Source organism: Primulina eburnea, chromosome 10, assembly GCF_022965805.1.
Source record: "Primulina eburnea isolate SZY01 chromosome 10, ASM2296580v1, whole genome shotgun sequence".
Taxonomy (NCBI): domain Eukaryota; kingdom Viridiplantae; phylum Streptophyta; class Magnoliopsida; order Lamiales; family Gesneriaceae; genus Primulina; species Primulina eburnea.
The window spans coordinates 17,047,919-17,120,007 of record NC_133110.1 but is presented as its reverse complement, the minus strand read 5'-3'; the positions used below and the strand labels follow the sequence as shown (position 1 = coordinate 17,120,007).

Below are 72,089 nucleotides of genomic sequence, written 5' to 3'. Positions count from 1 at the left end.
ACTGCGGATCTCGGATGCATTCTGAGGCACAACCCAATCTCTGACTGCTGCAACTTTTGTGGGGTCTACCTCGATACCACTGCTGGAGACGATTTGGCCCAAGAACGCCACCTTCTCTAACCAGAATTCGCACTTACTGAACTTTGCGAATAATTTGTGCTTCTGCAATGTCTGCAACACTGTGGTCAGATGCCTGCTGTGCTCCTCCCGACTCTTGGAGTAGACGAGTATGTCATCTATGAACACTATCACAAACTGGTCGAGGTACGGCTGAAATACGCGATTCATGAGATCCATGAAGATCGCTGGCGCATTCGTCAGACCAAACGGCATCACAAGGAACTCGTAGTGGCCATAACGAGTCCTGAAAGCAGTCTTAGAAACATCAGCATCTCTCACCCTCAACTGATGATAACCAGAACGCAGATCTATCTTGGAGAAAATCGAAGCTCCCTGCAACTGGTCAAACAGATCCTCAATCCTCGGCAATGGGTATTTGTTCTTTACTGTAACCCTGTTCAACTCCCGATAGTCAATGCAAAGCCTCATCGAGCCATCCTTCTTCTTAACAAACAAGACTGGCGCCCCATGGTGAAAAGCTCGGGCGAATGAACTCCTTGTCGAGAAGTTCCTGAATCTGCTTCTTCAGCTCTGCCATCTCTGTCGGTGCTAATCGGTACGGCGCTTTGGAGATCGGAGCCATACCTGGCATAAGCTCGATGGAAAACTCCACCTCTCTCTCGGGTGGCATACCAGAGACGTCTTCGGGAAAAATGTCTAAGAAATCTCTGACAATCGGAACATCAGAGGCTGACTGGCTGGGTTCCTCGGGGACCGATAAAAAGGTCGCTAGAAATGCCCGACACCCTCTATGCATGAGCTTCCTAGCCTGAATATATGGAATAATGCGCGGTAACGAAAAGTACCTGTCCGGCTCAAATAAGAACTGCTCCATTCCAGGCGGTCGGACGAGAACGGATCTCCGCTGGAAGTCTATCAACACTCTGTTCTTCAGTAGCCAGTCCATCCCTAGGATGATGTCAAATTCCGGCATCGGTAGCACAATCAGATCCGCATATACAAGCTTACCGTGCAGCTCAAGGTCTATATCTCGGATAACATTGGTGGCTGCCATCTCCTCGCCTGACGGCAACACTACTGAAAAGGCTATGTCTAGCCCAATGGTCTTGATCTTCAGAAAGTTTGCGAAGATCTCCGAAATGAACGAGTGAGTGGCCCCTGAATCTATCAAGGCCTTGGTAGCTTTGCCGGCTATGAAAATTCTCCCTGAAAGTTCGGAATACTAACCAGAACCCAAAGATCACGAGAGCTAAGCTTATAGACATGCAAAGGTCACAGTTCTTCTAACTAAGTCCCGGAAATAATATTAAGTAGAGCATGCAATCCTATCGCGGTTCTATGTTCAAATCTTACTCCCGATAGTCAAAACACGGAATTTCAATAATAACTTAAAGCTTAAAGGTACCTGTCAACAACATGGTCTCCGGGTTTGTTTCCGCGGCATGGAGAGCAAAAACTCTGCCTTGAGTAGGCAGATTCCTCTGAGGACACTGCAGCAACATGTGGTCTGTACTGCCACACTTAAAACACTTTCCTGAGCCAGCCATACATGCTCCAGGATGGCGACGAGAGCACCTCGGACAGAATGGGTGCTCCTGCGTCCTCGGGGCTGGGCGTCCCCGCCGCTGCTGCTGCTGCTGGCCTCGGTTCCTGGGAGGTCCATGAAAAGGCCTCTTATTCTGCTGCTGATGCTGATGAGGAGGAGGGCGGTGTGGTACTTGGACGGGGCGCTTGCCCTGGCGATCCCTCTCGATGTCCCGCAGATCCTGCTCTGCGGTTAAGGCCTTGGAGACGGCAATCTCATAAGTGGCAGGGTCAGACACCCTAACATCCTGGCGCAAGATCGGCCGTAAACCCACCATGAAGTGCATCAGCTTGGCTCTGGCATCATTCGCTATCAGGGGCACAAAGTGACAGCCCCTCTCGAACTTACGGATAAACTCAGTAACCGTCATATCTCCTTGCCTCAGACTCATAAACTCGGTGGTCAGCCAGGTGCGAACCTCCTCAGCAAAATACTTGGAGTAGAAAACCTCCGTAAAGCGGGTCCAAGAAAGTGTAGCCAAAGTCAAGGCTACCGAAGCTCCTTCTTACCATAAGCGGGCGTCTCCAGTGAATAGATAGGTGGCACACCGGACTCGGTCTGCGCCTCCTAGCTCCATAAACTCGAAAATGACCTCGAGAGATTTGATCCATCCCTCGTCAACCATGGGGTCAGAAGTCCCAGAAAACTCCTTTGGACGCATCTTCATAAATCGCTCGTAAACAGCCTCGGGCCCTATCGGCCTGGTCACCACAGCATTGTTCCCCGCAAACTGTGCGAAGAACTGTGTCATCCCAGCTAGCATCTGGGCACTCATGTCCGGTGGGGGCGGTGGAGGAGGAGGAGGAGGTGGAGGAGGTGGAGGTGTTTGCCTCTCTTGTCTCTGGTCGTCATCGTCCTCGCGACGGTGCTCGCCACCACCTCTCGGGCGTCCTACTTGACGTCTAGGGGGCATACTGTTCCAACATAACCCATACGTAACTAACATGCATAATTCTATAATTTATTTTAAGTGAACACTGAAATACTGAAAATCTGGAAGCATGCTGACAAAATAATTCATGCTTTAAATAAAATGCTGAACAAAATGCTGAACTGTAAAACTTACAGACCGAAGACGTGGCTTTGTGAGCTTCTCACAGTCAGTAGCAGTGAAACCCTATACAGAACCACCGCTCTGATACCAATTGTAAAGGCCCTAAACTGCTAGCTTGAAAATTTGCGGAAAATTAAAAATTTTCTTTTTAAAAGAACTTAAATGGCCTCATTCATAAAATCAACTGGTGAATCAAGTTCAATGTTTCAAAAATGTTGCAGCGGAAGAAAATAATTGTTTGCCAACAATAACAACTTAAAAATATCCAATGACTGATAAAAATTTGTTTGCGGAATAAAATAAACACTGCTGCACTGAGGTCCTCGGGTGCCACTACTGCCGACCCAAGCTGGCTCACTGGTCCCCGCACTCGTCCCTATCCTCATCAGTACCTACAACAATCAAGTCTAGTGAGCCTAAAGACTCAGCATGCATATATCGCAGGTAACGAGTAAAATCTGAAGTAAAATATGCATGGGGTAAAATATCATGTCATGAGGCATACTGAAAATAATCTGTAATCATGCTGAAAATAAACTGATCTGAGCAATTATAATACGTGCATAACTGAACTGATAATCACAGTAAAAATATTTGCTCCTTGGAGCCTGTACTGAAATAACTGGTAAAATTTTCTGTTGAGATTATGTTTTACGCCTGTGGCCACTGCACTAAGCTGAAACTGGTCGGTAACTGGCTACCGGGGAGGCTGAAACTGAAACTGATCTGACCGGTCACTGGCGACCGGATGGTACCAAACTGAACTGAGCGGTCACTGGTGACCGTATAAAATATCACTCCCACATAGTGAATGAACCACAAGCCATATCGCATAAATCTCAAAAATATCATTTTCTGTTTTTATGCACGTAATATAATTTAACTAGCATAATGAAAAATCCTGTAATTTACCAACTGGATTGGATTGGATCGTCCCCAGGCACGCTGCAACCTAACTGTGAAATGAAAAACATGCAAATGCTCAAACTTGACCAACTATGAATTTTACGTTCAAAAGATGCGACTATGACGCCTAATGACTTCGTATTTAATCATGACTCCGAACCAACCCGAACCAACACTAAACCGTCATTTAGTCATGATTAAAATACGCTGCAAAAATCATAAATAATGCTCCTAAAATGATAGGGTCGAAATCTAGGTGAAATGGAGGCCAAAACACGCAACGCTCTTTCGAGAGTCAATTTGACACATCGTACCGTAAATTCTCGTACGACCTCAAAAATGATCCGAATCACGAACGGTCGAAAACATGACCTTCCTAACTCGATGAGGCACTGTCCAGTCCAAGGCCATAGGCTAAAAGCCAACCAAGAACTCAAACGGACCTCCGAACCGACGCAGCAACTTGCTGTCAAATTCCAGCAGCTGTGCATGCGCTTTTCTTGCGTCGTTTTCGAGTCCGCCGGCCATTGGGGCTTGCACCACCGACCAGGGACCCTTACCAACATCCCAAGGAAGGATTTGAACCAGGCTAAGGGCACAAGACCAGCCACAATTCGAACCAACCATGAAACAAACCAATCGTCCCAGCCGAGCACAATTCTACGCGTGGGAAGTGTGCTGCTTTGATTGCTGTCTCTCGTCGTTCCATTGGCCATTTGATTGACCATGGCACGATCTAAACATCTAGGGGCATGGTATGAACAGTGGCTATGGGCCATAGGCCAACCAAGATCAATACCAAGCAACCAAAACCGAAATGCATATGCAGAAATTTGAAGGGGGCCGAAGGGACATGGGGCAGTTGTGATGTTTTTATTAAAAACCGATGAGCCATGGACCAAGCCACCAAAAGGGCGACTTAGTCACGTCTTAGAATTGCTAGGGGAGTGATCTAACCATGGCTATAGGCCCCTAGGGCAGCCGTGATCAGATCCTTACCCTTGGACAGAAAATCTGCATTTTTCGAAACTCAAGAGACATAAATGGAGTTGCTGCTGTTTTCCTTGGTTTCGGCTGTCATGGGGTTAAACCAATGAACAAATGAGGTCCTAATGCATCCTATTACATGCATAGACGTCGCCTTGGGAGCTTGGAGTCGATCCAATACCTGAAACATCAAAACAAGAGCAAACCCGTGAAGCATGTAATAAGGGGCCGAAAAATCTGCATGTTGTTTTCTGAAAATTCTTTGATGTAATTCGGTTTTTGCATGATAAAACCTGATCATGTACTGAAAAATAATTGCTAATATGACTTGATTGAGGTTTGAAAGAATCTAGACATGCCTTGGTTTCGTTTCGAAAGAAAACGAACGAAACGACGACGACGCGGCACGGAGGAGGTGGAGCGCTTTCTTTCCTTTCCTTGCTCTCGGTTTTCTCTCCTCTATTTGGCTATGAAACTCACGACTTTTCTCTCTATTTTTACCTCTGATTTTCGGTGGTAGGGAGGGTGATGGAGTGGTTATGAAGGTGAGGAGAAAGGGTGCACAATATAAGGGAGAATCAAGACCAAGTCTACTCAAATTTGAATTTTGAATTCTTGTTGCTATCAAATGTTGGTGGAGGGATCTAGAATGAGGTGTGGCCAATTTCTTGAGCTTATTAGACTAGGATAATGTTAATTATTTAATTAATTGGAGCTAAACAAAATTGGATGGATTATCCTATTAATTAAATACCAAGAAGAGGTCAAAGTGATGAGTTGGCAATGAATCTTCTAGCAACTATGGGGTGGCCGAAATTTATAATAAAAATGAAGGGGAGAAGTTGATTATCTAATAAATTAATAACCTTTAAAAGCCTCAATAATCTTTTAATTCATTTAGTGAACTAATCCCTTAATTAAAAACTTAAATGAACTAATTTTTCTACTCGCCTCAAATAATTAAAATATATCCTCAAACCTCCTTTTTAACTTAAATTAACTTACTTGCTAGCTAAATTAAATCCTGGAAATATTTCTCAAATCTTAAATTCTATCTCAAAACTCCAACTCCGGTCCGGCCTCACTGAAATAACTGAAATGCTGAGAAATCAAACTACTGAACTAAAATAATAAAATAATTAACTTCAAAGAAATGCATTTAAAATAATCATGCAATGAAGTCAATTAAATTTAAAAATCTAGAATTATGCATGGCTTATACGTCTACTGATTTACGGGTTCTACACACCATGTGTTGTATCGATCACTCATTTGACATCATCTCGTGCTGAGGCGGTAAAAAACCATCGCCTTTGCGCGATGTCTTCTGTCTCCAATGCTCAATTTCTCTGTCACACTTGAGCGATTAGAAAATACCGTCCTAACGCTTCTTGTTCTATTCAGTTTTTTTCTTCGGCCCAATTTTCATCTTTTCTACCCATTTTCCAGCACATTCATAACACGAAGTAAGCCGCGATCATATGGAGTAATTTAATGACAAGTTGAACAAACTATAGGCTCAACACAAAAAGAAACTTATGCAGAAATAAACTCACATGATGCAATAAAATATGTAAATACGACTCCTATCAATAAAATATAAGAAGAAAGCGAGAGGCATGGGGTGGCGGTGGTGAGAGCAAACGTGCGGGGGTGGAGAGAGCGAGACAAAGTTTTAAATTTACCTTGGAAAAGAGTACTGAAAGTGGGAGAAAGGAAACAAATCGTGTTTCCATTTTCTCTGGCGCCCACACTAACTGGATGGCAGCATAGAAGTTATATATATACTTTGTATGGATAACATTTGAAGGGTAGAGAATATACATATATAAATACATATTGATGATACCCTCGTAAGAGCCCGGGTCATGGATGACCCGAAACATCAAATGGATTCCCAAATCCGAGTGAGTCTCCAGATGGATTCTTCTGGAGCCGGGCAGGTGAAAGCCATGCTCTACTCCCCGAGCAACCATACGCCCGGGCTCTTGTATAAATCTCCCGGGAGGCATTCTACCCGGGTACCTCGATAACAGTGCCGCACTCGAGTGCTTCAAAAGATAAGATCTTGTCTCGAGAAGCGCACCTGATAGAATCCTATTGGTGTGACACGATGGAAAATAGGGTGGCTTGAGTGCTTGACAGGAAGTCAACATCAAAGGCTATAAGTGGTAGGTATACACGAAAATCGAGGTAATCCTTGATTTTTCTTCCTATAAATAGTAGGTATGTAATTCATTTGGGGGACTTTGGGCTTCCTCTTCTTCTCTAGTTCTGAAGAATGATTCATTCACCAACACATATGTTAACACACATATTTACACCAGTAGCCTTTACTTTTATCTAAGCTACACTGGTTATCATTTTCACCTGCTGACTTAAGCATCGGAGTGGCCACGTCGGACACCCCTCCGGCGCCCATTCACGAGTTCATCTCCTTGTCTGCAGGTCACAGTGGAAGCTATAGCTCACAGGTTCATCTACTATGCTCATTTTCCTGAACAACATTATTGATAGCAGATCCGGTGGAGCACCCGACCCGGCTCACTCGTTTCACCCGGATCGCATCATTCGCGCCGTCTGTGGGAAATTAAGCTCAAGACGTAGATATGGTTTCCATTCAAAGTAAGTTCGACCTTGCTCGGCACCACAGTAAGCCCAACTCTGCTTGGCAAACATACAAGTCTGACCAGCTCGACATTCAGATCTTATATGTGGATTTTATATGGGCTCAAAAGCTCAGTAGCTATCCCGGATTGGCGTGGAAGAGTGTTTGATACGCACTAAACAGCATACAGCTATATTAGTCACCTAATTTAGCTCAACCAGAGAAGTTTCACTCTACCGAAAATGAATTCGGATTCAGTTTTTTCAGGTTAGTGATTTGGTTTTTAATAAAACTAATATAGCAAGAGAAGCAAAATTATTTAAAGTCCGGGAGATATGAGGCCCCGGCACCATGTATTAAGTCCGGGAGACATGAGACCCCGGCACATTATCTAAAGTCCGGGAGGCGAGGCCCCGACACATTATCTAAAGTCCGGGAGACACGAGGCCCCAGCACATTATTCCAAGACCTAGGGTTCCGTACCCTGGTTGCTCATTAAGCCCAGGGTTCTCAAACCTGCTCGGGGCTCCGTACCTCGACCATTCACAAGTCCCGGGACATGCTCCCCGGCCCAAGGCTCCGTACCTTGGTTATTTATAAGCCCAGGGTTCTCAAACCTGGCTCGGGGCTCCGTACCTCGACTATTCCCAAGTCCCGGGATATGCTCCCAGGCCCAAGGCTCCGCACCTTGCTTATTTATAATCCCAGGGTTCTCAAACTTGGCTCGGGGCTCCGTACCTCGACCATTCCCAAGTGCCGGGACATGCTCCCCGGCCCAAGGCTCCGCACCTTGGTTATTTATAAGCCCAAGGATCTCAAACCTGGCTCGGGGCTCTGCACCTCGACCATTCCCAAGTCTCGGGACATGCTCCCCGGCCCAAGGCTCCGCACCTTGGTTATTTATAAGCCCGGGGTTCTCAAACCTGACTCGGGGCTCCGCACCTCGACCATTCCCAAGTCCCGAGATATGCTCCCGGCCCAAGGCTCCGCACCTTGGTTATTTATAAGCCTAGGGTTCTCAAACCTTGCTCGGGGCTCCGCATCTCGACCACTCCCAAGTCCCGGGACATGCTCCCCGGCCCAAGGCTCCGTACCTTGGTTATTTATAAGCCCAGGGTTCTCAAACTTGGCTCGGGCTCCGCACCTCGACCATTCCCAAGTCCCGGGACATGCTCCCCTGCCCAAAGCTCCGCACCTTGGTTATTTATAAGCCCAGGGCACTACACCCTGGCTCGGGCTCCGCACCTCGACTACTCCTAAGTCCGGGAGATATGAGGCCCTGGCATTCTATTTTAAAGACCGGTAGGCACGAGGCCTCGGCATCTTATCTCAAGTCCATGAGACACGAGACTCCGGCATTTTATCTCAATTCTAGGGGACCTGAAGCCCCCGATGCTTTTATAAAACAAGATTGATTATCTCTTTGGGAATCCAAGCATGACTGATCGGGACAGCGAGTATGACTCTAGCCCGACTATTTAAGGGATGTGTGATGATACCCTCGTAAGAACACGGGTCATGGATGACCCCGAGCAACCAGACGTCCGGGCTCTTGTATAAATCTCTTGGGAGGCATTCTGCCCGGGCACCTCGATAACAGTGCCGCACTCGAGTGCTTTAGAAGATAAGATCTTGTCTTGAGAAGCGCACCTGACAGAATCCTATTGATGTGACACGATGGGAAAATAGGGTGGCTTGACAGGAAGTCAACATCAAAGGCTATAAGTGGTAGGTATACGCGCAAATCGAGGTAATCCTGGATTTTCCTTCCTATAAATAGCAGGTATGTAATTTATTTGGGGGGACTTTGGGCTTCCTCTTCTTCTCTAGTTCTGAAGAATGATTCATTCACCAACACATATGTAACACACATATTTACACCAGTAGCCTTTACTTTAATCTAAGCTACACTGGTTATCATTTTCACCTGCCGACTTAAGCATCGGAGTGGCCACGCCGGACACGCCTCTGGCGCCCATTCACGAGTTCATCTCCTTGTCTGCAGGTCACAGTGGAAGCTATAGCTCACAGGTTCATCTACTATGCTCATTTTCCTGAACAACATTATTGATAGCAGATCCGGTGGAGCACCCGACCCGGCTCACCCGTTTCACCCGGATCGCATCACATATATATATATATATATATTTATATATATATATATATATATACATATATATAATATGATTTGAAGGTTAGAGAATATACATACATATATATATACATATATATAATATGATTTGAAGGTTATGGTTTGAACATATATATATATTTGAAGGGTAGAGAATATACATATATATATATATATATATATATATATATATATATATATATATATATAAAATCAACGACATTTTGGTATGAGCCAGTCATAGCCGGTATATATATATATATATATAAAATCAACGACATTTTGGTATGAGCCAGTCATAGCCGGCTTCCCATTTTTCCCTCCACATTTTGCTCACACGCACATATTTTAGTCAATTAATTTCCCCCAAAATTCACTCCCAAATCCTCCTCTGCTTGTTGATCCTCCTGTTTCTTCAATCCCAGTCAAGATTCGATCCATACCATTGAGAATACCTTTGATTCAGCCATTCATTAATTGTTTGCAATTTTCGTCCAAAATCAGTCTGGGGGATCATCGTGGCAGATTGAGATTTGATGAATTGGATGGATCAAACGGAGCTGCGTAGGGTATTCTCAATGTTTGATAGAAACGGCGACGGGAAAATTAGCCGCAAAGAGTTGAGTGAATCACTCGAGAAGCTAGGGATCCACATCCCAGAACAGGAAATGACTCAGATGATCGAGAAAATCGACGCCAACGGCGACGGATACGTCGACGTCGAGGAGTTCGGCATGCTCTACGGAGCCATTATGGAGGACGATGTCAAAGGAGACGACGAGGATGACATGCGGGAGGCTTTCAACGTCTTCGACCAGAACGGTGACGGCTTTATCACGGTGGACGAGCTCCGATCCGTGCTAGCTTCTCTTGGCTTGAAACAGGGCCGGACCATCGAGGACTGCAAACGGATGATCATGAAAGTCGACGTCGACGGCGACGGCAGGGTTAATTACGACGAATTCCGGCAGATGATGAAGGGCGGAGGATTCGCCGCCTTGAGTTGATCCATTCCTGGTAACTCTGGATTCCACCATATACACACACACACACAAATATAAAAAATCTTGAAAACACGCATATTTCAAACGTGACTGTGTCGATTCTTGGCAGTTAGATTACGCCGTGAAATCAAATTTCATGAGATTGGTATAAAAATGTAAATAATTTGTCCGTTTTTTATTCAGTCATTGTTATAAATTTCCTCCATGCGTGTGGAGGAAGATGAAGCTTTGAAGTAAATAACAATTTTTTTTATATTTTCGGGTTCGAATTTTTTTGTAGGTAAAGTCCAGTGAAGAAATGGATCAGATTGGCTAAAACAAGGCAACTGCCTTTTTATTTTTTTTTGTTTTCTTTTTTTAAACATTTGGGTAGCTTCTTCTTCCTTTTCTTCCTTTTCTTTTTTATTTTTTTCCCTTCAGACAAGGCAATCTGAATTTGATTCATAAAACCGTGGATGTATTTTGATGTTCAAATTTTAGCCTTAATATTCCAGTAAATTTGCTAGTGGAATCATTGAAAATCATACGCTCCATTATGTACACAAAAACTTTAATGAGACCGTCTCATATGTCAAATTTGTTAAACAATTCTCATATTCGACTCAGATCTCATGAATAAAAACATATGAGACCGCTTCAGAAAAAACCAATGTGTGATATTTTGAAAATTAAAGTTCCCAATTTAAATGTCGGCCTATCATGTGGTTTCTGTATTCGTTCAAATGTGTTTGGTCGTGTTAATCTATATAACATCCTTCATATTTGTTCAAGTCGGTCGGTTCTAATTTCTCATTAAAAATATATGAGTAGGTCTCTTGTGAAACGATCTCACGAATCTTTATTTGTGAGACGGGACAATCATACCGATATTCACAATAAAAAGTAATACTCTTATCATAAAAAGTAATATTTTTTTATGAATTACCCAAATAAGATATCCGTCTCACAAAATACAACTTGTGAGACTGTCTCACACAAGTTTTTGTCATATAAATAATATGTTTTGTCTGAGATGCAGAGATTTTAGTGTAAAGACCCTAAAACTTATTGCTTGAAAATTTGTGGAAAATTAAAAAAAAAAAAAATTTAAAAGAACTTCACTGGCCTCATTCATAAAATCGCTGATGAATCAAGTTCGATGTTTAAAAGTAAAGCAGCGGAAGGAAATAATTATTTGCCAACCATAACAATTTAAAAAAAATGTTCAATAACTGATAAAATGTTTGCGGAATAAAATAACACTGCTGCACTGAGGTCCTCGGGTGCCACTACTGCCGACCCAAGCTGGCTCACTGGTCCCCGCCCTCGGCCCTGACCTCATCAGTACCTACAACAATCAAGTCTAGTAAGCCTAAAGACTCAGCATGCATATATCGCAGGTAACGAGTAAAATCTGAAGTAAAATATGCATGGGATAAAATATCATGTCATGAGGCATACTGAAAATAATGTGTACTCATGCTGAAAATAAACTGATCTGAGCAATTATAATACGTGCATAACTGAACTGATAATCACAGTAAAAATATTTGCTCCTTGGAGCCTGTACTGAAATAACTGATAAAATTTTCTGTTGAGATTATGTTTTATGTCTGTGGCCACTGCACTAAGCTGAACTGATCGGTAACTGACTACCGGGGAGCCTGGAACTGAGCTGGCGGTCACTGAAGACCCGATGGTACCATCCTGAACTGATCGGTCACTGGCGACCGGGTGGTACCAACCTGAACTGAGCGGTCACTGGCGACCGTATAAATAATATCACTCCCACATAGTGAATGAACCACAAGCCATATCGCATAAATCTCAAAAATAATCATTTTCTGTTTTCATGCACGTAATATAATTAAATAACATAATTAAATATGAACAACTTCGATTTTCTTGCATTAAAATCATGTACTTGCGATATTTAAAAATATCTATATGACTTGATTGAAGAGTCAAAGGAGATATAAACATGCCTTGGTTTGTTTTGACAGAAAACAAACAAAATAATGACGCGGCGCGGCGGAGACGGAGTGCTCTTCACTTCCTCACTTAATTTCTTTAAATTAAGCATGCACCATAATTATTATAATAGCATAAAAAAAATCGTAAACGTGATGCATGAACATTAAAAATATTATGATTCGTGCTCGGGGCGCTGCTAGGACTAAAATCTCACCCCGGGTGCAAAATTACCATTTTGCCCCTGGAAACCCAAAATTACCATTTTACCCCTGGACCTCTAAAATTGACCCGAAGCTTACCAAACTTCTTAAAATGTCCCATAACATTTTTAAACGTATTCCTAGACGTAAACTCAAGCCAAATTCAAAACTTAACTCATTCGTTTTAAAAATTGGACCAGGGTCCCGGTTTTAACCCGAACCGAAACAAAAATTATCTAAAACTTTTCCCAACTTCTTTACCATAATTTACAACCTCTTAATAGGTACTAAATTACTGTCATTAAGTTGCTAAACCTCGGCTGAAATTTCCAGAGAATGCACAACACTCTTGGCCAACACCTAAACCATACTACTTGCTACACATGGCCCCCAATTTCACTCCCTTTCGGTCCCCTCTAATCTCAGCACCTGTCCACCCCTTTAAATCTCTTCTTATGTCCGTAAGGGACCTGCTATCTAAGCCAATTCAAGGAGAAATGATGCTGTACGAGATTGTATGTGACTCCCGATCGCTAACGCAATTTCTTCCCATCAATCTACATCTCCAAGATCCGACTCCTCCCTCATCCAGATGCCTATGATCCACTCCTAACATCCTACCAGTCGTGACAAAGGCTGAGACCAGGCTGGGTTTGCCCATGCACAGCAGCAGCCCTTGCCCGACAGACTCGAACCACCCAAGTCCCAAACTCTCGGTTCTTCACTCGTAAACGTCCAGCACACTTTCTAAACCTCATGACAACAACTTGACACCACCAACAGCTTCTAGATAATAAAGAATCACAGCCCCTTGCAACAAAGTTTTGAAAATCGTGAGTGGTGTAATGAAATTGCAAGTTCATGCCTCAACCGAAGCACATACGTAAAAACCAATGCATGGACCGAGAAACCAGATGTATGGGACGCGTGACAGCATGAAATATAACGTGAAATATGTAGGACTAAAGTACCGTGAGTGCCTTGGTGATGGGAGAATCAAAACGATGCAAACGGGAGGCCCGGGTGAAGTTTTCTTTGCAAAACAAACCGACCTCCAAGGATTTCGGCTGCTGGGTTCAGAAAACCGAGAGGATGCTTGAGGGTGGTGGGTGTCGGCTGCTAATCTTTAGGGTTAGGGTTAATGGTTGGCTTAGGGTGCTAATTATATAATAAACACAATGTTAATGGGCCTTAATTTATCAATTAAAAGTTTAAAATGCCAATTAAGCCCAATAGGCTCAAAAATGGGCCCATTAACTCTAAACACACTCCCGAAAAATATATCGTGTTGAAAATGTTTTGAAAATAATAGCCGAACCAATAAAAAGTCCCCCGATTCGATAAAATTTGCGTACCGTTAAAAAAATAAAGTCCTGCGGGTAAAAATACCACAAAAATTCACAAATACAGTTAAAAATGCTTTAACTTAATTTATAAAAACAAATCATGTAATAAATAATTTTCCTGGAAATTCCCCAGTCTCCGATCCTCGCTCGAACGTCAAATGCAACTTAAAATTCTAATGCACGAACTTTTAAAATTTCGTGAAGCAAATCCTATCATGCATGAATTATGCATAAAATGCATAAAATAATTAAACATGACTTTATTAATTTATCTCAATACTCCATCTCGAGTCCGGCCTCACTTATATACTGAAAAGATGACGATTAAACTACTGCGTAAAATAAATAAATTAATTTAAATAAAAGCAATTAAATACTGATGCAATAAAAATCATTTTAATTTAAATACTAGAAATTATGCATGTCTTATACGTAGTCTGAATTACGGGTTCTACAATCCTCCCCCCTTAATAGAAATTTCGCCCTCGAAATTAGAACTCACCGAATAACTCTGGATAGCGACTCCTCATCTCTGGCTCAGACTCCCATGTAGCTTCCTCCTCAGAATAGTTGAGCCATTTGACTTTGACTCGCTTAACCAGCTTGTTCCGAAGCCGCTTCTCCTGTCTGTCTAGGATCTGCACTGGTCTTTCCTCGTAAGATAAGTTCGGAGTAAGCTGCAACGGCTCGAAATTCATCACATGTGAAGGATTTTCAATATACTTCCTTAGCATGGAGACGTGAAAGACATTGTGTACTCTGGCCAGATTCGGCGGAAGAGCCACACGATACGCTAGCGTCCCAACTCTGTCGAGGATCTCAAATGGTCCAATGAATCTCGGACTGAGCTTCCCTTTCTTGCCAAATCTCATGACACCCTTCATAGGTGCCACTTTCACAAAGACATGATCGCCCACTGCAAACTCTAAGTCTCTCCTCCGCTGATCGGCATAACTCTTCTGTCGGCTCTGAGCAGTCCTCATCCTATCACGGATCTTGACTACTACCTCTGCTGCCTGCTGAACAATCTCTGGACCCAACTCTGCTCTCTCTCCTACTTCATCCCAATGAACAGGAGATCTACATTTACGACCATAGAGTGCTTCAAACGGAGCCATACCAATGGAAGACTGGAAGCTGTTGTTGTAGGTGAATTCAACTAGTGGCAAGTGAGACTCCCAACTCCCTGAGAAATCAATGACGTAAGCACTTTGAAGATCCTCCAAAATCTGAATAACTCGCTCCGACTGCCCATCTGTCTGCGGATGAAAGGCTGTGCTAAACAGCAACTTCGTACCCACAGTCGAATGCAAACTCTTCCAAAATGAGGAAGCAAATCTGGGATCTCTGTCGAATACGATAGAAACAGGAATGCCATGGAGTCGGACTATCTCTCGGATATACAGCTCTGCATACTGATTCATGGTGAATGTCGTCTTAATAGGCAAGAAGTGCGCTGATTTGGTAAGACGATCTACAATCACCCAAATGTCATTCGATCCTCTGGCTGACCTCGGCAAACCGGTCACAAAATCCATGGTGACGTTCTCCCACTTCCACTCAGGAATAGGAAGAGGCTTGAGCAAACCTGCTGGTCTCTAATGCTCGGCCTTCACTAGCTGACAGGTCAGACACTCGGACACAAACCGTCTAATGTCCTTCTTCATACCAGGCCACCAATACAATAGCTGTAGATCCTTGTACATCTTCGTACTCCCAGGGTGAATGGAGTACGGGGACATATGGGCCTCTGATAAGATGTCTGCTCGGATAGAATCACTCCTAGGAACCCATATCCTGCCTCGGTATCTCACCATACCGTCGCTGACTGAATACAAAACACTGCCCTTGGCTTCATCTCTCTTCTTCCACTGTGCCAACTGATCATCTGCGGCCTGACCACTGCGAATACGGTCCAAAAGAGAAGACTGAATGGTCAAGGTAGATAGACGTGGAACTCTACCTTGAGGATAAGTCTCAAGATCGAACTTCTGCATCTCAATCTGAAGAGGTTTCTGCATCGTCAAATGAGCCATCACTGCGACTTTCCTGCTCAAAGCATCCGCAACTACATTAGCTTTACCCGGGTGGTAGCTAATGTCACAATCATAGTCTTTCACAAGCTCCAACCAATGCCTCTGACGCATGTTCAGCTCCTTCTGCGTAAAGAAATACTTGAGGCTCTTATGGTCGGTAAAGATCTGGCATTTCTCTCCATACAGATAGTGCCTCCAAATCTTCAAAGCAAAGACTACTGCTGCTAACTCCAGATCATGGGTAGGGTAGTTCTTCTCGTGGATCTTTAGCTGTCGAGAAGCATACGCTATCACTCTCCCATGCTGCATCAGAACTGCTCCTAAACCAAGCTTCGAAGCATCGGTATAAAGGACAAACTCACCAGATCCTGACGGTACAGCCAAAACGGGTGCTGAAATAAGAGCTTGCTTCAAAGTATCGAAGCTCTTCTGACACTCCTCGCTCCACACAAACTTCACATTCTTCTTGGTCAGTGCTGTGAGTGGAACGGCAATGGATGAGAATCCCTGAATGAACTTCCTGTAATATCCTGCCAGCCCAAGAAAACTGCGGATCTCGGATGCATTCTGAGGCACAACCCAATCTCTGACTGCTGCAACTTTTGCGGGGTCTACCTCAATACCATTGCTTGAGACGATGTGGCCTAAGAACGCCACCTTCTCTAACCAGAATTCGCACTTACTGAACTTTGCGAATAATTTGTGCTTCTGCAATGTCTGCAACACTGTGGTCAGATGCTTGCTGTGCTCACCCTCTATGCATGAGTTTCCTAGCCTGAACATATGGAATAATGCGCGGTAACGAAAAGTACCTGTCAGGCTCAAATAAGAACTGCTCCATTCCCGGCGGTCAGACAAGAACAGATCTCCGCTGAAAGTCTATCAACACTCTGTTCTTCAATAACCAGTCCATCCCTAGGATGATGTCGAATTCCGGCATAGGTAGCACAATCAGATCCGCATATACAAGCTTACCGTGCAGCTCAAGGTCTATATCTCGGATAACATTGGTGGCTGCCATCTCCTCGCCTGACGGCAACACTACTGAAAAGGCTATGTCTAGCCCAATGGTCTTGATCTTCAGAAAGTTTGCAAAGACCTCCGATATAAACGAGTGAGTGGCCCCTGAATCTATCAAGGCCTTGGTAGCTTTGCCGGCTATGAAAATTCTCCCTGAAAGTTCAGAATACTAAGCAGAACCCAAGATTACGAGAGCTAAGCTTATAGGCATGCAAAGGTCAAAGTTCTTCTATCTAAGTCCCGAAAATAATACTAAGTAGAGCATGCAACCCTATTGAATTTCTAAGTTCAAATCTAAATCCCGATTCCCAAAACACGGAAATTCAATAATAATTCTAAGCTTAAAGGTACCTGTCAATAACATGGTCTCAGGGTTGGTTTCCGCGGCATGGAGAGCGAAAACTCTGCCCTGAGTAGGCAGATTCCTCTGAGGGCACTGCAGCAACATGTGGTCTGTACTGCCACACTTAAAACACTTTCCTGATCCAGCCATACATGCTCCAGGATGGCGACGTGAGCACCTGGGACAGACTGGAATCTCCTGAGTCCTCGGGGCTGGGCGTCCCCGCTGCTGTTGCTGCTGCTGGCCTCGGTTCCTGGGCGGTCCATGATACGGCCTCTTATTCTGCTGCTGATGCTGATGAGGAGGAGGGCGGTGCGGTGCCTGGATTGGGCGCTTGCCCTGGCGGTCTCTCTCGATGTCCCGCTGATCCTGCTCTGCGGCTAAGGCTTTGGAGACTGCAATCTCATAAGTAGTAGGGTCGGATACCCTAACATCACGGCGCAAGATCGGCCGTAGTCCCACCAGAAAATGTATCATCTTTGCTCTGGCATCATTTGCTATCAGGGGCACAAAGTGACAGCCCCTCTCGAACTTACGGATGAACTCCGTAACAGTCATATCACCCTGTCTCAAGCTCATAAACTCCGTGGTCAACCAGGTGCGCACTTCTTCAGTAAAGTACTTGGAGTAGAAAACCTCTGTGAAACGAGCCCATGTCAGCGTAGCCAAGTTCAAGGCTACCGAAGCTCCTTCCCACCACAAGCGGGCATCACCACTGAATAAATAGGTGGCACATCGAACTCGGTCAGTGTCCCCTAGCTCCATAAACTCGAAAGTAACCTCGAGGGATTTGATCCATCCCTCGGCAACCATGGGGTCAGATGTCCCTGAGAACTCCTTCGGGCGCATTTTCATGAACCTCTCATAAACAGCCTCGGGCCCTGTCGGCCTGGCTGCGGCTGCGGCTACGGCTGCGGCATTGCCCCCCGCAAACTGCGCAAAGAACTGTGCCATCCCAGCTAACATCTGGGCATTCATGTCCGGCGGGGGCGGTGGAGGAGGTGGAGGAGGAGGAGGTGTCTGCCTCTCTTGTCTCTGATCATCATTGTCCTCGCGACGATGCTCGCCACCACCTCTCGGGCGTCCAACTTGGCGTCTAGGGGGCATACTGTTCCATACATAACCCATACGTAACTAACATGCATAATTCCTTAATTTATTTTAACTGAACACTGAAATACTGAAAATCTGGAAGCATGCTGACAAAATAATTCATGCTTTAAATAAAATGCTAAACAAAATGCTGAACTGTAAAACTTACAGACCGAAGACGTGGTTTCGTGAGCTTCTCGCAGTCAGTAGTAGTGAAACCCTATACAGAACCACCGCTCTGATACCAACTGTAAAGGCCCTAAAACTTCTTGCTTGAAAATTTGCGGAAAATTAAAAATTTTTCTTTTTAAAAGAACTTCACTGGCCTCATTCATAAAATCGCTGATGAATCAAGTTCGATGTTTAAAAGTAAAGCAGCGGAAGGAAATAATTATTTGCCAACCATAACAATTTAAAAAAAATGCTCAATAACTGATAAAATGTTTGCGGAATAAAATAACACTGCTGCACTGAGGTCCTCGGGTGCCACTACTGCCGACCCAAGCTGGCTCACTGGTCCCCGCCCTCGGCCCTGACCTCATCAGTACCTACAACAATCAAGTCTAGTGAGCCTAAAGACTCAGCATGCATATATCGCAGGTAACGAGTAAAATCTGAAGTAAAATATGCATGGGATAAAATATCATGTCATGAGGCATACTGAAAATAATATGTACTCATGCTGAAAATAAACTGATCTGAGCAATTATAATACGTGCATAACTGAACTGATAATCACAGTAAAAATATTTGCTCCTTGGAGCCTGTACTGAAATAACTGATAAAATTTTCTGTTGAGATTATGTTTTACGCCTGTGGCCACTTCACTAAGCTGAACTGATCGGTAACTGACTACCGGGGAGCCTGGAACTGAGCTCGCGGTCACTGAAGACCCGATGGTACCATCCTGAACTGATCGGTCACTGGCGACCGGGTGGTACCAACCTGAACTGAGCGGTCACTGGCGACCGTATAAATAATATCACTCCCACATAGTGAATGAACCACAAGCCATATCACATAAATCTCAAAAATAATCATTTTCTATTTTCATGCACGTAATATAATTAAATAACATAATTAAATATGAACAACTTCGATTTTCTTGCATTAAAATCATGTACTTGCGATATTTAAAAATATCTATATGACTTGATTGAAGAGTCAAAGGAGATATAAACATGCCTTGGTTTGTTTTGACAGAAAACAAACAAAATAATGACGCGGCGCGGCGGAGACGAAGTGCTCTTCACTTCCTCACTTAATTTCTTTAAATTAAGCATGCACCATATTTACTATAATAGCATAAAAAAAATTGTAAACGTGATGCATGAACATTAAAAATATTATGATTCGTGCTCGGGGCGCTGCTAGGACTAAAATCTCACCCCGGGTGCAAAATTACCATTTTGCCCCTGGAAACCCAAAATTACCATTTTACCCCTGGACCTCTAAAATTGACCCGAAGCTTACCAAACTTCTTAAAATGTCCCATAACATTTTTAAACGTATTCCTAGACATAAACTCAAGCCAAATTCAAAACTTAACTCATTCGTTTTAAAAATTGGACCAGGGTCCCGGTTTTAACCCGAACCGAAACAAAAATTATCTAAAACTTTTCCCAACTTCTTTACCATAATTTACAACCTCTTAATAGGTCCTAAATTACTGTCATTAAGTTGCTAAACCTCGGCTGAAATTTCCAGAGAATGCACAACACTCTTGGCCAACACCTAAACCATACTACTTGCTACACATGGCCCCCAATTTCACTCCCTTTCGGTCCCCTCTAATCTCAGCACCTGTCCACCCCTTTAAATCTCTTCTTATGTCCGTAAGGGACCTGCTATCTAAGCCAATTCAAGGAGAAATGATGCTGTACGAGATTGTATGTGACTCCCGATCGCTAACGCAATTTCTTCCCATCAATCTACATCTCCAAGATCCGACTCCTCCCTCATCCAGATGCCTATGATCCACTCCTAACATCCTACCAGTCGTGACAAAGGCTGAGACCAGGCTGGGTTTGCCCATGCACAGCAGCAGCCCTTGCCCGACAGACTCGAACCACCCAAGTCCCAAACTCTCGGTTCTTCACTCGTAAACGTCCAGCACACTTTCTAAACCTCATGACAACAACTTGACACCACCAACAGCTTCTAGATAATAAAGAATCACAGCCCCTTGCAACAAAGTTTTGAAAATCGTGAGTGGTGTAATGAAATTGCAAGTTCATGCCTCAACCGAAGCACATACGTAAAAACCAATGCATGGACCGAGAAACCAGATGTATGGGACGCGTGACAGCATGAAATATAACGTGAAATATGTAGGACTAAAGTACCGTGAGTGCCTTGGTGATGGGAGAATCAAAACGATGCAAACGGGAGGCCCGGGTGAAGTTTTCTTTGCAAAACAAACCGACCTCCAAGGATTTCGGCTGCTGGGTTCAGAAAACCGAGAGGATGCTTGAGGGTGGTGGGTGTCGGCTGCTAATCTTTAGGGTTAGGGTTAATGGTTGGCTTAGGGTGCTAATTATATAATAAACACAATGTTAATGGGCCTTAATTTATCAATTAAAAGTTTAAAATGCCAATTAAGCCCAATAGGCTCAAAAATGGGCCCATTAACTCTAAACGCACTCCCGAAAAAAATATCGTGTTGAAAATGTTTTGAAAATAATAGCCGAACCAATAAAAAGTCCACCGATTCGATAAAATTTGCGTACCGTTAAAAAAATAAAGTCCTGCGGGTAAAAATACCACAAAAATTCATCTTTTTAAAAATACAGTTAAAAATGCTTTAACTTAATTTATAAAAACAAATCATGTAATAAATAATTCTCCTGGAAATTCCCCGGTCTCCGATCCTCGCTCGAACGTCAAATGCAACTTAAAATTCTAATGCACGAACTTTTAAAATTTCGTGAAGCAAATCCTATCATGCATGAATTATGCATAAAATGCATAAAATAATTAAACATGACTTTATTAATTTATCTCAATACTCCATCTCCAGTCCGACCTCACTTATATACTGAAAAGATGACGATTAAACTACTGCGTAAAATAAATAAATTAATTTAAAGAAAAGCAATTAAATACTGATGCAATAAAAATCATTTTAATTTAAATAATAGGAATTATGCATGACTTATACGTAGTCTGAATTACGGGTTCTACATTTAGGTACTCAATTAAAAATTTGGGAACCATTTTCATGTGGACGAAATTAGAAAAATCAAGTTTCTAATGTGATCTAAAGAAGAAAAAGATTCTAGAGACTGAAAACTACTGATAATTCCATCGTATATTTGGTAAATCAAATAAGAATATGATAAAGACATATTTTTCAGAAATAATGAACATTTCAACTTAGGTAAAATTTTATGAAGTATATATAATATTGTGGATTATATTTTTATATTATACGAGCTATATGGTACATGTACGGGGACAATTTACTATATGTTTGTGATTATAAAATCCAAAAGTTAACAACTGTTTATTTTAATAATTGTTGTTTTCAATAAAGTTATAAGTTTAAATACATGCATGACACAATACGTATAAAATACAAATTAAATTATGCTTAGTATCGAAGAGAAAGAAATATATAGTTTAATGTTTAGATCGAAGTATATTTAAAGGTGGTGAATAAACATTTTAAAATTTTTTAGAAGATTTTGTAAATCAAATTGTATGACCAGCTTGAGTTAATTTTTCGATCAAACTATGTGTTTCGAGCAGCTAAAAAGAGTTTTGAAGTACAAAAACAATTCGATACACTTAGTAAGCTGATTATATACATGATCTAAAAACAAATTAATAAATGACCGAAAGCAAAAAAAGTCAATAATTTGTATTATGAAAGTTTGAAGAGAAAGTTTTTTACGTTTCTCCTTCTTATATTTCTAAAAAGATTCCACAATAAGATCTGATTGGTAAAACTCTTGTACAAATATAACTCAGCTCATTTAACAAATCTTAATGAGCTGAAACTCATAGCAAAGACACAACTTCAATCTCTTTAGAAGGAAGTTTGTAACTATATAAAATAACTCAAGCATACAAAGATTGAATGAGAATGAAAAGGTTGTACGAGTTGATCCTTTATGGATCTGATAGATTTTAACATGTGAAAATAAACTCGATATGATAGATCTTTTGGAGATGTTGATAAACTTTAGGAAATGCGAGGATTCGAATTTTTAGTTGATTCATTCATTGTACTTCACACTCTGATGCATTCCTCTATTTTAGATGATGGTTCCAACGTTAATAAATTTGAACGATACTCACAGTTATACTTAATTACCGAAAAATCTAACGAGAATGTCATATGTCCATGTCACTTTCCAAAAATAATATTTAAGCATTTAATACTCTAGCTCGGACACTAGCTAAAAAAAGCAGCCAACAGTTCTTTATATCTATTGCAGATAAAATCATATATGTCATTTCAACATTAAACTCTGAGATGACTGACTGTACTACCTAGAGGATGTTCAGTCATATCAGTCACCGTGCAACTTAATTGGTCTAACCTTATGTATAAAATTAGATCGATATCAATTTTTCCTAAGGATCATAAATCCAAACTGATTCAATACACGATATATTAACTTTTTTTTTACCATATCAATTCATCTTATTATCACCAAAACTTAAATAAAAAATTTATCTTAAAAGTTTAGAAATGAATTATAGGAATAAGTTATGATTTAAATTTTTTATAATGGTCTATTGATAATAATTTTAAATAACAAATCCGAATAAAAACCGCGTGGTACAGTAATCCAAACCGTAAATTATATCTCTTTATTTTATTTTTTTGAAATAATTATTAATATTTTATAATATAACGGTGGAATAATTAGTTCAATTACTCTACATCTTGTGTCATTGTTATTACCATTAAAATTTAAAAGAATATTTTAGTTTAAATTTTTGAATATTATTGTTTAAATTGGTTCCTAAACCGAAACTGAAACTGAAAAATGAAACTCGATTCCTTATCCACCACTCATTGAAATCGAAATTGTCGATTTTAGAACCGAAAGTTTTAATTTAGAGTCGTGTGCAGACCTACTCGACTCTTCATAATCTTGTATGAAACTTAATTATATGTGAAATATAAACGAGAGGCCACGAGTAATCTATACTTTTTCAAGTTATAATATATGAATTCATCATTAAATAAAAATCATTATAATATATGATGCATGTAATGTTTTGTATTTCAATTTTTTTTCGCCAGTGTAAGAATACATCAAAGCAAATCATGCGTTTATTTTTATATTTCACGTATCAATATTAAATTAATTATATTTATACCGTCAAATTTTATTTGATACACTTGGTGTAGTACTCGAAAATTTCAAATTTACCACCTAGACCACATGAGATTTTTTCTATTGTTTTAAAAAAAAAAATTATTGGGTGAATTAAATTTTAAAGTAAGGACTTTAATGATTTATTTTCGATTCAATCATATGATCTTTTTCAGAAGAACTCCGGAAGAAGATATCCAAGGACGTGGTGCTAATATTTTAAAGAAAATTTTGTTCTTTAGAAAAATCGACCTGTGCCTTGACAGAGAATTAAAAGATTTTAAGCTTTACATAAAGTTTAGTTTTAAAAGTATATCTTTATTTAATTAGTCCGTAGCATTTAAAAAATAAAAAAAACTAGCACTTTTAACCTAAACTTTTAACACTTTTAAATCTGAAAACAAAAAGAGAAAATACTTTCTCCTCCACCCACTACAAGCAATTTCCTAATCAACAACACAATGTGATAACGGTGTACATTAAAACCGTTGTCAAAAAACTTTTAACAACGATTTAGTGAAAATCGTTGTCGTAGAGCGTTCGGTTTTATAAAAACCGTTGTCTTTGAGCATTTATGAACCGTTGTCTAACGTTTTGCCATATTTAGCGACGGTTTCGCTAAACCCGTCGCAAAACCGTCTCTGAATTTAACCGTCGCTAATTTTAAAATTGCGACGGTTTTGTTTAAAGCTGTCGCTAAATGTAGCGACGTTTTTGTATCTGTCGCTAAAATCTAGCGACGGTTAAAAACAAAACCTTCGCAAAATTTGAACATGTTTCAAATACCGTCATCATTAGCGATAATTTTACCAGTAACAGTCGCAAACTGTCTATAAATACAGGCATTTTCGATCCATTTTCTTCCACCCACTTCACAACACTTAAAATTTTTCTCTCTTACACAATTTTACCACTTCACAACACTTATAATTTTTTCTCTTACACGATTTTAGTTTCGATTTAGGGTAAATTTTTTCGTTTTAATTTTTGCTAAAAAAATTTAAGTCTTAGTTAAGATCAAGAATATTGTTAGCATAGTAAAATTGTAAATTTTTTAAGATTAATTAAATTAATAAAAGTAATTTTTTTTATTTTACCTAAAATATTAGCGACGAAAATCATGAACAAACCGTCGCTAAAATTAGCGACGGACGTTATGGCAAACCGTCGCTAAATTTAGCGACGATTTGATACACCGTCGCTAATTTGCATAAATCCGTCACTAATATTATTTGCGACGGTTTTTAAAAAACCGTCGCAAATCGTAGCTCCAACAACGATGAAAAACCAATCTCTTTGAGTGAACCCTTTAACAACAGAGGCTTTTACAACAGTTTTGAAAGGGTTACGACAACGGTTTTTAACTGTTGTCGTTGGGCATTTTCTTTGTAGTGACCCTATCATTATGTAAAAATCAGAAAAAAAAAAAAAAAAAAAAAAAAAGAGAGGAGAGGAGAGGGAAGTTTAGTGCTTGTGCAAGGAGAGCTCAAAAATTTCAGCCTTCCATCGACTTCGATCGTGTTTTGTGTCTATTCCAACTGTCGGGATCATCTTCGAACCATCTACACTCGATTTGATTTTGTTCATTAATGTATCTATGAAATTATATTTGATACTCACCGAAAATTAAGGGTTCGATTCCAGCAAGTGACACTAGTCCAGACGGAGGCTTCGAATTTGCCCTGATCCTAAAATCATGAAGAAAACCGTTAGAGGGGGCCGAGAGGGTGTCCTGACATAGCCCCTCCGACACTCAAGTGAGAGACTGAAGATATAAATGGATAGCAGCTAAGGGTGCTGCTGAAAAATAATTAGTGAATGAATGAACTGAACACTCAAACCTGGTATTTATAGGAGAATACCTTGGCCCGTTATAGGCCTTACGCCTTAGCTGGGGATGGGCCAAAGGTCCCGAATCTGGTTTGGGCCTAACCATAGTGGACCCATCTATGGGGTATCACCAGTCTCTCCTTCCCGAGTCGAACTGAATTGCAGGTTCGAAATTTCGATTAATTGTGTTGTCTTTGGTTTACAACATGTAAATTGTACATTTTTCCCTGTTGCGCGTCATTCTCCAAGAATTTGGAAACAAATTAAATCACCTTCCCCTTATAAAGGACCAGACCTGATCCAGGCCTCCCTTATAAATAGAGGTTCCTTCCTCACATCAATCTCAATTTCACCCCACAGAATTTACTACCTGCTTCATTCATCCGCTCCCCCTTGCATAGCCGCTGCACGTCCTCGCTCACCCCACGTGTTCGTCTCCTCACCCTCAACCATTCACACGTGAGCCCGAGCCCTAGCCTACAGCCACTTTGCACCCTGAGCTCTCATCCCCACGCCCATAGTAGCTGCACGCCCTCGCCCAGTCGCCATCCTCTCCGCGCACCTCGCCCCACCACAGCACGCCGTGAACGCCTTTGCCCTCGCCCTCGCTGCCCTCACCCCGGCCACTTGCGCTCCCTGCGCTCTCGTCCCCACGCAAACAACAGTCGCACACCCTTGCCTAGCAACCCTCGTCTCTTCATGCCTCGCCTATTGCCTCCTCACCCAGCACGCAGCCTCGCCCAGCGCACATCCCAATCTTGCAGCCTCGCCTCTCTCGACACTCTCCATTCACGCTCAGCGTGCAGCCTCGCCCAGCTCGCCGCCCCGCCCAGCGTGCAGCTCAGCTTTCTCAACGCTCACCGTGCATGCTCGGCGCACAGCCCCAGAGTGCAGCCCCGCCTCTCTCGACATTCGCCGCGCACACCCAGCGTGTCGCCCCAGCGCCAGTCTTGCCTCTCTCGACACTCACCGTGCATTCCCAGTGTGCAGCCTCAGCGCGCGGCCTCGCCTTTCTCGACACTGGTCGCGGACGCCCATCGTGTAGCCTCAGTGCGCCGCCTCGTCTCTCTCGACACTCGTCGCGCACGCCCAGCGCACAAACCTCGCCACCAGCTCTCTCGCCCTTTGAATGCACGCCGCAAGCTCTCCCTGCCATCCTCGCCCAGCACGCCCCAACGCCTAGCACACTCTCGCCCGACCTCCTACACACAGCCTCGCCAGCCCTATCCGAGTGCTCACACACTCGACTGCCGCTTTGCCAGTTCGCTCTGCCCACCATCTACTTGTTCTCTTTGTCTTTTCCCTCGAGTATTTCCTCACGCTTCCTCCGGGTTAGTTAGCTCCTCTATTTATTTGATTATCCTTAACATATATGTCTTATTCTAGTTCTGAGTTTAGTTCTTCGAGTGATTCCGAGAGATCTAGCTAGTCTAGCGAGAGTAGGACTTCCTTAGAAGACCCTGAATTTACCCTTGATTCCCATGAGGAGGAATCATCGCCCATAACCGTTCTGGTAAGGAAATTCATAATGTGACCCAACAGATTAATATCTCTAACACTGATAACCTCTGGTACGGCCACATATCGTCCCACATCCCCTCTAATAGCGAGTTAAATCTTAGGGCTTTGTGGCATACTCCTTCCTCTCACCCAATCATCATTCCTGCCCTCTAGGACCGACCCTATCTAGCTCCCAAGGGTTGCTATACTTTCTTTCAGCACCATTTTGATGCATGTTTTCGCTTTCCCCTATGTGACTTCCTCCAGGATTTGAGAAATTATTATCAGGCGCATCTAGCTCTGCTTACTCCCAATGCTTTTCGCTCGATATGCTGTTTCATTGTGTTATTTCGGGCCTTAGACATTCCCTTAAATTGCACTACTTTTTCCTACTTTCTAGTCTTAGCCAAGTCGAAAGAAGGACCTTTCTACGTGACCTCTCGGTCTAGCCATAAGCTTTTTGACGAGGCTCCTAGTCATGTGAAGGACTGGAAAAAAAAATTCTTCTTTATCCAGCCCCCTAAAGAATTGACTTGTTCCACGGATTGGTACCTTACTTTCACAAAGACTTAGCTTTCCAAGGGTTACAAGAAAGATAAGACATATCTGCACATAATGAGCGTACTAGGAGATATATGTTTTAGTATTCCCCAACTCTTATCTGAAGATATCATGTGTCATGCCGGGTTAAGTCCAACAAAAATTAAGCTGAAGGAGAATGCTGGTAGATATTCTCATCTTTTCACACTTATTGTTTCGCTTTCACTTATTATGTTCTTTGATAACATTCTCATCTAGTTCATTGTTTTTGTTCGCATGTACTAGAGTCATGAATGACGTATTGCTCCGCGAGGCTGCGAAGAATAAGGCTGGGGGTTCATCCTCAGCACCCAAGAAGTCAGTCGTCCCAGTAGTTAAGATAGGGATGAAGGGAAATTGTTCTACAACTACGAAGAAACCTGCTGGCTCACCCACCACCACGAAGAAGAAGGCGGCAGGCTCATCCTCCTCCACCCAGAAGCTAGCCTCCTGAACGCCTCCTCAAGCTGATCCCCACCTCATTCTGGCAAAGAGAAGACGTCTACTGATCCCAACCCATCAGTCCAATGATAAACATAAAAATTGTACATTAATTAAATGTTTTATAATATAAATATATAGTTTTTGTTTTATTAAATGTTTAAATATTATATGTTTTATAATAAATTTTATAAAATATAAGTTGTTGTGTAATTACAAGTTTTTACAGGTTCGATAAAACAAGAATAAACTTGGAGTTTCAAATGAGATTAAGATGATTCTTGGACCTGTAGAAAGTTGATGTTAATATCTACAATATTGATGGCAAGCATGAGATAAAAATCTTCTCACAAGTGGGATCAAATTAAGCAACAAATAAAGTTACCAAAGGAGTGACAGTTTTACCATGTTCTAGTATTTTGACCATATCTCTCAAATTACTTGGTCAAATGGTTTGAAAAAAATACCATAACTAGACAACTCAATTATCCACATGTTTCTTTTTATGTGAAGAAGCAAATTCGGAGAAGAAGATTTTCAAAAGTGATGTGTAATATAATATAATATCTTAGAACACCAATGAAGACTTTTGTGTAAAAAATAATATTTTATTTGTGGTTGTCTCCTCAAATTTGGCTATAAATAGGGGTGCATTGTAATGTATTGAGATATCCCTCATTCTATGAACAAACCTTTGAGTTCATAATATTTCTCTCTATATTTTTCCTTTATTTCTTCATTTAAATATAGTTAGCATGATAATTTCATATTCAAAGTTTTACACTTTGAATAATGAATAGAGAACTTCCTAAAGTTGAGATGAAAATGTGGAACTCTTGGCATGATAATAAGGTTACTAAAAGGTAAGAATCTATGTTTATATTATTTAATCATTATTTATTGTTTATGTTATATTTATTTTTTTAAGTATTTCTATACCCTACTTATAAGTGGAAGTTTTGATTTATTGTTGCTATATGTTACACTAAATTCTTGGAACCATTTAAATGTTAGTTTGGTTTTACCAACCATTTAAAGTGGGTGCCTTGATTTATTATATATGAATATATCATAATATTAATTTCTTGGTACCATTTAAATGTTAGTTTGGTTTTACCGACCATTTAAAGTGAGAACCTTGATTTAGTGTTTACAAATATATATAGCACAATAAATATTTGACCACATTTATAAGTTTTGGTATATATTATATACTTATAAGACAATAATATATAATATAATATAAATATGATTATTTAATATATTAGAACCATTTTATTAAGTGGATTTCAATATTGTTCATTAATGTTAACTTTATTAAAATACCAAGAGTGGATCCTTTAATCTCAACTATTTAAATTAAAATTTGAACAATTAAAATTTACCCATTAAAGATTCAAACAATTAAAATTAAAAAGAAAAAAAAAACAAAAAGACATTGTAGTGGACTTGTAATCACCTTAGCTTCCCTGTGGATACGATATCGGACTCACCGAATTATACTACTTGTGGACAACCTGCTCTTGGGAGTGCAATAATCAGAGTCGCAACATCCAACAGAAAGGGAAGCGCAAAATCACCAAGATCTCAATCACATCAGCCTCTTCCAGAGGTGTCTGGATTAGATGATGAGCATCCTTCTGGGCCGACGATACATCTTTTTTATACCTCGGATTCAGTTATCGTGGGCCGAGGCCCTACTCACATAGCTCAGAAGCTACTATTTCAGCTTCCCTCCCATGCAGACACAGCTTTCTTGAGTTCACTGGGATGATCTAAATTAGCCCGTCGGACATGCAGTAGTCTTACCGAGGTATATTTCTCCTTTCAAACTTTAACTTGATATTCGATATACGATTGATATTTTTCTCGTTCTCTCAATTTTGTCTTCTTTATTCAGGACAACATGTATCTTGTAGAGTTGGTTTAGCGCGCCAACGTTATCAAGTCCAGCGCCTGCCAAGATTTATGCGAAGGTAAGGCTCTTCGCGACCAACTCCAGGCGACCATAGATGAGGCGAAAGCGACACATGCTAAGGAGCTTTCGGAGTCCCAAGCTCGATGTGACGAGCTTTTGAAGGAGAAACATGAGCTTCATCGACTAACAAAAGACAAAGCGAAAGAGATCCAGAAGCTGAAGGAAGAGTTAAATAATTCCTGAGCTGAAGCGGCACAAGTCCACAGGGACCTTAAAGACGCCAAGGCGCAACATGTTACAGAAGCCTCCTCATTCAAGGAAGATTCCTCAAGTTTGAAGAATTCGACGAGATTTGTGGTCCTAAAGATTATCATTACTTGGAGGTGGGTTTTGAGGGTGCAGTCGACCTCTTCAAGGCTCACGACTACCCTCCGCCAGGTGCTCCCACTGCCTTCATCGACATCGAGGATTTCATAGTGAGTCTCCCTCCTAATCTTTAGACTGTGCTCCTTTACTTATGATTTACGCACATGATCTATGGCTTCGGGCCTTATTTGTCACGTACCATTGCTTTACTTTCCGTATTATTATGCGACTGAATTTTATGACGCTTATATTTAGTTATCTCCTTCTGCGCACTTTTGGTATGTACTAAACTCGCTTTATGCCCCATTGAGTATTTTGCGTTTGAATTTACTGCTTCTTCCGAGTTTATCTGATGTTTTTAAACCACTAGGGTAAATAAAATCGGCAATGTGTGAGCTTACCGAAGATCTTTCCTTTTGGTCACATCATTTCTTCTACAAAACTTAACTTAGTAAATAAAATATAACTTTTGTTCCACCTCTCCTTCTCTTTCACTAGGCACATTCTAAGTACATAATATATGATTTTCAATCTCTTCACCACTTCTCCGTTATTAGCTGCAATCCAGATAATAAAAACTCCACCTCTTCACCCCTGACTCTTAGAAAGAAGGCTATAAGAACTCCACCCCTTCACTCCTAACTCCTCTGCTAGGCGAAATCTTAGCAGGAAAATAAAAATTTCTATGCCCTCATCCTCTAACTCCTCTGCTAGGCTATGCCTTTTTTCCTCCTCCCCAACTCTGCTCCTCTGCTAGGCGATATCTTAGTCGGAAAATTTGATTTTTTCCTCCCCAACTCTGCTCCTCTACTAGGCGATGCCTTAGCAGGAAAATTTAATTTTTCTCCTCCACTATGCTCCTCTACTAGGCAATGCCTTAGTAGGAAAATTTGATTTTTCTCCTCCCTAACTTTGCTCCTCTTCTAGGCGATGTTTTAGCAGGAAATCTAATTTTTCTCCTCCACTCTGCTCCTCTACTAGGCGATGCCAAAAAAAAATTTGATTTTTCTCCTTGACTCTGCTCCTCTACTAGGCAATGCCTTAGTAGGAAAATTTAAATTTTCTCCCCACTCTGCTCCTCTACAAGGCTAGGAAAAATTTAATTTTTGTCTTCCACTCTGGTCTTCTATGAGGCGATGCCTTAATAGGAAAATTTGATTTTTCTCCTCCTCAAATCTGCTCCTCTGCTAGGTGATGCCTTAGCAGGAAAATTTAATTTTCCTCCTCCACTATGCTCCTCTACTAAGAGATGCCACAGTAGGAAAATTTTAATTTTTCTCCTCCATTCTGCTCCTCTACAAGGCGAGGAAAAATTAAATTTTTCTCCTTTACAAATATGCTCCTCTGCTAAGCGATGCCTAAGCAGGAAAATTTAATTTTTTTCCTTCAATCTACTCTTCTACTAGGCGATGCCTTAGTAGAAAAATTCAATTTTTCTCCTCCCCAACTCTGCTCCTTTGTTATGCGATGTCTTAGCAGGAAAACACAGTTTTTCTCACTTTCATAATACAACATACATGAACTGAAAAGAAGAACTTGATTTTATTGATTCCAACTAATTAAATGGGAAAATTCAAATATGAAATACATCAATGAAAAAATCAAGAATGATATTTCCTAAGGTGGTAAACATTCCAGAGCCTCTTCAAAGCCTTGCCTTGCGCATTATCCAAGTAGTAGGCTCCAGAATTAAGCTTTTCGATCACTTTGAAGGGACCCTCCCACTTTGGGAATAACTTTCGTCTCTGCTCTTCATGTACCTTCCATAGGACCAATTCGCCTACCTAGAAGTTTCTCTGAATGACCCTCCGATTATAAGACTGTGCAATGCGATTCTTATAAGCTTCCATGCGAATGCTTGTGGCCTCTCTCTTCTCTTCCAACATATCAAGGTCAGTGGCCCGTCTCATTTAATTATCTTCATCATAAAACATCACCCTCACCGTTCCAATCCAATCTCAGCCGGGAGCACCGCCTCATTACCATAGACTAAAATGAAATGAGTTTATTTGGTTCTTTCTCTCGGAGTGGTTCGATAAGCCCATAAAACACTTGGTAGTTCATCCACTCAATTGCCCTTAGCCTTGACAAGTCGAACTTTTAAACCTTGTACCGGCGTCCGATTAGTCACCTCCACATGTCCATTACTCTGCGGGTAAACTATAGAGGTAAAGACTTGTTGGATATTCATCTCTTTACACCAGGCTTGGATCTTAGCTCCTTGGAACTGTCTTCCATTATAGGATATCAGTCTCCTAGGCACCCCGTATCTGCACACTATATTTTTCCAGAAGAACTTCAGGACGTCATTCTCAATGACTCTAGCCAAAGGCTCTGCTTCAACCCATTTCGAAAAATAGTCTACTGCTACCGATATAAAGTTCTTCTGAGCGGGAGCTATAGGGAAAGACCTCACAATGTCAATTCCCCAAGGACAGGCGGCTGTGATAGTCTTCATTAGCGCAGCCGGCCGGTGATGCAACGGGGCATGATGTTGACAACTATCACAGGACATCACGAACTCTTGGGCAGCATGCATCACTAAGGGCCAACAATAACCGACGAGCATCACCTTCCTTGCCAATGCATAAGCCCCCAAATGCTTTCCACAACATCCCTCATGAACTTCTCGGAGCACATAATCAGCTTCATGATAACTCAAGCATCGAAGAAGCATCCCTGCAAAAGACCTTCGATACAACACTGACTGTTGTTATTGCATGCATGCATTTAAATGTATTTTCAAAAATTAGTTTACAAAAAAAATATTCTAGAAGTATTTTAAGTAGTTGACGTTTCAATGACTGTACATCATTAGTCCTTATGACCCGGGACAACACTGAGGGTCAACATACTAGGATTGTGTTTCAACTCATTTACCGAATCCGCGAGAGTTACCAGGTGGCGAGGTTGGGTGCAATTGCGACATGTGTAGGAGCCAGTACATTGTATTTGGAAATTCATCGCTCACCTACGAGTGTGGATATCCTGTGTGATCTAACGAAATAGTTATTATTGAAATCTCTAGCTAGAGTGTAAGATGTACATTAGGAACAAGAGTTATCTAGTTGTGCATGCGATGACACTATAAATGAAACGTTCGCTACTCATTTTTCTTTAAAATGTAATAGAATATTTTTTCCTCTTACGCTTTTCGGCCTAATATATATACATATATACATATATATTTTTAAAATACCTTTGCATCATTTAAAATAAACCAACCAACCTATTATTTAAAATCCCAAATAAAGCATTTAAAACATAAAATCGTAAACGTCAACCAAACCTAAACTTAGAATTTTTCAAAATAAAGCATAAACTCTTTAAATCTCTCAAAACCACTCAAAAAAATAAAAGTCATCAAATCTTTAAAGTACTCTTAAACCATAACATAATGCGGAAAACTAGCAAAGTTCCTCGTGTTATATGCACCATCAGCCCAGCTAGTTCAACCATCAAGTCCTCCATCAAAATCATACTCACCTGCATCGATCACACATCGTGAGTCTAATGACTGAGCAAACCTTAATCATGATAACAAGTAGTACATATACAATCACTTATATCAATAAAATATTGTTACTAAAAATATCTTTTCATGAATATGCATAAGCTTTAAATCTTTTTCATGTTATCATAAACGTTTTTTTCCTAGACCAGCTCTACAGCCCATGCAAGCACATCCGTAAAACCCGTGCCATCCTTGGACTCGAGCGACCCTAGCTTCCTGTTACCACCCTTGGCATCGCCCTAGCCTTCCCTTGAGCCACCTAGGACCATGACTAGGCCCCAATAGAACCCATTATCACGTCCCTATAGCAGCTAACAACTTTCTTCTTCCTAGGACCAAAAACGCAAACCCTAGCCCCCTTTGATCCCAATTTTCATTCAATATTTTTCCCTACCTGTACATCCCTAACATGAAACTAAGGACCCTTAAACATGTTGAAAACCATCCTTTCCCATAGCCCTAACATGGCAGGCTCTTTGTGCATCATAAACAAGAGTTTTAAAGGATGAAAATTCTAGTTTTGTTCATGTTATGCCATGAAAACGAAAATATACAGCGTATCATATTTTTCATGCATTCATGTATCAAAACATATAATATGGTGTGAAAGATAAGTGAAGAAAGATTAATGTGTGTCTTTGCGTATTTTACGCATGAAAAACGAATTGAGATGGGAAGAACGTCGACGGAGAGGACCTTGTGAATTTTTCCTCAATCTTTACATGAATTACCTTCGTGACGGAGAGGACCTTGCTGAATTTTTCCTCAATCTTTACATGAATTACCTTCAAAACAATGTGGGGGTGTGTGTGAGCTGATGGAAAAACCCTAGGACTCGTAAAAACACCTCAAAATACCACATTTTCGAAAATATTAATTAAATTAAATCATATATTAATTAATTAATTAAAAATAATCATTTAATAAAAGTATTTTTCTTTTATGGCACGGGTCTCCGTTTCTCGATTGCGTCTCGAATAACTTTTACAACACAGTTTTATGCATTCTAATAATATATTCAAATAATCATGAAATCATGACTTAAACATGCATTTAATGCAATTGAAATAAATTAATTAAAATACATACGAAATTTGATAACTTGCACCCATATGGTTCACGTGGAACTTCAAATTTTTGGGACTTTACAATGAATATTTCATGAATGTATCACATAGCTACTGAATCCAATATGCAACCCTCGATAAACCAATTGTTGCAGATTATGATATGAATAGACCGTACTGTACGTTAATCATAACCGATTGATTCTTGCAAGTACTATCAGTTATACCTAGGGAATCATGGGTGATCCTACTAGATGATTTCTGACATTCTCATGTTCAAATTTTGGTGCATAAAATGAGGCAAATTAGGATAAGCCCGAATAAAAGAAAATTTACTGAATCACAAAGAGTTTAGCTATATCCCTATACCATTGAGGGTCACACAAGCACTAGATCATTTGTTCTCGTTGAGATAATAAATTCAAAGAGTTGAATTTATATAAAATTATGATATAGTAAATTTAAGGAGTTGAATTTATGACAATTAAAATTTAGAAAGAATAAATTCAAGAAGTTGAATTTATGAAAATTGAGAGTTTAAAATATGAAAATAAAATGTTGAGGTGTTAAAGAATAAAATAAATGTAGTGGGAAGTATATCTAATAGGCTTGTAGAAGTACATATCCAATTTGCTAAATAATTAAAGTTCTTAATGGACTTTAATATATTAATTAATTAAACTAGTTGGGCTCAAATTAATTAAATAAGCCCATTAATGGTAATTAAGGAATTCTAAGCCTATAATTAAGGAAATTAGGTTGAGAATTCAATATTTAGTAAGGAGGGCAAAAACGCTAGCCTCCATTATTCCATAATTTTCGAAAAATATCTCTTCTCAAGCTCTCCAATTTTCGGCCAACAAAAAAATAAGGGTTTGAGCCGTTAACCTTCTTTTGATCTCAAACGACAAAAATTTCTCAAAAAGCTCTAGTACAATTTAGAGGAAGAACAAATATTCCAGTCATAGACTTGATTGGAAAAGGAAGATTTTTAGGAGATCGTTCTATGGGAATACTACAAGTGCTGTTTCTGCCAATCTGGAATAGTTGGTGAGAAGTGATTAATTCACTAAAGGTATATTCAAAAACCCCTTATGAATTCTCAATTCTGTTTGAATCATACGAGTGCCCAAAGACGATATTTGAATGTCAAACTAAAAATTTTAAAACTTTCGCTGTGTTTTGGACATGAGAAAATTTATTCCTAGCGGCGGTATCAGAGCGAGGTTCTCTGTATTTTGATTTTAATCTGGAATTGAACTACCCGTAACTGTTCCGGGCGCGCGCATGTACCATTAAAATTTTGATTTTAATCAAGAAAAAAAATCTGAACTACCCGGAACTTTTTCGGGCGCACTCATGTCGCACCGCGCTGCCATGCCCACCAGTGCCCGATCAGACCGGGCTGGGGACGGGTGCCTGGGAACATCTTAAGCACCATGCTGAGTCATGGGCTTGAATTTTTCGAGCCTAGAGTGCGCTTTTTGATTTTGTAAAATTTTGGATAAAATTGACATTTTAGGAAAATTTGTTAAATTTTTCTTAAAATCAAATTTTGGTAAATTAATAAATTTCTTTAAAAATAATAATTAGAATATGATTTTAATTTTTTATGTTAAGGTTAAAATGGGCTTTATAATAAATATATCATTATTCAATAAAGTGGAAATAAAATAAAATGTGTTTATTTAATTTATTAACTTTTTTAATAATTGTGGTGGTTAGTAATAAAATTACTAGATGCTTGATTTAATCAATTAATTAAACTTGTTTAATTAATTGATATTAATATATGATATTAAATGCATGAAGGATGATTGAAAACATTGACCCATGTCATATGTGTATGTTATGAAATTTTACTATTTTATTCATTTCGTTAATGTTAGATATTATTAAAGTGGGCATGATTTGTGGATCGTTCTCACGCCCATGAGATGTATCATTTATTTGCCACGATTTTTCAAATGTAATTATTAGAAATAGCGGGAGATCAAGACTGGAAGATGGTGGGCACAATGCATAAGATGAATACATGTAAAATATTGAAAGCTCTTGTAATAAGAAATTGTGGCAGCTGGTGTAGAAAGTTCTCCTTCTCTGGCTTGTAGTTCAAACTTGGAAGCCTTTAGATCAGCAAACAAGTCATGAAGTTCGACCTTGTTAAGATCCTTTGACTCTCTCATTACCATGGTCTTGACATCCCATTCTTTTAGAATAGCTCTGACCACCTTCAGTGCCATTTTTTTTATTCGAATAAACTTTTCCAAGTGCATTCAGCTCATTGATAATACCACTGATCCTCTCATCGTATTCGTGCATGGATTCTCCAGCCTTCATCTTGATGTTGTCAAATTCTGAACAGCAACTGATAGCTTGTTCTATTTTGTTTGCTCGTTTTCCTCATTTGGAAAATCTGATGAAACCATCGAAAAATACGTCTGGATGAAGGTCATGTCTTCATGGTTTAAAGTGCTTGATCTTCAGAACATGCATCGTAACTTTTTTGACGCCTACTGCTGCACAGAGAGCAACAACAAGAAAGTACAAACAGCAGTTTGTCGTCGATCATATTATCGATCTTGCTTTTGATCAAGTTCTACTACATGTGATGCTGTGTAAAGAATGGCATCAGCTACAGAAGATCACCAAAGCAGAATTCTTCAAAAGGATTCGAATCCATTAATTGAATAATTGGATTACTGAGTGGCAAGATTCTGTAGACACTGAATTGTGTCTTGTAACATGCTTTCGACTCTTTTCTCAATGAAATATTGTTTTGTATTATTTTGGTTGCCTCTTTACTTTCTACAAAACTTAACTTTCATCAGTTGATAAATAGTTAACGAACTGAATACAATAACTGATAAATGTCCAACTGACATCAGTTGACAAATAGTTAAAATAATAATAAATGACAAACTGAATGAACAGCAATTGACAAAGCATCAATAAAAATGATATAATTGAGATAAATCAATTAAACCAAGTATATTGTGAAAGTGAGAAAACTTAGTCTCTGGCAATGGTTTGGTGAATATGTCAGCAGCTTGTTGTTCAGTTGACACATATTCCAGTCTGATAGCTTTTTTCAGGGCACGATCTCCGATGAAGTGATGCCTGACATCAATGTGCTTCGTCCTTGAGTGAAGAACTGGATTGTAAGTTTTTGAAATCGTGCTTGTATTAACACAAAATATGGGAGATTCTTTAGCATCAACTCCATAATCTTTCACTGTTGCTGAATCAAGAGCAGTTGGGCACAGCAGCTTCCAGCAGCAAGATATTCTGCTTCAGTTGTGGAAGTAGTTATGGATGTTTTCTTTTGCTGAACCATGAGATCAGTCTGTCTCTGATAGGACTCGTTTTTACGTGTTTTTAGTGTTGGTTTTGAGTCGCATTCATGCATCATCTTAGTTTGTTTTAGTTTAATTCTGCATTTTTTAGCATTATTTAGCATGTGATTGATCTCGTGTATTTTGTGGTTATTTTGTAGGAATTGAACCAAAAAGTGGGAGCAAATTTAACAAAATATCGAAGAGGATTCGCTAGAGCGGTCAAAAGTGACCGCCCCAGCGAGCATTTTGGTCTGGCCGAGGATTTTATGCATAAGTGTTTCGCTAGGGCGGTCAAAAGTGACCGCCCCAGCGAAATCAGGGACATGCTCGAGGAAGTTTATGCGAGGACCTCTCGCTAGGGCGGTCAAAATATACCGCCCTAGCGAGAAGCGAGATTCGGGAAGATTTGTTTCCAACTTTTGATGGACTCTATCCGACACCTAAACCTAATACACGAGATCAGCCTCCTTTTGGCAGACTTTTTATCATATTTTTTCATCACTTTTCTTGGAGGGGAGGCTAGAGAAAGGAGATTTCGAAGACCTCGAGATTTCCACGCGTCGTGGCTGTCGTCCATCGTCATCTTTAGTATTTTCATTATTCAGTATTTTATTTCTTACATTGATTGTTGGTTTTTATCATGAATTTCAGTAGCTAAACTCTAGATTTGTTGGGATTTGAGGGGATCCTACCCCGTACTCGGTGTTTAACATTATTTCTCCACGTTTTTATTAGTGATTTGTTTATGCTATTGTTCTTTATTGTTTCAATCGAAGCCTAGCTAACTTCCTTTGATTATTTCATATTGTTGATGATTTCGATAGAACAATTAACAATAGGATCAAATAGTATAAACCACGGATTTACAATTTTAGTAGATATACGGAATTGGGTACGTGTCGATAGTGATAGTTCGCCCGGATGAAAGCTAGTGGATTCCATAGAATGTAATGCAATCTTGAACTGTTAAATAATTAAGGACACTTGAGTACTGCATGTTTATGATTAGTATTAATATAGCTCGACAGAGTATATTAATTAGTCTAGGGAATTCCGTCGAATGCACGAGTAAAAGTCGAGTGTAATTATTTAAACAAGAGTGGTAGGTGAACTGCCAATTCCCAACAAATTCATTTCTCAATTGATTTAATCCAAATTAATCATTGCCTTCTTGAATACGTTTTCTTTGCATTTTAATTATTTTAGTTGTTCAATTTACATTAGTTTAATCATCAACTCATTTTATCGTTGCTAAAGAAATTTTACTTGAAAATAAAAATAGTGCAACGCAGTCCTTGTGGAACGATACTCGTATCCACTTACGTTTATTATAACTTGACTATCGTGCACTTGCGATATTTAAATCGAGCTTTCATTTATAAAATAAATTTTGGGACTATTCACTGTACAAGTTTTGCTCGATCAAGTTTTTGGCACCGTTGCCGGGGACTGTTGATTCACAATTTTTTATTTTTCATTTAAATTCTTTAGTATTAGTTATTTGATTATTATTTGATACTCTCATTGTGTTGCAGATTTTTCTTGTGGTGCATGCGAAGATCACTCGAGTTTAAGCTTGAGCCTTTTGACCCCGAGATTGAACGCACAACTAGACTTCGAATACAGCAACAAAGAGCGAAGGAGAGAATGGAAGACGATCAACACAGAGAGGAGCCAAGGCGTATACCGATGATGGATTATGCACAGTCGTCTCTTGATGGCGCACGTCCAAGCATCGTAAGACCAGTCATCCGAGCTAATCAGTTTGAGATCAAGCCAGCTATCATTCAGATGATTCAGAACACTGTCCAATTTGGGGGAAGTGCACTTGATGACCCTAATTCTCATATAGCTGACTTTCTTGAAATTTGTGATACTTTTAAGTAATGGCGTGTCTGATGATGCTGTTCGTTTGCGTTTATTTCCATTTTCACTAAGAGATAAAGCTAAGTCGTGGTTAAACTGTTTGCCTGTAGGGTTTATTACTACAAGGAAGGATATGAATTATTGGAGGAGATGGATGCTAGTAGCTATCATCCTCAGTCTGATAGGCAGAGACGAGGTGCTGGAGTTAATCAAGTTAATGATTTGTCGGCGGTTTCAGCACAGTTAGAGGCTTTGAATAAAAAGATTGATGGGATGAGCATGAGTGGGTCGGCTATGCGTCTGCAAGAAATTTTCTGTGATAAGTGTGGGGGTGAGCATGACGTGCAGGATTGCTAAGATGGCAATCCATTCTATGTGCCTGAGGGAGCACCGGTAAAACAAGTGGGATTCCAGAACCGTCCTAGAAATGACCCTTATTCGAACACATATAATCCGGGATGGAGGAATCACCCAAACTTTTCATGGGGAGGTCAAAACAACCAAAATCGCCAACAAAGAGGTCCACCACATGGGATACACCAAGGATTCAAGCCAGAACCGCCTCGGGAGGAGAAGTCCAATTTAGAGCAAATGATGACTAAATTCATTTCTGCAACAGAGACGAGATTTCAGAACCAAGATGCATCCATAAAGGGGTTAGAGAATCAAATTGGACAATTGGCTAAGTTGATTGCTAATAGGGAGCAAGGAGCTTTGCCAAGCAACACGGAAATTAACCCAAGAGAACATGTGAAGGTTGTGGAATTGCGTAGTGGAAAAGCACTCGAGTCTAATGAGGAAAAGATTAAGCACGGTGAGGATGAGGTGGAAAATCGAGGAGGTAAGTCTTCTAACTCTACATGTAAGGCCCGAGATTATATCATTTTAATCCGAGATTATTTAATTTACGAATTTTGGAATGATAAATTCGATTCCACGGTTTTTGTAATTAATTAGGATTGAAATGGGAGTAAAAAGAGTTGTGAGGACCAAATCGCAAATAGTGAAGATTTCAGGGGCTAAAGTGCAATTAATGGGAAATTGCCACTTGTCTTGCCATGCACTTAAATGACAAACTCCTTCATTTTATTTCAGCATTTTCAAGGAAGGAACCGAGACTCCATGGCTTAATTTCTCCAATTTCTTTGAATATCTTAGAAATTTGATTTTACGAGATTCGTCTATCAGAATTTAAATCCGGACACAGTACCGTGATCCTCTCGTTGACAGCTACAACTGGACGTAAGTTTTACTGAGTTCTGGTATCATTTGAAAATATGATGTTGTAGGAATTTGATATAATTCATATATGATGTCTTGGACCTGTTAGACATCGTAGAAGCGAAGTCAGATTTAGAAACGGACTGATTATGGAATGGTTATGGATTTTTAGGGTATATTGAGTTATACCGGACAGATTTGAATTATGACGGGATTACGGATTGTATTGGATATGATTTATAGATTGTAACTGTTATCTGGTGAATTGGTATTGACGGAGATATTAAAATTGTACCGTTATACCGTTGATTTTGAAGTAAATCCAGATTGATCAGATTTTTATGGAATTGACTAGTATATTGATATGAGATTATTGATATTGTCAGTACCAGACAGATTGTGAGTTCAGGACTTGACTGAGCCAGGAACCGACGAAAGAAAGGTATAAGTCAATGTGGTATTGGAAGATGGACTTGAGTCGGTTTAGACTTGGGTTTCCCTAAATCACATACTTTACTTTATTGCATTGATATTTGCATTGAGTTGATTGATATACTTGTTCTCTTGATTTTAGACAGCAGGTATTAGACGAGTAGTCTTATGACAGAAGTGCCGTTAGTGGTGGGATCACCACGGGCACATTGCACGATGTCATAAGATGGTGTATTGGCGGATGTGCCAAAGACTGTCACTGGATGTTTGGCTATCGATGTGGATAGGATGATTGCTTTTTCTATTACTGTTAATCAGTATTGTATCGATGTGGATAGATTAGTAGCTCTTCTATTACTGTTAATCGATGTCATATCGATGTGGATAGAATTAGAGTTGCTTCTATTACTGTTAATCGGTACTATATTGATGTGGATAGAATAATAGCTTCCTCTATTACTGGTAATCGATACCGTATCAATGTGAATAGAACTGGAGTCTTTTCTATTACTGTTGATCGATACCATATCGGCGTGGATAGAACTGGAGTCTTTTCTATTACTGTTAGTCGATATATGCATGCCAACTTCTGGAATCGGGATCCCTAAACTTGGACTGAGTCTAGTCTGAATGATGTAGCTACGAGTATTGTCGACAGTTTGATATTGATTATGTTTCAGACTTTGTTACATATAGCTGTTACCTGATTACATGCTTTATATTGTTTATATGATTGCATGTTTCGTTGATTTATACTGGGAGTATATTCTCACTGGTTTATCCGGCTGTTGTCTTGTCTGTATGTGTACTTGACAACAGGTGGGACAGGATCAGGGTCCAGGAGATGAAGAGAGAGATCGTGATTAGAGTGGTGGCACCGGACTTGGACTAGAGATAGGGTTGAACACTTGATAGTAGTTGTCAAACCCTAGTTTGAATAAATGTGTTGTAATACAGGACTTGTATTTTATATACTGATATGTATATATGTTTTAATTTCACTACGTTCCGCATTTTAAAAAGAAAAATTTTAGACCCTGTTTTATAATTGATTAATTAGTCCCAATGATGATTAAGAACTTGATTAGCGTCTGGGTCACCACAACAGGTGGTATCAGAGCTATAGATCCCTTAGACTGAGATAGAAGCTAGTGAGCGGGGTAGATTGATTTTCTTTCCTGCTTTTGATTGCTAGCATGATTCCTGTTTTAATATATGCTACCTGAATTATCTGATATTGATATGGTATTGTATATTATTGGAATGGATCAGCTGTAAGATGATCCGAGGAGGCTTGAAACAGGATTATTGTTGGAATTGCTAACCCTTTTGGTTATCAGATATGCCTCCGAGAAGAATGCCTGAACAGGGGAGTACCTCAAATCCTCCCATGGATGTGACACCTACAGCAATGGAGAAATTTCTGAAAAGATTTCAGTCATTCCATCCACCGACTTTGAAAGGAACGGAGAATTCCGTAGAATGTGAGAGTTGGTTGGACGATATTGAATCGTTGTTCGAATCTTTGGAATATACGGAGGAAAAGAGGGTGAAACTGATCGGACACCAGTTGCATGACGTTGCTAAACACTGGTGGAACACAACAAAACGGGCTTTGGAATTACGAGGTACGGCCATTACCTGGAATGTGTTTAAGACTGAATTTTATCTACGGTTCTTTCCAGTTTCATATAGGAAGGACAAGGGAGCCGAGTTTGCAAACTTGAAACAAGGCCAGTTAAACATTGAGGATTATGTGGCTAAGTTCTCTACTCTGCTCCGCTTTGCCCCTCATGTGGCTGGGAGTGATGAGGCCGTTGCGGACCAGTTTATAAATGGTCTAAATCCTGAAATCTTTTCCTTGGTGAATACCGGAAGGCCCAACAATTTCACTGATGCTCTGAACCGAGCTAAGGGAGCCGAAGCCGGATTGATAAGACAGAAAGAGGCTTCGTTTGTGCCTTCAGTACTGAGTTCACAGATGCCTCCACCATTTCCCCGATTTGAGAGCGGCAGTGGCAGTGGGAAGAAAGACTTCCTGAAGGCTAAGGGGAAGAAATTCAAGAAAGCTGGAAGTAGTTCATCCAGTTCGAGTGGCTCTAGACAGATTGGTCAGGGCCAGAGTTACACAGGACCATACTGTAGCACCTGTGGAGGGAGGCATTCCACAGAGCAGTGCAGAGGAGTGTTCGGCAATTGCCGCATTTGTAAGCAGCATGGACACTTTGCCCGCGTGTGTCCACAGCGTGGTGCCCAGGGATCTCAGGCTGCTGAGTCGTCTGGATCAGCGGCTCAGACGGGAAGACGACCCTCTGCCGTTCATTCCTTTCAGACAGCACCGCCTCCCCAGTCTCAGCTGAGGCCAGGAGGGGGCCAGACAGCGAGCCAGCCTCCTCGACAGCAGGCCCGACTATTCGCTTTGACTGAGGAGCAAGCACAGGATGCACCTGATGATGTCGTGGCAGGTAACTGTTTTATTTCTGGTTATCCTGCATATGTGCTGATTGACACTGGTGCATCGCATACTTTTATTTCCGAAAGATTTGCATTGAGTCATGCATTACCTATTGAGTCATTGTCTGCGGTAGTGTCTGTTTCTTCTCCGTTAGGAACAGGTTTGATATCAGTGAAATCTGTGAAACCTTGTAGACTGCAGTACGATGGACATACGATTGAGCTAGACTGTATTGTGCTTGGTTTATCTGATTTTGATTGTATTATCGGTATCGATATGTTGACCAAGTACCGAGCTACAGTCGATTGTTTCCACAAGATAGTTCGATTCAGACCTGAGATGGCTGAGGAGTGGAAATTTTATGGTAAGGGTTCTCGTTCTAGAATTCCTTTGATATCTGCAATGAATATGACTCGATTGTTGCAGAAAGGAGCGGATGGATTCCTGGTATATTCAGTTGATTTACTGAAATCGAGCCCATCATTGGCGGATTTGCCAGTGGTGTGTGAATTTGCTGATGTCTTTCCAGACGAGATTCCTGGATTACCTCCGATGCGAGAGATAGACTTCAGCATTGAATTGATGCCAGGCACAGTTCCGATTTCGAGGGCTCCTTACCGAATGGCACTGATAGAGTTGAGAGAATTAAAGGAACAGTTGGAGGATTTACTGGCCAAGGGTTACATTAGACCTAGTGCATCTCCTTGGGGTGCTCCAGTACTGTTCGTAAGGAAGAAAGATGGGTCGATGAGACTTTGTATCGACTACAGGCAATTGAACAAAGCAACAATAAAGAATAAATATCCGTTGCCACGGATTGACGATTTGTTTGATCAATTGCAAGGTTCATCTGTGTATTCCAAGATCGATCTGAGATCCGGATACCATCAACTGAGAGTCAGGGATTCTGATATCTCAAAGACTGCATTTAGAACCAGGTATGGACATTATGAATTTATTGTCATGCCTTTCGGTTTGACTAATGCACCAGCGGTATTTATGGGATTGATCAACCGCGTCTTTAAGAAATATTTGGATGATTTTGTTATCATATTCATTGACGATATATTGATTTATTCAAAGAATATGATTGAACATGCTAATCATCTGAGGACTGTGTTGAGAATTCTGAGAACTGAGAAGTTGTATGCGAAACTGTCAAAATGCGAATTTCGGTTGAAACAGGTAGTGTTTTGGGTCACATTATATCAGGAGATGGTATATATGTTGACCCTAGTAAGGTTGAAGCCGTGATTAGTTGGCCGAGACCTACGTCTGTACCAGAAATTCGTAGTTTTATGGGTTTGGCAGGGTATTACCGACGTTTTATTCAAGATTTCTCGAGTATTGCCAAACCAATTACTCAGCTAACTCAGAAGAATGCTCCGTTTATTTGGTCAGAAGACTGTGAATCCAGTTTTCTGGAATTGAAAAATAGATTGACCAGTGCGCATGTGTTAACGATTCCTTCAGGTACTGGTGACTTTGTCGTTTAGTGTGATGCATCTCACCGAGGATTGGGTTGTGTATTGATGCAGCAGGGGCATGTTATTGCTTATGCCTCGAGACAGCTGAAACCCCATGAAACTCGTTACCCAATTCATGATCTTGAATTGGCAGCCATAGTCTTTGCACTGAAGATATGGCGACATTACCTCTACGGTGAGAAATTCGAAATATATTCTGATCATAAAAGTCTGAAATATCTGTTTTCACAATCTGAATTGAATATGAGACAGCGAAGATGGCTAGATTTACTGAAAGATTTCGATTGTGAGATCTAATATTATCCAGGGAAATCTAATGCAGCAGCTGATGCACTAAGTCGAAAGATGTGTTCTTTATCTTTATCGACGATTGGTGTATCAAATTTGATTGAAGATTGCTGCTTGTCTGGATTAGTATTTGAGACAAATCGTCAGCCTCTGAGATTGTGTGCTATTCGGGCTGAACCAGAGCTACTTTTGAAAATTAAAGAAGCTCAGAAAGTTGATCAGAATATACAGAATTCGATTGCTATGGTCAAAACTGGACATAGATCGGAATATCAGGTTCGAAATGGTGTTTTGTATGTGAATAATCGTATTGTTGTGCCAAATGTTTCAGAGTTGAAACAGCGGATATTGATAGAGGCTCACAACAGTTGTTTTAGCATTCATCCTGGTGGCAGAAAAATGTATAATGATTTAAGGACACAGTATTTGTGGAAACAAATGAATGCAGACATTGCTACATTTGTATCAAAGTGTCTCAATTGCCAACAAGTGAAGGCTGAAAGAAAGAAACCAGGAGGATTGTTGCAGAGTTTGTCCATTCCTGAATGGAAATGGGATCACATTTCCATGGACTTTGTGGCGCAGTTACCGAGATCCTCCAGAGGTTGTGATGCGATTTTGGTCGTGATTGACAGATTGACCAAATCTGCTTGTTTTATTCCATACAAGATGACATACCGATATGACCAGATGGCTGATATTTATGTCCGAGAAGTGATTAAATTGCACGGAGTGCCGAAGTCGATTGTTTCAGATCGTGATCCTCGATTTACTTCGCACTTCTGGCAGAGCCTGCAACAAGCTCTTGGTACGAAGTTACATCTTAGTACCGCATATCATCCACAGACCGACGGACAGTCAGAGCGTACGATACAGACATTGGAATATATGCTGAGAGCTGTAGTACTTGATTTTAGTATTAACTGGCAAGATGCATTGCCTCTTTGCGAGTTTTCGTACAACAATAATTATCAAACGAGTATTGAGATGGCACCATTTGAGGCGTTGTACAGAAAGAAATGCAGATCCCCTCTGTATTGGGATGATATCTCTGAAGTTCATGAGATTGGACCTGATATGATCAGAGATATGACTGAAAAAGTAAAATTGATTCAGAAGAAAGTGAAGGCAGCCCAGGACAGACAAGCCAAATATGCCAACCTTCGACGTAGACCGTTGGTATTTGAGGCAGGAGACCGAGTGTTCCTGAAGATTTCTCATTTCAGAGGTGTTGTCAGATTTGGCAAGAAAGGGAAATTGTCTCCACGATACGTGGGTCCGTATGAAATTCTCGAAAAGATAGGAGATCGTGCCTATCAACTTGCTTTGCCGCCTTCATTATCAGGAATACATGATGTTTTTCATGTATCAATGCTGCGGAAATATCTCCCCGATGATTCTCACGTGATTCCGCCAGACGAGACCGAGCTGGATGAGACATTGAGTTATGTCGAGAAACCGATTCGGATTATCAATCGTAAAGAAAAACAGCTCAGAACAAAAATGATTCCACTTGTGAAAGTGCAATGGACTCGTCATGATGTAGAAGAAGCCACCTGGGAGACTGAATCAGATATGAGACAGGAATTCCCAGAATTATTCTACTGATTAGAGTTTACTATTTCAGTTTCTGTTATTTCTGAGTTGATTGCCTGGGATATGATTGCTTGAGATTTCGAGGACGAAATCATGTCTCAGAGGGGGAGAGTTGTAAGGCCCGAGATTATATCATTTTAATCCGAGATTATTTAATTTACGAATTTTGGAATGATAAATTCGATTCCACGGGTTTTGTAATTAATTAGGATTGAAATGGGAGTAAAAAGAGTTGTGAGGACCAAATCGCAAATAGTGAAGATTTCAGGGGCTAAAGTGCAATTAATGGGAAATTGCCACTTGTCTTGCCATGCACTTAAATGACAAACTCCTTCATTTTATTTCAGCATTTTCAAGGAAGGAACCGAGACTCCATGGCTTAATTTCTCCAATTTCTTTGAATATCTTAGAAATTTGATTTTACGAGATCCGTCTATCAGAATTTAAATCCGGACACAGTACCGTGATCCTCTCGTTGACAGCGACAACTGGACGTAAGTTTTACTGAGTTCTGGTATCATTTGAAAATATGATGTTGTAGGAATTTGATATAATTCATATATGATGTCTTGGACCTGTTAGACATCGTAGAAGCGAAGTCAGATTTAGAAACAGACTGATTATGGAATGGTTATGGATTTTTAGGGTATATTGAGTTATACCGGACAGATTTGAATTATGACGGGATTACGGATTGTATTGGATATGAGTTATAGATTGTAACTGTTATCTGGTGAATTGGTATTGACGGGGATATTAAAATTGTACCGTTATACCGTTGATTTTGAAGTAAATCCAGATTGATCAGATTTTTATGGAATTGACTAGTATATTGATATGAGATTATTGATATTGTCAGTACCAGACAGATTGTGAGTTCAGGACTTGACTGAGCCAGGAACCGACGAAAGAAAGGTATAAGTCAATGTGGTATTGGGAGATGGACTTGAGTCGGTTTAGACTTGGGTTTCCCTAAATCACATACTTTACTTTATTGCATTGATATTTGCATTGAGTTGATTGATATACTTGTTCTCTTGATTTTAGACAGCAGGTATTAGACGAGTAGTCTTATGACAGAAGTGCCGTTAGTGGTGGGATCACCACAGGCACATTGCACGATGTCATAAGATGGTGTATTGGCGGATGTGCCAAAGACTGTCACTGGATGTTTGGCTATCGATGTGGATAAGATGGTGGCTTTTTCTATTACTGTTAATCAGTATTGTATTGATGTGGATAGATTAGTAGCTCTTCTATTACTGTTAATCGATGTCATATCGATGTGGATAGAATTAGAGTTGCTTCTATTACTGTAAATCGGTACTATATTGATCTGGATAGAATAATAGCTTCCTCTATTACTGGTAATCGATACCGTATCGATGTGAATAGAACTGGAGTCTTTTCTAGTACTGTTGATCGATACCATATCGGCGTGGATAGAACTTGAGTCTTTTCTATTACTGTTAGTCGATATATGCATGCCAACTTCTGGAATCGGGATCCCTAAACTAGGACTGAGTCTAGTCTGAATGATGTAGCTACGAGTATTGTCGACAGTTTGATATTGATTATGTTTCAGACTTTGTTACATATAGCTGTTACCTGATTACATGCTTTATATTGTTTATATGATTGCATGTTTCGTTGATTTATACTGGGAGTATATTCTCACCGGTTTATCCGGCTGTTGTCTTGTCTGTATGGGTACTTGACAACAGGTGGGACAGGATCAGGGTCCAGGAGATGAAGAGAGAGATCGTGATTAGAGTGGTGGCACCGGACTTGGACTAGAGATAGGGTTGAACACTTGATAGTAGTTGTCAAACCCTAGTTTGAATAAATGTGTTGTAATACAGGACTTGTATTTTATATACTGATATGTATATATGTTTTAATTTCACTACGTTCCGCATTTTAAAAAGAAAAAATTTTAGACCCTGTTTTATAATTGATTAATTAGTCCCAATGATTAAGAACTTGATTAGCGTCCGGGTCACCACATTACATCTACACCTATTGCACAGAATAAAATTTTTATCCCTCCACCTTTTCCTGCAGCAATGAAGAAAGCTAAATTAGATGCACAATTTGGTAAATTTCTTGAAATATTTAAAAAATTGCATATTAACATTCCTTTTGCTGATGCTTTATTGAATATGCCAAGTTATGCAAAATTCTTGAAAGTTATCTTAGCAAATAAGCGGAAGCTAGAAGATCATATGACGGTGAATTTGACTGAAAATTGCTCCGCTTTAGTTCAAAACAAGATGCCTCCTAAGCAAAAAGATCCAGGGAGTTTCTCTATACCTTGCATTATTGGTGACATTAATTTTCGTAAAGCTCTATGTGATCTTGGTGCGAGTATTAATCTGATGCCTTTTTCTGTGTTTAGGAGACTGGGAGTAGGTGAACCCAAGCCAACTAGGATGTCATTGCAGCTGGCTGACAGATCTGTCAAGTATCCACGTGGGATTATCGAAGATGTTTTGGTGAAAGTGGATAAGTTTATTTTTCCTGCAGATTTTGTGGTACTTGACATGGAGGAAGATTTAGAGATGCCTTTAATCCTAGGGAGACCGTTTCTGGCTACAGGGAAAGCACTGATTGATGTTGAAGAGGGGAAATTGAGACTGAGAGTTGGAGAAGAAGAAATTATTTTTGATATCTTCAATACTCTCAAGCACACAATGCACAATGATAGTTGTTTTCGTATTGATGTCTTGGATTCTCTCGTTTGTGATTTTATGCAGGATGGATTGAAGAAACATTGGAGGCCACTCTCACTACTGAAAAGCAGGAGGACGAGCTAGACGAGGAAAAGATGGAGATGGTAGCTCACTTGAATGCCATTCCACCTTGGAGAAAGCAAGTGAGGCTTAGACTAGAGGAATTGGGAGACAGAAAAGATTTAATGCCTCAAAAGTCAAGCCTAGAGGAGCCACCTACTGTGGAGCTCAAACCAATACCTCCACATCTCAAGTACGTATATTCAGGAGAAAATAATAAATTGCCTGTTATTATTTCCTCTTCTTTGACAGATGATATGGAGAGTAAGCTCTTGGGAGTCCTCAAGGAGCATAAAGGAGCATTCGCTTGGAAGGTTTCGGACATAAAAGGGATAAGTCCTTCGATCTGCATGCACAAAATTCTGATGGAAGATAAATACTCACCTCTAGCACAACCACAAAGGAGACTCAATCCAAAGATGCAAGAGGTAGTAAAAGCTGAAACAATTAAACTTCTGGATGCAGGTATTATCTATCCTATCTCTGATAGTGCGTGGGTAAGTCCTGTACAATGTGTGCCTAAAAAGGGTGGGATTACTGTTATTACTAATGAAAAAAATGAGTTGATTCCCACTAGAACTGTTACGGGTTGGCGTGTGTGCATAAATTATAGGAAATTGAATGATGCAACTCGTAAAGATCACTTTCCCTTGCCATTTATCGATCAAATGATTGAACGATTAGGAGGTCATGAATTTTATTGCTTTTTAGATGGATATTCGGGATACAATCAAATCACAATTGCACCTGAGGACCAAGAGAAAACTACTTTCACTTGCCCTTATGGTACTTTTGCGTTTAGGCGTATGCCCTTTGGTTTATGCAATGCACCTGTAACATTTCAAAGATGCATGACCGCTATCTTTCATGACATGATTGAAAATTTCCTTGAAATTTTTATGGATGATTTCTCTATTTTTGGCCCCTCATTTAATGAATGTTTAGAGAATTTGAACTTGGTGTTAATTAGATGTGAAGAGAGCAATTTGGTGTTAAATTGGGAGAAGTGTCATTTTATGGTTCAAGAGGGGATTGTGTTAGGACACAAGGTATCAGAGAATGGAATTGAGGTCGACAAGGCCAAGGTGGAAGTAATCAAAAACCTACCGCCACCTTCATCAACAAAAGGAGTTAGAAGTTTCCTAGGGCATGCTGGTTTTTATAGGCGTTTTATTAAAGATTTTTGTAAAATTGCTAAACCTTTATCCTCTTTGTTGATGAAAGATGTTGAATTTAATTTTGATTCTACTTGTCTGCATGCATTCGAGATACTCAAGGAAAGCTTGGTGACAGCTCCTGTTCTGACTGTCCCTGATTGGGAGTTACCGTTTGAGGTGATGTGCGATGCTAGTGATACAGCTGTTGGTGCGGTGCTGGGTCAAAGGAAGAACAAGGTATTTCATACCATATACTATGCAAGTAAGACTTTAAATGATGTTCAATTGAATTACGCTACTACTGAAAAGGAATTACTTGCTATAGTATTTGCTTTCGACAAATTTCATTCATACCTTGTTCTGTCTAAAGTAACTGTGTATACAGATCATTCTGCCCTAAAATACTTGCTTGCTAAGAAAGATGCGAAACCTAGGTTAATTAGGTGGATTTTGTTATTGCAAGAATTTGATCTCGAGATTCGAGATAAAAAGGGTGTGGAAAATGTAGTTGCTGATCATCTGTCTAGGCTTGAGCATGTTAGAATTAAGGGCAGTGACGATGATATAGATGACTGGTTTCCTGATGAACAATTGCTTGAGATGAAACATTGTCCATGGTATGCAAATTTCGCTAACTTTCTTGTCACAGGCACACCTACACCAAACCTATCGTTTCACCAACGAAAGAAATTCTTTTCTGACGTGAAATACTATTTTTGGGAGGAACCGTTTTTGTTTAAAATTTGTGCAGATTCCATGATAAGACGGTGTGTTGCGGAGGAAGAGTTTGATCAAATTCTCAACCATTGCCATGACCGTGAGGTAGGTGGTCATTTCGGACCAATAAGGACGGCATCCAAGGTACTTGAATGTGGCTTTTATTGGCCAACTCTCTTTAAAGATGCTCGTTCTTATGTGCTACATTGTAATAAATGCCAGTGGACAGGTAACATCTCTAACCGTCACGAAATGCCTTTAAATAATATCATTGAGTGTGAGGTTTTTGATGTGTGGGGGATAGACTTTATGGGACCGTTTCCTAGTTCTTTCACGAAAAAGTACATCTTGGTTGCGGTGGATTATGTGTCTAAGTGGGTAGAGGCGGAAGCGTATGCCACTAATGATGCTCAAGTGGTCCTAAAATTTTTAAAGAAAAACATTTTTAAACGATTTGGAACACCACGAGCAATCATTAGTGATGGTGGCACGCATTTTTGTAACAAACTATTTGAAAAACTCTTGAGCAAATATGGTGTCACACATAAGATATCTACCCCCTATCACCCCCAGACGAGTGGTCAAGTGGAAGTGTCGAACCGAGAGATAAAGCGAATTTTGGAGAAAGTGGTAGGTGTCAATAGGAAAGATTGGTCGGTGAGGTTAGACGATGCTCTGTGGGCATATAGGACTGCTTTTAAAACACCTATAGGCACTACACCGTATAGGCTTTTGTTTGGTAAAGCATGTCATCTACCTGTAGAGTTAGAGCATCGGGCATATTGGGCAACAAAAGCACTAAAATTTAACTTTATTGATGCAGGTGAACGACGTTTGCTTCAACTAGATCAGTTGGAGGAATTCCGGAATCTGGCCTATGATCTAGCACTGTCATACAAAGAAAGACAAAGAAGGCTCATGATAAGCGGATCATCGAAAGAGAATTCAAAGAAGGTGAAAACGTCCTGCTCTACAACTCCCGGTTGCGACTATTTCCCGGAAAACTGAAGTCACGATGGTCCGGTCCATTCGTGATTTCGAAAGTATACCCATCGGGAGCGGTAGAGTTGAAAGATGGGAAGGATGGGACATTTACGGTCAATGCCCAGCGCCTTAAGCACTACATGGGTGGCACAATCGAGCCACAACTTGGAATCACCCGGTTCCAAGACATGCCGAACTGAGACGGACCGACAGTCAAGCTCTCGACTGTAAATTGAGAACTACTTTTCTTCCCCTTCTCTTGCATTTGATTTAATTTTTCTTTCGTGTCGATTTGATTATTTTCTCTTGCTTTTGTTTAGTTTTATAAAAAAAAATAAATTATTTTGGTGTGCACAGCCGTGAAGCATCCGCCCGGGCGGGAATTTATATCCGCCCGGGCGCGCCCTTTTCAAAAAATTTTTTTCGAGGACCATCCGCCCGGGCGGAAACTTACATTCGCCTGGGCGCGCCCTTTTCAAAAAAAAATTCGAGGAATATCCGCCCGGGCAGAAACTTATAGCCGCCCGGGCGGATCGCGCAGACTTAAAATCTGCTGAACTTTCTTTTCCTCTCCCCACTCGAAACCCTCGCCCCCCTTTCCGAATTTTTCGCCCCCACTCTCTCATTCTCACTCAATTCATCTCTTCTCACCAAATTTCAGGTACAATCGTGCTCCCTCACCTTCACCAAGTATCAAGACGCGATTTTTCCGGTCAAGAACTCAACTCTCCGGCGAACCCAAGCGATTTCCGGCCCCCGCCGCCTCTTTTCCGGCGCCTCCTTCCATCTTTTGTGCTCAAGACTTATTATTTGGTGATTTTTCAGGGCAAAGACTCAATCTTGGTCTATACACTCCACCAGGAAGCATTTAGGCTACAATATTTTCTTCTGCGGTGGTCTTTCAAGCAACTCCGGTCATCTTCCACAGATTCCGGTGAGCATCTCCGGCGACCCTCAAAACCTTTCCGGTGTTTTGATACTTTGTGCACTCCAGTCTCGACATGGCACCCAAAAGATCTAAGGTAACTCATGGTGCTTCTAGTTCTCGATCCACTCCATCAATGTTTGTGAATGAAAAAGCAAGGGAGAGATTTGAACATGCTAGACTATATAGGAAACCAATCCCTGAGCGTGGATTTAGTTCGTTTATTATCGATCAGTTTTCGGAATCCCAAATAGCAAGACGAGGGTGGAATATCTTTGTAGCACAACCGAATGCAGCAGTGGTTCCGGTTGTGCGTGAATTTTATGCCAATGCTCCGGAGGGGAATGAGTATAAGGCATTTGTGAGGGGACATCTTGTCCCGTATGATCCCAAGACGATCAATGAAATGTTGGGCTTACCGTCGGTGGACGATTCGGTGTTTCGGGCGTGGGTGCTTAACCCGGATTATGATTTGATCATTCGCACACTCTGTTATCCGGGCACCACGTGGAAACAACCGGGGACTTATACGATCTTTCTTGAAAAATTTTTGAAAGTGGAGGAGGCATTGTGGTATGCATTCTTGTCTAAGAGATTGATGCCGGTCGGCCATACAAGTGATGTGCAGCGTGAGCGGGCGGTTGTTCTTTATGCCATCTGTACTGGGATGGTGATTGATGTGGGCAAGCTCATTTTCGGACAGCTTAACATGTGTATTAATAGCAGCAATTTGGCTTTTTACTTCCCGACGATAGTGACTGAGCTGTGTGCCCGAGCGGGGGTGATATTCGCAGATGATGATGAGTGGTTACCGCCGATGAGAGCCATTGATGAGGCTCTTTATAAATCCAAGAGGGAGAAAAGACAGGCTGAGCTGCCCGAGGAGGTATTTTTCGAGTATGGGAGAGCAGCTCAACCACCTCCGGCTTTAGGACATGCACCACCACCTCCGCAGCCACGCCGTCGTGCTATGCGAGATCGCGTCGACGAATTGGGCGCTTGGGCCACTTATCAGACTCAGTATCAGGCCGTTAATCAAGCTCACATTCAGAACATCGAATACTTGGTGCAGGGGATCTCAACTCATTTGGGTATCGACACTTCCGGACGGCCACCTACACCCGCATACCCGCCACCCTTCCATTTTCAGTACAATTATCCTATGCCCCCAGCAGCTGAAGAGGGAGTTCCACCGCCAGAGAATGAGGAGGAGGATGATTTCTGATCAGGGGAGTTTACTATTTCCCCTTTCTTTTTATTTTGCATGTTCTATCTCTGCATTTACATTCATGAGTTTTTTTATGTTTTTAGTGTTTGTTTCGTTCTGTGCAATGAGGGCATTGCACAACTCTAGTATGAGGGGGGTAGATTGTTATGTTTGCTTAGTTAATTGGTTTTAATTTCGTTGCATTTTTTTGTTTGGTGTCGTTTATGGTGAGAAGACATAGTTTATGAGCCAATGATGATGTTGAGTTGATAGTATACAAAAGTATTGATTGGGTCACTTCATGAATGGTACTCTTGATTGTTAAAGCATGAATTTTGGTACCAAGTTTGAACTTTTTGAGCACATATGTGTGGGGACTAGAATTTTGTAGGAATAATGGTGAAATTTGAAGGTTGTGTGTGGTTAACTTGAAAGGCATCATTTATGAGTTGATTTAGCATGTAAACCCGTGAAAATAAGTCACTAATTGGGACCTTGAATGAGAACATTTGATTTGCCTTGAACTTTACATTTACCCCTTTTCAATGCACTGAATTAAAATATCATACCCCTAACCAGCTGTAATCCAAAGTTATATATTCTTAGCCTAGGGAGTACATGTGTGAAAATTGTGCAGCTTAAAAAAAAAGGAGATGTAAGGTGAGGGGGAGCCGAAATAAAAGGAATGAAATTCTATTCCTAGGCTAAAAGTTGGAGATGTAAGGAGACGAGGAAAGTCAGACGAAAAGTCTTGATGATTGCACAATGAAAATGATCGGTGTACTCCCAACTTTTAGCCACTTGAGCTTATTTTCCGTCTTTTCGACACCCTTATCTGCACTTAAGAATTGAATAAAAGTTCAATTTATGGTTAGTGATAAATGGACACGGGGGTGCATGCTAGTGAGACTTGTATTGAAGTGTTAATTGAGTGACTCGCATGATTTGATGATTGATATATTTGAAGTACGAATGACTAGACCCATCATGACACACACACACGTTCAAATTAGTGTCAAGATTTATGTGTAGATGTGAATGAGTATTCGTTTGTGATTTGACTTGATTATGATTTGTATGGGGGAAAGTTCACTGAGGCATGAGTATAAAAGTTGTTAACTCACCATTGACATTTGCTTGTGTTGGTTATTTCTTGTTTTGAGTATTTTGTGTTTGTTGTGTTTATTTAGAATCTCGTGCTTTAACCTATTTTGCTCGAGGGCGAGCAAAAGGTTAGTATGAGGGGGTTGATAGGACTCGTTTTTACGTGTTTTTAGTGTTGGTTTTGAGTCGCATTCATGCATCATCTTAGTTTGTTTTAGTTTAATTCTGCATTTTTTAGCATTATTTAGCATGTGATTGATCTCGTGTATTTTGTGGTTATTTTGTAGGAATTGAACCAAAATGTGGGAGCAAATTTGTCAAAATATCGAAGAGGATTCGCTAGGGCGGTCAAAAGTGACCGCCCCAGCGAGCATTTTGGTCTGGCCGAGGATTTTATGCGTAAGTGTTTCGCTAGACCGCCCCAGCGAAATCAGGGACATGCTCGAGGAAGTTTATGCGAGGACCTCTCGCTAGGGCGGTCAAAATATACCGCCCTAGCGAGAAGCGAGATTCGGGAAGATTTGTTTCCAACTTTTGATGGACTCTATCCGACACCTAAACCTAATACACGAGATCAGCCTCCTTTTGGCAGACTTTTTATCATATTTTTTCATCACTTTTCTTGGAGGGGAGGCTAGAGAAAGGAGATTTCGAAGACCTCGAGATTTCCACGCGTCGTGGCCGTCGTTCATCGTCATCTTTAGTATTTTCATTATTCAGTATTTTATTTCTTACATCGATTGTTGGTTTTTATCATGAATTTCAGTAGCTAAACTCTAGATTTGTTGGGATTTGAGGGGATCCTACCCCGTACTCGGTGTTTAACATTATTTCTCGACGTTTTTATTAGTGATTTGTTTATGCTATTGTTCTTTCTTGTTTCAATCGAAGCCTAGCTAACTTCCTTTGATTATTTCATATTGTTGATGATTTCGATAGAACAATTAACAATAGGATCAAATAGTATAAACCACGGATTTACAATTTTAGTAGATATACGGAATTGGGTACGTGTCGATAGTGATAGTTCGCCCGGATGAAAGCTAGTGGATTCCATAGAATGTAATGCAATCTTGAACTGTTAAATAATTAAGGACACTTGAGTACTGCATGTTTATGATTAGTATTAATATAGCTCAACAGAGTATATTAATTAGTCTAGGGAATTCCGTCGAATGCACGAGTAAAAGTCGAGTGTAATTATTTAAACACGAGTGGTAGGTGAACTGCCAATTCCCAACAAATTCATTTCTCAATTGATTTAATCCAAATTAATCATTGCCTTCTTGAATACGTTTTCTTTGCATTTTAATTATTTTAGTTGTTCAATTTACATTAGTTTAATCATCAACTCATTTTATCGTTGCTAAAGAAATTTTACTTGAAAATAAAAATAGTGCAACGCAGTCCTTGTGGAACGATACTCGTATTCACTTACGTTTATTATAACTTGACTATCGTGCACTTGCGATATTTAAATCGAGCTTTCATTTATAAAATAAATTTTGGGACTATTCACTGTGCAAGTTTTGCTCGATCAGTCTCCTAGAAACTGAAAAGATCCACTGGTGCTTTACGATCTAGCTTACATCCTGCATAATCTGCATTTAATTATCCAACTAAATTAAAAGAAGAGTCTTTAACATACCATAATCCGACATTTTGAGTGCCTTTTAGATATTTTAAAATTCTTTTGGCAACTGAAAAATGCTATTGCTTAGGATTTGCTTGAAATCTAGCACACATGCAAACATCAAATACAATATCTGGACGACTAGCAGTTTGGTACAATAATGAACCTATTAAACCTCTGTAGATTGTCATCTCAACTGAAATTCCCCCTTGATCATTGTCCAGTTTGACTGATGAACTCATGGGAGTGCTTGCAGCTGAACATGTTTCCATGGCAAATTTCTTGAGCAATTTCTTTGTGTATTTGTTCTGACTGATAAAAATACAAGTGTCCAGTTGCTTCACTTGTAGTCCAAGAAAGAATGTATGTTTTCCCATCATACTCATCTCAAATTAGTCCTGCATTAACTTGGCAAATTTTTCACATAATTTGGGGTTAGTTGACCCAAATATAATATCATCAACATATATTTGCACAAGTAAAATGTGATCTTTTTTAGAAAATTTGAACAAGGTTTTGTCAACTGATCCAACAGTAAAATCATGATCAGTTAAGAATTTTGAAAGTGTCCCATACCAAGATCTTGGAGCTTGTTTAAGACCATATAAATCTGTTCAAACGATAGAAATGATTAGGAAAATAGTGATTGATATAACCTGGTGGTTGTAACATAAACTTATTCTTGCAACTGACCATTCAGAAATGCACTTTTTACATCCATTTGGTAGACTTTAAAGTTCTTGAATGATGCATAGGCAAGAAACATTTTGATTGCTTCCAGTCTTGCAACTGGTGCATACGTTTCATCATAGTCAATTCCTTCTTCCTGCCTATATCCTTGTGCTACAAGTCTCGCTTTGTTGCGTGCAACTGAACCATCTTCGTTCAGTTTATTTTTGAATACCCATTTTGTACCTAGAATTGTTTTACAAACTGGTCTTGGAACTAAGTTCCAGACATTGTTATGGGTAAATTGATTTAGCTCCTCTTTCATTGCATTTATCCAGTTAGGTTCAGCAAGAGCTTCGTCAGTTTTCTTTGGTTCCAATTGTAAGACAAAAGCGGAATGAATGAATAAATTAAGCATTAAATTTCTTGTTCTTACCGGGTCAGATGGATTACCTATCACCAATTCTGGAGGATGTGATTTCTTCCATCTGAGCTCAGTATTTGTTGCTTCCATATCAGCAACTGCTTCTGTTAGCAACTGAATGTTTTCAGTTTCAGTTGGAGTTGTATCAGTTGGTAAATGAATATCATCTATTTGCTCCACCAACTGATTATCAGGAGCAGGTTCCCTTTCAACTGATTGATCTAGTATTTCTGGTTCAGGTGTTTGAAAGATATTTCTATTGATATGATTTTCTTCTTCATTATCATCCTCCAAACTGATCTACGTAAAACGATCAACTAGCTAAACTGGATCAGTTGGCTTATCAGTTATCACAGTTTCATCAAAAACAACATGAATAGATTCTTAAACATTTAAAGAGCTTTTATTAAAAACTATATATGCTTTGCTAAATGAAGAATATCCAAGAAATATTCCCTCTGCAGATTTAGCATCATAGGCTTTTAAAAGATTTTTACCATTATCAAGAATAAAACATCTGTCAAATATTTTGAAATAGAAAACCACACTTTTTCTTCCATGCCAGATCTCATATGGTGTTTTCACATGATTCTTATTAATAATTTATCTGTTCTGAGTGTAAAATGCAGTGTTTACTGCTTCAGCCCAAAACCTTTGAGAAATAGCGGAATCAGCAATCATTGATCTAGCAGCTTCTTCAAGGGTCCGATTTATTCTCTCAGCCACACCATTTTGCTGAGTTGTTCTAGCTGCTGAGAGCTCATGCTTGATTCCAGAATTTTCTAAAAAAGTTGAAAGATTTTGATTGATGAATTCAGTCCCTCTGTCAGACCTTATTCGACCAATCCCAACTAATTTTTCATTTAATAGTCTTTTGAAGAGCTTAATCAGTTGTGCAGCAGTTTAGTCTTTGGATTTGAGAAAAATAACCCAAGTAAATCTTGAAAATCATCCACAACTACTAAAGTGTATTTCATTCCCATAAACTCATGACTGGTATTGAACCAAAATGATCCATTTGTAACAGTTTTAAGCATCGGGAAGATGGTTTACAACCTCGGTTTTTGAATGAAGATCTTACTTGTTTACCAAATTGACATGCTGAACAAACTTTATCTTTTGAAAAATATATTTTGGGAAAACCAGTTACAATATCATGGTTACTCAGATAGGAAATAGTTTTAAAGTGTAAGTGGTTCAACCTCTTATGCCACCACTACTTTTTAAAAGATTTGGAAGCAATAAAACAAACTGGTGCATAAGGTTGTTCAGTCCAACTGACTTTGTATGTGTTTCCACAACGATTCCCAGTTAGGATGACCTCATCAGTTGAGTCTCTAACTGAACAAGTGTTTCTGTCAAACTGAACTGAGAAATTATTGTCGCATAACTGATTGAAGCTTATCAAGTTATACTTCAAATTCTCAACTAGCAAAACATCTTTAATTGTAAAGTTACCATGGATAAGCTTACCCTTACTCACAGTTTTACCTTTGGAGTTGTCTCCAAAACTGATGTTTGGTCCAATATATTTGATCAGTTGATATAGAAAATTTGCATCTCTTGTCATATGTCGTGAACATCCACTGTCTAGATACTAAGTTGATTCTTTGCTTATTCCTGTTACCTGCAATCACATACAGTATATAATTTTGGTACCCATATTCATTTGGGTCCTAAACTGGTTAATCCTTTAGTAACCCAGACTTGAATCAGTCTAATTGACTACCCAGTTGCTGTGTTCCAATTGGTTTTTCTCGAATTCTTGGTAATATGTGTGTGATGTGAAGATGAAATAGTATGATTTGTATCATTTTTCAACGGACTATTCTTTTGATATTGTTTCTGAACTGACTTACAGTTGTAGTAATTGTAATATCCACTCCTTGAATACTGATTTTTGTAACTGAATCGTTTAGGTGACCAGTTTCTTGAATTAGTTGAACTCTCAGAGCTATATCCAATTCCATACCATTTGCATTTGTTCATACTATCAATCAATTGAACAACTGGTTTACTAGGTTCCGAGAATTCATTTACCATAGTTGATTTTTCAAAGGTAATGTTCCTTTGTTTTCTTTCAACTTTGGCTGTGTATCATTTGCAGAATTTTCATCATGACTTTTAAAGCCTAAACCAGTTTTATCAGCAACTGATTTTTGTTAGTTCAGCATTTCAGTCAATGCAACTGAAGATTTGTTCCAAACTTGAATCAGTTCAGTAAGTTTTGAAAGTTCTGTTTTTAACTGACATATCAAAGCTTGATTTTCAATCATTTCAGATTTTTCCTGTGCAATCTCCCTTTTTAGACTCAACAGTTCAACTGACTCATCAGTTTCTGTTTTCTTGTCATTGGGATCAGTTTGCTCAGTTCTAATCTTCTCAAATGATCGAGCAAGTTTGTGATACTCATTTACCATGTCAAGCAATGTGGTAATGAGTTCCTCACATGTGAAATCAGTAGAGCTAAAGTCAAATACATGTTCACATGCTGACTCCAGTTCAACATTATCTGCCATTAAGCATTTGACTTCCTCTTCATCTTCACTTGAACTGATTGGGCTTTCTGGTTCTGACTCGTCACTATCAGAATCTGCCCACTTAGATTTGCTTTCTTCTGCCAAAAGCACTTCATGTTTCTTTTTGTATGATTTCTTGTCATCCTTGGTCCTTCTTCTGTGCTCATAGGGCTTCTTTTCCTTTAGATTTGATCCTTGACTGTCCTTCTTTGGCTTAGGACAGGCTGCTATGAATACCAGATTTGCCACAGTTGTAGCGAACATAGGATTCTTCTTTGGTCTGATTTTTCTGATATTGCTTCTGGAAGTTTCCTTGATTCCTCCTCATAAACCTTCCAAATTTATTGACAAACAATGACATAGCATCATTGCTCAATTGATCAGTAGATTTGTCAACTGAACCAGTTGGTTCAAGTCTGACAGTAGTTAAAGAAATTGTGGCAGCTGGTGTAGAAGGTTCTCCTTCTCTGGTTTGTAGTTAAAACTCGTAAGTCTTTAGATCAGCAAACAAGTCATGAAGTTCGACTTTGTTAATTAGGATCCTTTGACTCTCTCATTTCCATGGTCTTGACATCTCATTCTTTGAGAAGACCTCTTACCACCTTTAGTGCCACTTCTTTATTCAATTACAATTTTCCAAGTGCATTCAGCTCATTGATAATACCACTGATCCTCTCATCATATTCGTGCATGGATTCTCCTGCCTTCATCTTGATGTTGTCAAATTTCTGAACAACAACTGATAGCTTGTTCTATTTTGTTTGCTCGTTTCATTCACACAGCTGGATCAGTTTCTCCCATATCTTTTTGCCAATTTTGCACATCTTGATTTGTTAAAAGTGACTTTATCCAGCGTTTTGTATAAGATATCCTTAGCCACATTATCTAGGTTGGCTTTTCTCTTGTCCTCAGTTGTCCATTTTCTCTGGGCTTTTCTAGGCGATGAGGTGCCCCATCAGTAATGGCAACTACTGTATTTGATTTTAGGATCTTCATGAGACCATCAGTAATGACATGCCACATGTCGTCATATTGTGCAGCTAAATGAGCATGCATTATGATTTTCCAGTCGTCAAAATTTTCTCTGGTAAACATCTATATTTTATTGAATAAAGACATGTTGATAAGCTTTGTGAATAAGAGTATTCTGAGACAAGATTCAACTGCTCTGATACCAGTTGATAGGATCGATTGATTGGTTGAGATGTGTTTAGAAGGGAGGTTGAACAAACACTCACGATTTTATAATCTTTTCAAATGAATTGTCAGTTTTGTGACAAACTGAAAACTAGGAATCTTGTCAGTCTGTGACAATCAATTTAACTGATAACAGTTGCGGAAATAAACTGACTGAAAGATATGATAAATAACTGAAGTAAGAACACACAAAGATTTATGGATGTTCAGAGATTCGAATTACTCCTACGTCACCCATTCTATCACAAGATCAAATAAAAAATAAAACAGTTTGTGCTTATATGCTCGAAAAGTAGCCTCAAATGCTACAAATAAATATAATAAGTGTGAGCTTTTTGATTCTTTAGTAAGAGCGATAATTTTAGCAGGATAACAACAAGCTTGAGAGAATAGATAGATCGATATTTTCTTACTACTCACCTATTTATAGGCTTCTCTTCAATGGTAACATTAAATATAATTTGAATCTTTATACCCGTTGATTGCCACGTCAATATTCCTCTAACATTCATATACTGTAACTCTGAAATGCGGCGTTCCACTACGAGTTGCAGTCACCTTTGTACTCTTGTCGGTTTAATGTTCTTTTCGACAACTGATGACGTGTACAGCTGAATGATCAGCTGATAAGCAATCGCTGGTAGCCTCACAACTGAATATACCAACTGATCAGTCAGTTGTCTTCGTAAGTTCAGTTCAGCTGGTTTCAGTTTCCTTCGATAAACTGTGCATTAATCTTCAGTTAGACAACTGTCAGTTGATTTAAGTATGATCAGTTAGTCCAATAAATTAAACACTTAGTTTGTCAAACAACCAAAATTAAGTTTCCAACGATATCATTATCAAACATAAGGTGAAACACGGAGATGTTGCATAGGGATGCAATTAGATTCTACCTTTTAAAAATTATAATCGGCTGATATTATTCGGAATCATAATTGCCTAATTTGGACTTGCATGCTCACTAAAGAAATATGATTTCTCTTTTTCATCAGAGGTTGTTGAAAATGTCAAAATGGCGGGAGGGAAATTTATAAAATAAAAATCCATATTTTATATCTTAAAATTATTTTAAAATAATTAGTAATTATTATCTGTTTTCGTTTTCATTATATTTACATTGACGTCTCGTAACCCACTTTCAATCATTCTAAACCAAAACAAGTTGACTGGCCATAACTATAATGATCAGGTTAACTGAACTCGAAAAAGATTATGTATGTTCTTGATAAGAAGCCACTGAGGAAACCACCTTCGAACGCCAGTGAGATTGAGTTGGCTAAGCTTGAGAAATGGTGGGACCATGATCTTCAAGCTAAAAGCTACACGTTAGCTTCTATGTCAAATGAACTGAAAAGGAGGTTCGAGAAGACGGTGAATGCTGCTGACGTTCACCTTTATCTGAAAGAGTTGTATGGCGTACAAACTCGCTCAAAAAAACATGCTACTATTAAAGAATTCATGAATACACGTCTGCGAGATGAGACTTTGGCCCATGAACATGGTGTTAGGATGATTGGGCCCTTTGAGAAGTTGGTGGGACATGACGTGATTATTTCTAGTGAGATCTCGATCGATATTCTCTTGCTGTCACTGCCCCTCTCGTTCGATGGATCCATGGTCAATTTTAATATGAATAAGCTTGAGGCCACCCTTGAAGAGTTGGTCAACATGCTTACTATTTATGAGGCAACAATCAAGAAAAAAAGCATGTTCTTGTGGTGTACTCGTCGTTCGGTACGAAAAGGGGCCCAAAATAGAGGGAAGAGGCATTATGCCCCACCCAAGAAGAACCGGCCTAATAAAAAGCCATACAATAAGCCCACTCAGGGGCTCACAAATCCCGACAAGCCTTAACATATCTGTTTCCACTGCAACAAGCCTAGACATTGGATGCGTAACTGCACAGAGTATCTAGCCCAGAAGCGTTCTGACCATGGTATGTTTTACATTGAAATAAATGTCTCAACTAATTCTTCTTCTTGAGTATCGGATACCGGATGTAGTTCTCATCTATGCAATGATTTGCATGTGATGGCAAGAAACAAGAGACTTAGAGATGAAGAAACATTTCTGAGACTAGGAAATAGAGCAAGGATTGTTGCAACTGCCATTGGAGATGTTACTTTATTTTAAACAATAATTTTAAGTTACTTTTGAGAGAAGTTTTATATGTTCCTGAGTTGGTTAAAAATATTATTTATAATTCTATGCTTGATAGGGATGATTATTTTTGTGTTTTTGATAAAGGTGATATTTGCAAGAATGAATCTTTCCTGGGAACCGACGAATTATTAAAAAATTTAGATAACTTAAAATTAAAGCTATTTCATTGAACAATATCCAAGCACAAATGAAAACAACAACAAACAAAAGAAAATTAAATGATCGAAATCCCGCACAAATATGGCACACTAGACTATGTCATATTTCCCAAAGAAGGAAGCACAAACTAGTGGGAGAAGGTTTGTTTGACTCGTCAGACATAAATTCTCTACCTACTTGTGAATCTTGTCTAAAGAAAAAATGACTAAGACTCCATGTAGTAAAAATGTGGAACGTGCATGTAGAACCCAAAAAATCAGATTACGTATAAGTCATGCATAAATATTATTATTTAAATTAAAACAATTTTTATTCTTTTTATATATATATGATAGGGTTTAATTCATTTAAAAATTTGTTAAGTCATGATTATTTATTTTAAACGCAGAGGTTTAGTTTTTATCTTTTCAGTTAAATACGCGAGGCAGGACTAGAGTTTGGAGAATTGAGATAAAATTAATAATAAGAAAATATTCCAAAATTTAATTTATTTTAATGATAAAGAATGTTTCTAAGATTTATTAAGCTAATTGGATTTAAGTTACTAAATAAGTTCTTCTATGTCCAATATTTAGTTAAAAGCCAAAATTAAAACGTGCAACCAATTGGGATAAATTAATCTAGGCCTAATATATTCAAGAAATTATAACCTAACATTCTAATAATTAATTTTAAAGACCAAGCCATGCCATGCAAGAAATTTTTTCAACCTAATTTAATTTGTTAATTCACTAAAATACATAATGGGTGTTTAAAACTTTAAGAATTCAAAATCAAGATTTAAGCAATATTTTACCTTGCATTTAGACAGAAAATTTCGGTCATCACCCACCTAATTCTCCTCAATCCACTAATCTAGCACATTATTCCATATCCCTCGAGCAACAAGGATAGAAAGAATGAATTTGCCAATCAAAATCTTCATTTGTACCTTCACCTTCATTACCTAGCCTTTTCACCCAACCTACCTTCGAAATTTTCAGAGTAAGCAACAGCTAGAAATCGTGCATTAGCAGCAGGAAATTTAAGAAAGAAAAATACAACTCCGACTCCGCTGCGCCGTGTTTGTCATATTGGTTTGTTTTCTCCAAAACCGATTTCCGGAAATGTATATATTGTTTTTTTCTTCTTCAATCAAGTCCTATAGATATTTTTAAACCACTATATGTTCATGATTCAAGGAACAAAACAAAATTTTGACAGCAACTTGCAAAGAAATTCTGTACAGGACTTCTTGGCCACTTGCTTTGTAACTCACGGTTGAGTTGTTTTGTTGGTTACAGGAAATCGGTCAGTTCCAGGCACTCCGGGCTGCATCTAGGCATGTATTAGAGGGTGTTAGGGTAATGTTGGTTCATTGAGTTAAGCCCATGCACTCAAGCTAAGGACTTGACAGCAAACCTTCCCATGGTTGCAAGTTTGAGTCACAATTTTTGGTTATTTGGTTGTCTAAGGTGGATGTTCAAACCTTGGTTGGCCCAGGGCCTGTAACCATGGTTAGGACCCTCCCTTAGCATGTCTAGAACGTGACCAAGTTGGTCTTTCAAGGCTTGGTTCATGAACCCATCAAAATTTTACAACAACAAAACAAGTGCTCTACGATTTTCCATTTTCTGTGCGAGGGAAGCTCTCGGTTTTTTTTGGGGTTTGGGTGGATTGTGATTGGCTTTTATCCCTTAGCCATGGTTCACAAAATACCTCATCATGTCTGGATTGAGCCATTGTCGAGCATATGGCCTCCGGAACGATACAAGACAGCTAAACATTTCAATACATTACACAGTCCAGAATTTCGGTGCTCTCGGTTGGAGCTTTAGGTTGTCCTAAGTATTTGCTTGGATTGTGGTTGGCCTAGTGCCCTTAGCCATGGTTCAAGCCACACCTCAGGATGTTGGTAGGAGACTCTGATCGGTGGTTCAAGCCTAACAGCCATTAGTTTCATAAACTACACGATATAAGCACAGCTGCTGCCACTGCTTTTTGACAGCAGTCTCGCTTCGGTTCAGGGGCCTTGTTCGAGTTCTTGGTTTGTTTTTAGGCTATGGCCTTGGACTGGACAGTACCCCAATGAGTTATGAAAGTTTTTTGGCCGTTCGTGATTTGGTTGAGTTTAGAGGTCGTACGAGAATTTACGGTGCAATGTGCCAAAGTGACTCTCGAAAGAGCGTTTCATGATTTTTGCCTCCATTCACTATTTTTCGTGTATTAAAATTCTTAGGGATATTATTTCATTATGTTAGGTGTATTTTAATCATGGCTAAACAATGGTTCAATGTTGGTTCAGGTTGGTGCGAAGCCATGGTTGGAAAATAGGTTGTTGGTCTCATTTGTCTCGTTTTTGGGTCGAGTATGAAGTTTGTGTCAAGTTGAGATTATTTCCATGTGTCTCATATTAGGATTAGGTCGTAGCAAGCCTGGAAACGATCCAACTTTCCCGATAAAATAAGAGTTATAATTATATTACGTGCATAAAATATAAAATGTTTACTTTGAGATATATGCGATATGTGTTGTGGCCACCTCACGCTTATGGGATCTCTCCACCCAGTGACTTACGACCGGTTTACGATTATGTATGCGTACGGACATCCAGTCCAAGGGCTGTGGTGATCTCTACCGCCCAGTATATTGTGGTCTAGTCTGATCAGACGTTCATGTTATGTTATGGGCCACTTGCATTGAAACATTATCTCTACTAGAAAAATCTCGATATAATATTTTATGACAGGTCTCTATCGAGCAAATATTTTACGTACGATTTTCAGATATGCACGTATTTATATTTACTCATGACTCGATTTTCACCTTATGCTTTACGGAATGATATTTTTACGTTGCATGCGATTTTATGATATATTTACTCGTTATTCACGATATATGCATGTTGAGTCTTTAGACTCACTAGACTTAATTGTTATAGGCACTGATGAGGTCGAGACTGAGGGCGGAGACCAGTGAGCTAGCTTGGGTCAGCAGTAGTAGGAACCCGAGGACCTCATGTTTCAGTTTATTCATCTTTTTATGTTCAAATTCAGATTTTTATATGTTGGGTTATTTTTAAGTAGTTGTTTTGAAATACAATATTTACTTCCGCTGTTATTTTAAAGTTAAACCTATTTATATACTTATTTTATGAATGAGGTAAATTATTTACTTAGAAATATTTTTGATCATTCCGTAAAAATGCAAATACGAATTACAACCCTTTATAGTGCACATGGTCTACTGGATCTAATCCACACAGACGTCTGTGGCCCGCTAAGTGTTAGCACAAAAAAAGTGCAATCATAATTTATTACCTTTACTAATGATTATTCGAGGTATGTGTATATCTAGTTGATGAGAAACAAATCTGAAGCATTTGAAAAGTTCAAAGAATTCAGATCAGAAGTAGAAAAACTATTATAAAGGAATATTAAGACACTTCGATATAATCGAGGTGAAGAATACTTGAGTACTGAATTCTTGGATTATCTAAAATTGAATAAGATTCTCTCACAGTGGACTCCACCAAGAACACCACGATTGAATGGTGTTCTGAACATTGTAATCGAACTTTGATAGACATGGTTCATCTATGATGGGATTCACTGAATTGCCTACACCATTTTGGGGATTTGCGCTTGAAACTGAGGCAATATTGAATAATGTTCATACAAAATCAGTGGATAAAACACCTATAAGATATGGATGGGAAAAATCTCAAATATTCTTACATGAAAATATGGAGATGTCCTACTTACATAAAGCAGATAGTAATAGACAAATTGGATTGTAGATTCATTTTTTGATACTTTGTGAGATATCCAATATTTCTATTTGATACTATTTCTGATTGTCCCAAGGAAGCAAAAGTGTTTGTTTCAAGAAATTTCACTTTTTTAGAGAAGGAATTTCTATTAGATAGAAAATGTGATATTATAGAACACGAATAAATTCAATATACTCTCTCAACTGTAGAAGTTGAACTAATCCACAACAGCCAGTAGTTGAATTACACGCACCTAGAAATTCTGATAGGATTTTTAGAGCACCTGCTAGATATATGCTTATTCATGAATAAGGCCATGATGGATGTGATCCAATGAACTTCAAAGAAGCGATATCTGATACTGATTATCCAAATGACTTGAAGCCATCCAGCCTGAAATAGGCTCTATGTATTCAAACCAAGTCTCGACATTAGTTGATCCACCTGAGAGAATCATTCTAATAGGACGCAAATGGATCTAAAATAAAAATCTTGGGGTGGATGGGAAGGTATTGACCTTCAAGGCAAGATTGATTTTAAAAGGTTATACTCAAAGGCAAGGAATTGACTATAAGGAATCTTTCTCACCAGTTGCTGTGTTTAAGTCCATTAAAATACTACTAGCCATAACAACATGGTATGACTATGAATTATGACAAATGGATGTAAAGAAAACATTCCTCAATTGAGACATTAAAGAAGATATTTATATGACACAACCTTTGAGATACACGTCAGAAGGCAGTGAGCATAAAGTGTGCAAACTTCAAAGATCAATATATGGTCTTAAGAAGGCGTCAAGAAGTTAAAACCTCAGATTTGACAACACTATCAAGGAATTTGGTTTTGCTAAAAATCCTGAGGGAACATGTGTGTACAAAAAAGTTAGTGGGAGTGCAGTGTCCTTTTTAGTGCTTTATGTTTGAAATATCCCTTACTTTTAATTTTAAATTTTAAATAAATACTATGGAATAAATTTTTTTTTTTTTGTAAACTTTAACTTCAAAACCATCCAACATAAGTCAATTTTAAAATAATCCAACGACTAAACTTCAAAATAAAGCATAAAATCTTTAAATAAGTAATCATAAAAATATTTACTCTAAAATCTTAAATCTTAAACTAATGCGGAATAGATAAGTCTTTCGGGAGTGTACTTTTAGACCCGATCCACTCAAACATCAGCGCCTCCCTGAAATCATCCTCACCTGCGACAATTCAAACCTAATGAGTCTAATGACTCAGCACGTCCAAACCGTAAATAACAAGTAAAATTATGCATGCAAATGTATTTAAAAATCATATTTTTAGTTAAAATAAGCTGGCGTAAAAACTCGTAAGCATATATCTTTCATAAATCATTTAAACACGTAATATCATTCAGCTCCCTCAATGTAAATAATTTTAGCATATAACATCACAAATAATTTCCTCATCATATATCATTTTGGGTGAAATTTGATCATTGAGAGTGAATATCCTTTATCATTTGTCCCCTGGTCGACTGATTAGTCTATTTACACCAAGTACCTGGGTGTGGGGCGTCAGCAACTCTCATCACTAGGTCGCGGTCAAATATGGAAATACGATCGTTGGACTCCCTTTGGGTACTTTTCCTTCACGATATTTCTGTTTTATCCTCTGTGTCGCAGTCAGTTCACATCTTTCGAAATATTTTTCCTTTCATTTTATTATAAAATATCATGTCCTTCAAAAATCATAAAATAGCATTTCGCGAAAATCGTATCGCCTTTGAATATATCATAAAAGTATCATAATTGCATCATAAACCTTTTAAAATATCATTGAGCATTATTATGATTCTTCTAGACAGTGCCAGACCTTTCGAACTATCCGAGACGTAAAATGACCATTTTACCCCTGAACCTCGAACTTTTCCATTTTGACTTTTTATTACCTCTTTTGACTTGAACCTATCCCGAGCCATCATATAAGCTTAAATTTGACTTTTAATATTTTTCTTAGATATAAAAACCCGAGCCTTTCGATTTAATGACTTAATAGCTAAACCTTGAAGCGTTTTAAACCCGAATAAATTAAAACCTAATATTTTCTTCTCAAATTTTAAACATAGACGTTTCATCGCTTAACTACGCCCGAGAGTCACGAACCATGCCCCGTGGACCACAGTACAAAACCCTTATCTTGTCCTAGACCATATTCGACCCTTTTTCAACTTAGAACCCCTAGTGCATCCCAACATTGAACCACCCTTGAGCCATCTTTGAGCCAGACCACATCTATACCTCCAGATCACATTCCAATAGACAGACCCTGACCAGCCCTATGCATGAATATCCCCTCCTTTCTTCCCAAGCCGCGCACGTCCCTTCTCTATCCTAGCCCCCGGTTCTTGCCCCTCTTTGAACCATATCCTCCCAACACCTAGCCATCCCTAAGCCACTCTCCTGGGCTGCCCTAGCCTAGCCTGAACCGAATTCTGCCCCTCTCCTTACATCATCCAGCCGCAGGCACCCCTTATCCTCTTAGGGCATGCGCTTGTCCTCACTCTTCGCGCCTTTCGTCCAGCCACCAAGGACCCCTCAGCATGCTTGGCTGCAGTCTAAACAGGACCCCGACCCAGCCATGGATGGCCCCTGGTGCGCTACCCTCGTGGCCGAACCACCTTATCCCAAAAACCCATAGAATAACCTAGAAACCCTAGGTTCGACTTTCCCTTAGCCTTGCACGTTTCTAGCCTACGTTTCTCCGTGGAATGATTCTTTTTATGACCTATAAAATTCTCTTATTGGCAATGTGTCCTTGGGAATCATAAAGCGTCTCAAACAAGCATAAAATCATCAAAACATTGAAAATAAACCCTTAAATGTTTCTTATTTTTATCTAAATAATTTTCATGCTAAAAATAATGTAAATCATGTATAATATAATTTGAATGGTGCAAAAAGAAAGTTTAGAACATGATTTTGTGTTAAAAATGCTCGAAAATTCAATCATCGGCGCGGGTTGCGAAGAGAAGCAAACGGTAAGCGACTTGCCTTTGATTTTTGCCTTAAAGTTTTCAAAAATCTTATTGTGTGTTGTGTGTGTTTTCAGCAGCCAACTAAGAATCTTAGAACCGTGGTT

General features: G+C 39.4%; 3 protein-coding genes across 3 annotated transcripts; 2 read left to right on the top strand and 1 right to left on the bottom strand.

The window, feature by feature from the left end:
- Positions 1–9,623: 9,623 nt before the first annotated feature.
- LOC140803825 (calmodulin-like protein 3) lies at positions 9,624–10,858 on the top strand. Its single transcript, XM_073159697.1, has 2 exons — positions 9,624–10,369; positions 10,637–10,858. Exon 1 carries the CDS (start codon positions 9,889–9,891, stop codon positions 10,357–10,359), a length of 471 nt encoding a protein of 156 aa, XP_073015798.1. The 5' UTR covers positions 9,624–9,888; the 3' UTR covers positions 10,360–10,369; positions 10,637–10,858.
- A 21,523-nt stretch (positions 10,859–32,381) lies between these two features.
- On the bottom strand, positions 32,382–32,990 carry LOC140842950 (uncharacterized). The gene has a single exon (XM_073211155.1). It carries the CDS (start codon positions 32,988–32,990, stop codon positions 32,382–32,384), a length of 609 nt encoding a protein of 202 aa, XP_073067256.1.
- A 31,130-nt stretch (positions 32,991–64,120) lies between these two features.
- LOC140842949 (uncharacterized) lies at positions 64,121–64,762 on the top strand. Its single transcript, XM_073211154.1, has one exon. The coding sequence runs from the start codon at positions 64,121–64,123 to the stop codon at positions 64,760–64,762; it is 642 nt and encodes a 213-aa protein (XP_073067255.1).
- The last annotated feature ends 7,327 nt before the right edge of the window (positions 64,763–72,089 follow it).

Bases quoted from the DNA above. Each gene is read 5' to 3' on its own strand.
- LOC140842949 (XM_073211154.1), top strand. From the start codon at position 64,121: ATGTATGTTCTTGATAAGAAGCCACTGAGGAAACCACCTTCGAACGCC.
- LOC140842950 (XM_073211155.1), bottom strand. From the start codon at position 32,990: ATGCTTCTTCGATGCTTGAGTTATCATGAAGCTGATTATGTGCTCCGA.
- LOC140803825 (XM_073159697.1), top strand. From the start codon at position 9,889: ATGAATTGGATGGATCAAACGGAGCTGCGTAGGGTATTCTCAATGTTT.